At 34.9% G+C, this 72,089-nt stretch overlaps 2 protein-coding genes and 1 pseudogene across 3 annotated transcripts in view; 1 reads left to right on the forward strand and 2 right to left on the reverse strand.

The window, feature by feature from the left end:
* Nucleotides 1-5,266: 5,266 nt before the first annotated feature.
* LOC149796244 (uncharacterized) lies at nucleotides 5,267-49,162 on the reverse strand. The gene is made up of 2 exons (XM_089966194.1): nucleotides 48,804-49,162; nucleotides 5,267-12,091 (listed from the first exon to the last, which is right to left on the reverse strand). The coding sequence occupies exon 2, from the start codon at nucleotides 12,083-12,085 to the stop codon at nucleotides 9,656-9,658; it is 2,430 nt and encodes an 809-aa protein (XP_089822320.1). The 5' UTR covers nucleotides 12,086-12,091; nucleotides 48,804-49,162; the 3' UTR covers nucleotides 5,267-9,655.
* Nucleotides 49,163-60,746: 11,584 nt separating this feature from the next.
* On the forward strand, nucleotides 60,747-63,514 carry LOC149796245 (zinc finger protein 862-like). Its single transcript, XM_089964223.1, has 4 exons — nucleotides 60,747-61,563; nucleotides 61,794-62,254; nucleotides 62,423-62,541; nucleotides 63,389-63,514. The coding sequence occupies exons 1-4, from the start codon at nucleotides 60,747-60,749 to the stop codon at nucleotides 63,399-63,401; spliced, it is 1,410 nt and encodes a 469-aa protein (XP_089820349.1). The 3' UTR covers nucleotides 63,402-63,514.
* Nucleotides 63,515-66,543: 3,029 nt separating this feature from the next.
* LOC149796246 (arylsulfatase I-like) overlaps nucleotides 66,544-72,089 on the reverse strand; it is a 10,406-nt pseudogene continuing 4,860 nt past the window's right edge. The window contains exons 3-5 of the transcript XR_016422510.1: nucleotides 69,668-69,838; nucleotides 67,113-67,258; nucleotides 66,544-66,563 (exon numbers count right to left, since the gene is read on the reverse strand). The product of XR_016422510.1 is annotated as an arylsulfatase I-like (transcript). The remainder of the gene's footprint in view (nucleotides 66,564-67,112; nucleotides 67,259-69,667; nucleotides 69,839-72,089) is intronic.

Below are 72,089 nucleotides of genomic sequence, written 5' to 3' on the forward strand. Positions count from 1 at the left end.
TATTGCGATTAGTTCATTTTTATGTCATGTTTGCCACATTATTGCGATTAGTTCATTTTTATGTCATGTTTGCCACATTATTGCGATTAGTTTATTTTTATGTCATGTTTGCCACATTATTGCGATTAGTTCATTTTTATGTCATGTTTGCCACATTATTGCGATTAGTTCATTTTTATGTCATGTTTGCCGCATTATTGCGATTAGTTTATTTTTATGTCATGTTTGCCACATTATTGCGATTAGTTCATTTTTATGTCATGTTTGCCACATTATTGCGATTAGTTCATTTTTATGTCATGTTTGCCACATTATTGCGATTAGTTCATTTTTATGTCATGTTTGCCACATTATTGCGATTAGTTTATTTTTATGTCATGTTTGCCGCATTATTGCGATTTGTTAAATATATGCAGATAATTCAATCTGAAACACTAGGAATGTAACTTTTGTGGTAGAGCTGTCCTTAATTAAACGTGCTTTGTGAGTGATACGTTGTTTTAGAAAAATTCAATAACTTCTACACTACATTTGGGCGCGCAGCATATTGATGGGGGAATTACATTGATTTACTCAATTTCAAAACAATATGATGCATAGAGACGAAGAGGAGAATGTTTTTCACCTAAGCACGCTTATGTAATGATGTAGAGTAACATGCTATATACAAGTATTGTAAATTCATGAAAGAACAAATGCTGAACTTAGTCGTTCACCAGTAACCACCAACGTAGCTACATATAACAATATGCACTTCCTTAATGCTAAAATTGTATATTAAATTAGTTTCGCTTGCAACATTGTATCCTAAAAGTTTTTTGTGACCTCAGTGGAATAATTATTTTTTGTCCTGATTTAGTTCCTAACATATATCACATTCAATAAAAGTAAATAAAAAAGAAAGATAATGCTGGTCTTAATTAATTTTTATTTTAAAAAATTTGTTGCAGATTTCTTTCTTATTGCTAATCATTTATGCAAGTTGTCTTGTTTTTAAGTTTGCTTTTTTCCTTCGAAAAGTATTTCAAATGAAAGTAATTCCAAATATGTTCCTTGATGAATCTAGTATTTGACAGTTGATCCCGTCTTTCTCTTCCTCCTCATTGTCAGATTAACTGTCCATTTCCTCATGAATTATCATCGTCTTCTTCTCGTTTTGTCTATACATTAAACCTTTGCAAATAAGGACGAATGTGAAAGTTCAAGGTCAACAATATATCCGCCATAAATTGCTGACATGGTTAGAACTATTTACTTAACAATATTGCTTACCAATCATTCATTGATAATTCTTTTCCTGCCAATTCGCTGTAAAGTCACACCTGCATTTACGTCATAATTATGTTCAAACGAATCGAACGAAGGCATTGGATGCCTTAACGGCTCCTTCTACTGCAACTTGTTATTGGTATAATTTTGTGCCATGTGAAACAACAAAATATTTTTCTTAGATATAGGATGTTATGAGTCTATGATCTTAAAAGAAATAACAGATAAACGCGAAACCATCCAAATATATTTAAAACAACATTCTGCAAACAATTGTCTTTCCTAGAATACAGAGTGAACATTTACGGAAAGTATTATAAATTAAATCCCAAATGATCCAAACGTTCTGTCAGACATCTTTAAGTTTAGTCTATCCAGAATGAATTAAAGTATTGAATAAGCTGATTAGTCTGTAGCCTTGGAATTGCTAATGTTTCAGAGCTTAAGTAATAATAATAATAATAATAATAGTAATAATAATAATAATAATAATAATAATAATAATAATAATAATAATAATAATTTAATAGAGCATTTTATCTTGTTAAAAAGCTAAATATATCTACTCAAATTAAAACTCAAAACTACTAAAAACTGATTAAATTTCGGATGTTATGATATAAATAAAATAAATTTGAATACTTCAAAATTATATTAAAACCATATATCAAAAATAGGAGCAAGGCGAGTGTCGAAAGTTTATTTATAAAACATTCTAAGTTGTAAAATGTGATTATACTAAATGTTGAGTTAAAATACCTGGCGCAATCCCTAGGAATTTCCAAGGCGAAAAACAAATTCCTGAGCTCAAATCCAAGCTTACCTAAAAGTAATAATACTCTTGGAATATAATCTACAATCATAGACAGAATCAATTTATGTAATATGGCGCTAATAATGTCAGGTAAGCTCACCTTCTTACCCTCAATTATGGACAAAGGTCAATCACATAATGCAAATTACAGTGACATTACAATCTACAGACCATATAACTAATCTGATACTATATTTCTGACCCCATTTTGGTGAGACCTACAATAGAGAATAAATCATTAACATCGTTTACCGATATTCCACTCTTCAGATACTGGTCATCTGATGGGGTTTAGTTACACGATTAGGAATTGTAAACAGTAAACAAACCCAGAGAGAATATGTGTACGAGTGTTTCAACATATCATTGGAAGTATCTTTGTCACGTGCATTAAATGTTAAATTAAATTTGGCATTGGTGTTCAAAGTTCATGTTCATAACATATTATTTCAAAGTGGTGGAATGTTTATATCTACAACATGTATATCATTCACTAAAGAGATTACTTACATGACTTTTATGCTTCATTGGTGTTGCCTAACTTTATTATTTGAGTTAAGTTTTTAAACAGTCTTATGAGTATGCGTCTAGGAGAAATACATTTCAGGGACCATTGCTACTAATATTGAGATCATGGTTTCAGGGTCAAGTTTGGGGCCATGTACATATTTAGTTGGTTTCTACATGCATAATTGTTGCACAAGAATAAACCGTAAGCATAATGTAAAGTTGTTCTATTTCTTGCAGGCAAGATCCAATCTCAAAAAGTACTTGGTTTTGTTTACAAGACTGAGTTTGCAGGAAATCGTTTTTCTGATTGTATAATTGAGTCTTAGCTTTCAGTATAAGAGATATTTACATGAAAACTATTTACTAGCTTAGCAATAAGATCAGTCATAGAAGAAATTTGTGTTCAATTCAGACAGATTTATATATTTAATTAATTTGTTCATTGATAGTACCAAGTGCTCAGACTATTTGGATATTGCAGCTGAGTTGGAAATGCTGTGAATTAAATACATCTTGGTTTAAATCATTGTAATTCAATCAAGAGTATTGACTCAGCACCAGAATATATTGAACTTCATTTTGAATACAACTGGTTTACTCGATAACTTTAAACTTGTTAGAGAACATTAAGGACTTTTAGGATTTCATTTACCATTTTGAAAGTTATTTTATGATTTTTCACGTTGTATTTACTGGTTGTACATTTTATTTTGAAATTTACACAACATGATGGATTTCGCTCGTTTTTGTTATTTAGTTTAAGACCACAGAGCCGTATCACACATCATGCATGTATAATATTTGGCTAAGAGAACTAGACTAAAGTCAATTTCAGCACATGTAGTAGAGCAATAAATCCTTTTGAAGCAGATTTTATCCAGTGTTTATTTTCAAAAAATACCTAAATCGCCTAAGTAGGGCCCATCTTGACAGTTTTATTGCAGTCATATTTTCCATCTCAAGCACTGTCTATCAATTCATTCTTTGGTGTCCGTAGGACAACTTTAAACAAAATGATCAGAACAGTTCTTGGCCCTGTTTAAACTTTCTAGGGAAAAACAAACTGGGTTTTATGGTTTATCTAGTGGATTGTCGTTTCCTTAACAGGCAAACCATTAAAGCATAGGAGGTTTTGCGTTCATAAAAATAAAAGGTCAAAGTAGTATGATGCATTAAAATTTAGTTTCTGCAGAATATTTTTAAACATGAATCAAGGATAATGAAAAAAATACTTCGTAAATTTTAATTCCAGCAAAATACATACTTTAATTATTCAAGTCTTTTCCCCAGGTTTATCTGCATACCGTTTTAGCTTAGATTAATCATCTCTCTCTCTCTCTCTCTCTCTCTCTCTCTCTCTCATGTTTTGTTTTTCTGCACAATACCTGCCATGATTATTGAATTTAACCAAATTTTCTCTGCCGCTAGACATTGGATGAACCAGTTTGATTGCCAGAATTATACAAGGCGTAGGTTGTTAGTTCCTGATTGTCAGACTCTCCAACTCTTGTTTACTTAGAGTGATCACATTAGTGGCGTTATAGCCTTTTAATTCGGCAAATTCACTGCTGGATTATTATTGGATTTCAGCTGCATTTCACAAACCGTTTGATTTTGCTGGGACCAATGAAAATAAGCTAATATATGTTGCTTGGATTTATTGTTCATTTATCGATTGAATGAAGTTTGTACTTATTCTTTGAGATACACCAAAGACGGCACTTTTGGCATCCTCACTCACTGTCAAGAATAGGTATCACTTATTATTCATATGTGCCCTTGATTATATATTCAGTCCCTCTGAACTACACATACCGGTTACAATGATATTATGCATGTTGTTTCTGACACTTATTTCACAGAAAGAAATCAAAGCCAACAATTTACGTAAAATCAACAAACAATTGTTTTTTCTCCATATAAACATTACATTCAAAGGACACATACAGTATGTGAATTAAATTTCAAGGGATCGTATCTGTCCTTTAGTATGTTCAGAATCAATTATGTAGTCTTCCATATCCTGATGTAATAAAATGATGCAATCTAGAAAATTCTTCCCTGAGTTCACATCAATAGTATATTAGTCCAAAAGCGAATGAGCTGCATTGGTCCAAAAGTAAAATGAACACATTAGTAACTTCTATGAATATATTAAGCCCTTCAAAACTGTAAAACTCTGAATGATCGAAAATGGATTCCCACAGACTTACCTAAAACAGAAATGCGTTGCTGTTATTCAATCTCTATGTATACTGATTTTTCACTTGGTCTAAATTTGAATCATTCCAAACCCAAATTCCAATTTAATTGTAAAATGACTTGGCCTTGTACTCAAGTGCTGTGCAAACGTTCTGTTTACGTTCATTTAAATACAGCTTACAATCGTGAACAAACCTTCAGCACACAATATAAATATACCTAACATTATGCTTTCCACGTATGCTCACTGCTCAAAATTATTAACCTTAAAATCTTTTTAATGAGTCCAATTCAGGGTCTGTTTCTGAAGCAGATGCTACAAAAGAAATAATTTGTTTAAAATAAAAATTTAATGCAGCTACGTGACGGTGGTTTACAGTGCGCTAAATGTTATAACAATGTCAAGTCTAGGACGTGTTACGTATTTAGGCTCGAATAAACAGTAACACAGAAAGAGAGAAAACAACAAGCTTTATAAAATGTAACAAATAATTTATTTTCCTGGAAAAAATTCTGTAAAAATGAAAGAAGGAGAACTTACGGTTTTAAGAACCCAATCCTAAAAAAATCTAAGAATAATCTACGAATTATTTTGTAAAGGTCCTAGTAACAAATGTTCTAATAATTTCAAGTACGAATCCTGATGGAAAATCCAAGATGGATGACGATGACGTATGCTGCAGCCAGTACTGTGCTTATCTTCGGTTCCTTTGTAGAAATACAAATAATGGCACTCCGGTGTTGGAAATCCAAATTAAACTTGTAAGCAATGTCTTTCCAAAATTTATGTGTGAGCACTCCTCAAAATTTTTCCAGAGAAAAAAGAATGAATTCCTTTGAAATCCAAATGATCTGAAGAAAATTAGCTCAAAAGCTGGCAACAACAAAGAAAACAAAATTGATACCAAGTGTAAAAGCCCAACACTGAGAAATCTCTCTTTATACACGTATATTAAAACTAACAAATGCTTAGTAATGGAATAATCAGAATTGCGAAATGATCGTGTTTATGTCACGAACAACAAAAATGACCCTGACGAAAACGAATCGCTTTCTCTAAGAAATAAAAAACTAAACAAAGTTGTTTACATCTTAAACCCAAAGCTCCATATGACCTTGACAGCAACAAATTATTTTTAAACAAAAACAGAACTTTGTGTACTAATTTTGAATCAAGGTCAGCATCCAGGCCAACACCTGGTGTTTATGAAAAGAATGATTCAGGTCAACCAATTTTTTGGAAAGATATCATCTCCAGTGAACAAATTTACTTTACAATAGCATGTAAGAAAAATAAAAATAAATTAAAACTGACAAACAAACAAATTAAATTAAAATAAATATATATTAAATCTGACATACGTAACAGAGGTTTTATATAAGAGAGACCTTGCCATAATAAGTATATTCCGTTTTCGTTGTCTCTTTGCTATTTTCTGAAAACGTTCGAAACAGACGATATTCTAAAACACAAGAAAATTCTGACCCTGCGGAAGCAGTTTTCTTCAGAAGAATTTGGGCTATCACACGCAACTGAATGTGCCCTCTCAAATAGTCTACATGATCAGTACACTGAACTTTCGGAATTGCACTAAGCACGGCAATGTTATACGGTCGACTCGATTAGCTGGCATAAACATTGGCAGCATCTTCAATAATAATTTAGCAATCAGCAGAAATATATTCTCTGTCACATGTTTCAGTTCAATTCTTCCCATCGGTATCTATTCCAAAAGGAGACCTGTTGAATTTACTTGAGCTTCCATATGCACTAAATGAACAGACTGGATCCATATGAATGAAGATACGAAATGACATCGCCTCACATTTGTTGCAGTCCAAACTTTGTGTGGGTGATTCTGGTGAAACCTTTCCGGTGGTGAATTTATTTTCAATGTGTAGAATACCAGGCACGTTCTGAACATTGTATCTGTTTTTTGATTTTGAGTTTTCTTCTTTTGTTGCCAGAATTATATCCAAAATAGCGTTTTCCAAGGTACCGTCCCCCCAAACTTAAATATTTGTTCTTTTAAAGCTCTTTTCTTGCCTCTTTCCATTTATAATGTTCAAGCAAGTCTGTAATCTTTGTCTTCACTTTATTTGAAACAATTATTGGTTTGTCATTAAACTTATTTACTTTCCATTCACAAACATTTGGTTGTGATAGCTAATATTTCTCTATCTCTTCTTCTGAGTACACTTTAGCGTAGTCTGACGTCTATCCTCTGAATGGTCTTTCCGTATCGATATTTTGATGGCCAATGTCTATCTTTTCTTTCAGTTCACATCTTTTTGTATGGTTTCATTCCTTTCTTGATCAGTAAAATTGTCACATTCGTATATTGATGGATTCTGTTCCAAAAACAGGTCATTTGCAATTTTTGTGGCAAACGTATAATGAATGTTCCCATTCCCTTTTGCATGAATGTCGTCTGCAAGTGTCTTTACCTTTGATGATGTCGTTTGCTATTCATTTACAGCATCTGTAACTACATCAGCATCCAATAGAAATGTATATTGTTCTGATAACATCACAAAATCTATGCCACTTGTCCTTGTTAAAATGACCGTCCATGTTCAATATATCCAGAGAAGTCGGTATATATTTCGACTTGTAGATCCTGTTCGCTCTAAAGTCTGATTTAGTTTCGTCTTTGTAAAGATTTTTGAAACAAGTTCAAAGATAGTCTTATATTGTTTTCTTGTTCGGGACTCGGAATGTGCGCGATTAATGCCCTAATGAAGATCAAGTCACACGGACCTTCAACAAAAAGTATTCTTTTCACGAAAGCTCATTGTTCATATATATGTGAAAGGACATGGAGGATTTTCTACGGGTCATTCTAATTCCCTTGTAAAGATAATATCAACATATACGTCTCCTTTTTGAGTGTCTCTTTCATCAATAATAAGAACAACTATCGCGGAAATATGCGTTATTTGTTTGTAAGGAATATGGACAAATTATATCACAATTCCGTTTTTGGCTTCGAACCTATCCCGTGTATTTTCTGGTACAGAGTAGTCACATATAACATATGTTGGCTTATTGGATATATTCACTGAAAAGGAAAAAAATCGATGTTATGTCCATATAGATTATAATAACTTCCTATACCAACGACTTGCCTGAACTGTTTTCTCCCTCAAAAGGTTACACTTTGTCTTTGTTAAGCTCCAATAATTGATCCTTCTGAAGCTTAACAAAGTTATCGAATCTCACTGCTCGAAGCATTTTCTTCTGAATAGGAAGAACATTATACTAATTAATATTGTAATCAAACATAACAACACAAGATACACCGTTTTTCGTCCACGACAGGGGTGAATTAATTATTATCCTGCTGATCGCAATTCGCGCAAATAAATGCACTGGCTAGGGGAAGCCTATTTAGATAACATCAACGATTGGACTGGCGTGACTTGACAAAGTCTAGAAAATCACTTGATAATAAGACACAACGGACAGAGAGTCATCAATCGCGCTTCTGCGACCAGCCAGGTTATGGGAGAAAGGAAACAGAAAGTGATCGCAATGTGGCCCTTAATTGGGGTACGTTAATGTTAGTTTATAACAAAGTCCACATATTGACAACAATTATAGAGCCTAAAAACGGACACAGTTATATTGTCTTTCCTTCCTAATGTATACCCCACTTAAGTCAGGTCTGTTATAAAATTGACAGAATAACTTACTTCTTTTAAACTAAATAATTATTCATAGTCCAGCTCGTTGAAAATCATTTAAATATGAAAAGATTGATTTGAGTTTTTTCTAGCTACCCTTAGATGAATACAAAAGGATGAATTAGAAAATATATACTACAACTACTTTTCCAAAACATATAAGCTGAATCAGTGTTTACAAATTCATAACGACTGGACAGATTAAACATGCCAGAGACAAATTATCTAATATCAAAGAAATGTTTTGGGAATCTTGCAATCATGAGGCAATTTGTTGGATCGTATCAATCCAATTTAATCGAAAGCCTTTCTGACCGATTTATTTAAAATTTTCGATTTCATTAAAGATTTCACATAGTCTTGTATATTACCGGATGAATTTATATTTTCCTATTACAGACGTCGCTGCCAGGCCATTCAATCTGCCCAAAAGGACGTCGTTATGTAACGATCAAGTCATCTAGAGCTCCATAGCAAGCTTCATCTTCTTTAACTTTGATACACTAAAGGAAAAGATACATATTGGGATCTTCAAAAATCTTCTAAAGTATTTCATCCAAGATATATAAATAACCGGTTAGCTTCCCTAAATCCTGATTGAGAAGTAATTACATATTACATCTTAATATATCAGACAGTTGCTCTTTAATTCTACTTATAATACTACGTTTATATAGGCACTCTAATTTGTATTTTATCTTCTAGTTTCAACATAATGGTAAACGTTTTCCAAGCCAGGAACTGTATGTACTTTCAGATGTGCTAATATCTGAATGAGTTTTAGGGTAGCTAAATTTCAAATTTTGTTTACGTTACATTAGAATAATCACAAGAGAATTATGTTAACATTTCTTTTGACCATATTGAATTGAGGACTAATTCTAATAAGCACAAACTTAAGTAGAAAAATAGTTGGAATCTTTTCGGTATTACACTCAAGACATTTTTTTTACACGATTAGTTTGTTGACACATAGGCAGCATTTCGATTCATAATTTAGTAATAATGAAGATTTCCTCTGTCACACATTCTAGTTCCACCGTAGCCGTCGATATAAATGAATACAAATGACTGGTAGAATTCACATGAGCTTTGATCTCCATCAACTGAATATTAGTGTCCAGACGGAGGAAGCTACTAGCAAAAATGGCGTTAGCAGAAATTAGTACGTAGTTACATTGACATTGCCTGATATTTTTTGAGATCAAATATTGTCAGGAAATGCAGAAAATGAATGATGTCGGAATTCTCTGAACAAAATTTGAAAACTAGTTCGATGCTGGTCCTTATATCTTCATAAGAGATTCCCGACCTTTCTGAATACAGCTTTTCGTTTTGTGGATGCTTTTTGTGGAAATGTTCCAGTGGCAAATATATTTTAAGTGATAAGAAAGAAAGGAACTTTCTGAAAATTTCATCAGTTCTTTCTACTGTGTTTTCTGTTTTTGTTCCCAAAATTATATCCAAAATGGCATCTTCCAAGCTACCATCCTTCCAAACAAATATATTGTTAGCTTGAAGCGCTTTTCTTGCTTCTATCCATTCACCTGCTTCAAGGTACTTTTGAAATGTTTCCTTACAATTTTTCGAAACAATTCTGGACTTGTCATCAAAAGTTTTATTTTTCTCCCATCGACACTGAGTGGGTTCTGGTATCGTCCATTGCTGTATCTCACCTGTGTATACTTTACCGTACAATCTGACATCTATTTTTCCAAATAGTTTTTCCATGTCGACATTATTCTGGTCAGGGTTATCATCATGAATTTGTTTGATAATGTCTATGTTTTTCTTCATTTCTGGGTCACTAAATTCCTTACATTGGTCTATTGATGGATTCTGTTTCAAAAACTTCTCCCTTAGGACATCAACAATACGTTTAGCATAGTTACTTTCAATTTTGTTATCTGTAAGCATCTTAAGTATTTTCTCAAAAATCTTAAGATCAAGATCTTTTGCGCAAATTTCCTGTGATTGTTCAGTTGTCTGTGCAGTGGCAACTGCATCAGCATCCAGGAGAAATATATGAGGTGTCTTCGTCTTGTTGCAAAATCTATGCCACTTGTCCTTATCACCGTGACCTTCCATGTTCAACACATGCAGAGTAGTCAGCAAATCTTTCAACCTTTCGGGCCAGTTTGCTTCAAGATCTACATTAGGTTTTTGTTTATGTAGTTTTGATATAAGTTCAAAAATATGCTTTGTAGACTCTTCTGTTTTGGGATTCAGAATATGCATGAACATTGTCCTCATAAAGGTCCAGTCGGATTCGCCCTCAACGAAAAGAATTTGTTTTGCAAAAAGTATATTGGCATATTTCTCACTGGCAATTCTAGGAACTGGTTCTCCTGAATCCTTTATCTTGTCCAGTACTTTTCCAATGTTTTTGATGTGGAACTGATTATTGATAACACCATGTCCGGTATTTTTATTGCTAATTTTGCTGAATTTGAATGTCCGCGAGAGCAACATCGGCGAAATAAAAGCAGCGTTGTGCGATACTATGATAATAGTCTTTTGTTTTTGTGCTGAGAGGACGATATCTCTTAACCTTTGTATCATTTGGGGATGCATACCTCTATCTGCCTCCTCCAGAATGAGAGTTCGGAATGGCTCGTATGACAGGAGCAACGCGATGTGTTTTGCCTCTAAGATCCCCTCTGGACACTTTAAAATGCTGAATTTATCATCGCTCCCATCCACTACCTGCAGTAGATCTTTCCCATCTACTTTTTCGAATTTAAATTTAAAATCTTCTCCACCAGTTAGAGTCTTGAAGATCTCCTCAGCTTTTAATTTATCATACTTTTTGTCCTCAAACCATCGAATTATCTCGCATCTCTCCGAAGCCATACTGTAATTTTCCTCACCTTTTTTTAGATTGTAGCTTTTAGACCATTGCACTCTTCCTACTGCGCGCAAAGCAAACGTCGAAACTACGTGTTCACTTAAAGAGCTCAGGATACGTTCCGTTAAAGTATCTTCCCCGCTCACAAGACTTGAGTTCGTTTGCTGCGATCTAGCATATCTTCTAATAATTTGATTAATAGTTTTCAGAAATTGTTCAGAATTCATTTTCTTTCTTCTGGGTGACTCCTTTAGTTCTTTAATTAGAATAATTTTTTCTTCTTCCTTAAGTTCACATGAAATATTTGTGGCAGGGCCGACTACATTTAGTAAATGAATAAGATCAAGAGATACGTTCTCGTTTTGACCTTCTCCTTCACCAGTAATAAGAACAACTTTGGCAGCAATCCCTACCCCTTTCGAAGTTTCTACAGCATTTGAAGATTCTATAGCTAGGTCGTTCCAGGGAATGTGGACAAATGATGTGACAATTCTGTTGGAATTCTGACTATATTGTCGTGCATTTTCTGGTAAAAAGAAATCACATATAACATACGCTGGGTTTTTCTTATTTGGAAAATTCATGAAAAAGGAACAATTCGAGTTCATATCCATGCATCTCCTAATACCTTCTAGTACCGTTGACTTTCCTGAATTATTTTCGCCCACAAAAAGGTGTACTCCTTCCTCCTTAAACTCCAAGAATTGATCCTCCTCAAACTTGATAAAGTTTTTCAATCTCACTGACCGGAGCATTTCCCTCTGAAAAGGAATACAGTATCATAATTATTGATTCAATGAAAACTAAAAAGAACGAAAGCTCCATCTTCATTCGTTGAACAAACTGATATCAGAAGACAAACACAAACGAAAGAGAGAGAAGGAAAACAATAAGAACAAAACGAATCGAAATTAGCTACTCTACACGGTTAGGCTAGTTGAAACAAAATGGCTGTGCATTCTTTGTTTCCAGTTAATTGCCTTTATCTTAATCGTGCCTATGCTGGATCCAATGCACTTGAAACGACTGCTATTTGCCTTATTTTTTGAATTATATCACTTTTCATTTTTTCAGGTCAAATGTTGATGTTGTGCTTCTTTTAACTTCTATACTGAAATTGACGAACATATATATCTATATCTATCTATCTATCTGTCTATCTATCTATCTATATCTATCTATCTATCTATCTATCTATCTATCTATCTATCTATCTATCTATCTATCTATATATATATATATATATATATATATATATATATATATATATATATATATATATATATATATATATATATATATATATATATATATATATATATATATATATATATATATATATATATATATATATATATATATATAACATAATCATCTTACTAGGGTTGAATAAATGAAAAAAGACAAAAATAAATGCAAGCGAAATATTCATCCATTCTAACAGATCTTTTATCGGACAAATTACATCCTATAGTGTCGTTATAGATCTTCTGAAACATAATGATTTGCGATAACGTTCCCTCAGACATTCATGCAAGTTTGTTTTTCTGAATAATTGCTATTTGTATTTAGTAGTACATTTAGTAGTACACTAATATCATATTTAAGAGATATATATATAAGGACCAGTACACACAAATACTTGAGACAATGTATATTGCTATTAATTGCCAATAGGTAATTAATAATTCATCAAAATTGGAAGATTACAGATGATACTATCCATATATCAATATAAAAAGTGTGCATTAGTCAGTGCCTTTATGCAGTAAGAAAAAATGTTTGTATCTCATCTGTCCTCCGCAATATAATGCATGTGAGCCATATTTTATTCAAGATTATTGATGTTATTGTATATTCCTCTAGAAATGTATCATTTCCTATTGCAAACATCGCAGCTACACAATTTAAAGTTCACTATATCCAAACGTTTTTATACTTTCGATACACTTCTTGTGCTAATGAGAATATTTCTATGACGTTTCAATGTATTGATTATATAATAATGTAATGGTCATGTAATTTAGAGCTGCGCAGTAAGATTGATTTTACCCACTAGAAGCTTTGTTTTCTATAATTTCTCTATGCTATATGCCAAATGGTATAGTATGATTTTACATGTGAACGCCAGCATATTATGAAAACAATTGAAATTGTTTTACTAGACAACTGATATTCTAAATAAAAAGCTCTTTTTTTCTTTCAGGGTAAATGTAGGTTGCTTATTGGTGCATAAGAAGCGGCGTCAGACAATGCTGTATGTCCATGTGTTAGAATGAGACACCTAATATAGAAATATATTTGGGTAGATGGATGTATAGGTGGATTAAAGATAATGGGACAGAGCTTGAAGTAGCAGTCTATACGATAATGTTGGAAAAGTATGTCAGTGCACATCTAAAGGCAAATAAAATAACAAACTGTTGGTAAATGCATTATAATTGTATATTGTCATAATAGCTGAATTAAGGTATTCATAAGGTTATAATGAATAGCATATGGATTGAACATTTATACTAACAGATAATCTGGTTGATAATATGCTAGGAAATAAGTTGATATCTACTTATTATAACAGAGGATCAAATTTCGTGTAAATCACAACACCCCCTGTAATAGTAAAGTCTAATTAAATGCATTTGTAACTAAGTTTGCAATATTGATTAATCCTACTCGAAGCCAAGAAGTTGTTATTGCAAAATATCGAAGTCCATCAAAATTATAGTAATAATAATATTTTCACTGGTATTTTTTCTTGAGCCCTGGTGTAATAATTAAATAATATTTTTATTGCATGAAAAGCATCATCAAAGCCTCATGAGAAAATAAATTGACATTGGCATTAAAGTAGCATAGCATAGTTCCTAGTTAGTATTATTCTCATTCGGGAAAGGTAACATCTGGTCATATAAAGACAATGCCACCCAATCTCTACTGTATTATTATAAGATCTGCAAACCATTTAGTCAGAAACCTCACGTTGCGCATTCGACCTAATTTTATCTTGACCCAATAATTTGTGTTTAAATTATATCTCTGTAGTTGTTAATCCTCACATTTCTTCAATATATCTTCTTTAATCGTGACCTATAGATAACAAAGTAGATTTAATCTGCAAACGTTGATGTAATAGCATTAACGTGTAATTATTATGTAATATTTGTAAGTTGTACATTAGATCATGTAAACAGAATGTTTACATCTCTAACTTTAGTCAACAATTTAAGCTATAAATATAATGTGTACGTAGTATCTGAGTTCGGAACATTCTAGGCCCAGTCTTGTTTAGAAGGAGACTGGAAATTCCCATCGGGGTGATTCACATGTGAGTCAATCGAAAATTTGCATTGAAAGGTATTTGATAATTTTATACATATAATTGTTTCCTGTTCGAATCCATGAGCAGAGTTTGCAGTCGTGTTGTTTAAATGATTATAACGGAAGTAGCGTTTATAATTTTAAAATGTAGGGCCTAGTGCTAATTTATGTATGTGATTCTCTGAAAAAAGTGCGATCTGCTTTGAATCTTTCATCTTCAGTGTTTAAAAAGTAAATGAGTGTACATTTATGGTGATGTCATTCATTCTATATATAAATATATAAGGCGTCTGTACCCTAGTCATATCAAGCCACTAGACAACATTCTGTGTCACCACATACGCTAAGTGAAGTGTTAACTCAAGTTTATGCAAGCGATTTTGAAAATGATTTGCGTTCCTGCGTGAACACCATCTAGCTCTACCATACTGCCGAAATAGCCAAGAACAGCCGGTGGAAAATCGTTTGGTTACAATCCAAGGTTATTTTTACATTATACATACCAAAAAGTTATTTCGGGAAATTTTCGAACGATGCATACGCGTTCACTGTGGTGCAATTTAAAGAATTTGAACTACGTGTTCCACTAGAGATAGATGCCGGTTTCGTCAACGATTTATGGGTTTAATAATTAGAGCTACTGAAACGACGGTGTCAAGTTAAAATTAAAGACGACGAATGGTTGATCAACCACGACAGTTTACAATTTTATATTAGTCTCGGGTTTAGCACAAGTCAGAATTAACGTCTTCCATAAGTATGGACATATTCAAGTAAAACAATCGAACTATAAGTTTGACATCAATGATGGAAAAACTACTCATCACATGAATCACGTTTCATTTTCAAAAGGCAACTGATGGTGCAGAATTGTATCAGCGGATGTAACGCACACTACCAAACAAGCGTAGTTCAAAATGACAACCAAGAAGACTAAATAGACATAAGCAGAGCCATTGAACGAACTGATGACGAGGATAAATATACAGCGGAATGGAAACGATCCTGAAAATTTGTAACAAAATCTCATAGACTCCTCAAAATAAAAAGCAGACATTAGCCGTGTACAGACTCTATCTTTTGTATACTTTAGGTGTTCCAAGAGACTGGAAATTACGCTCTTAATTGTTTGTAGATCATATCGGGTGTGAAAGGTTCATGCAAGATCCTTTTATTCACATTCCAAATTGTAGATTGGACATTGTAGGTTCTAGTACGACTCCGAAGGAGAAGAAATCACACTCGTATTATTGCTTGTTTTTGCTGATGTATTTTAACCCCATTAATGGCACGCATAGGATATCCAGCATACCTGAAACTGCCGATATGACTTACAATTACGATGGCCGATTTATGAGTTATTTGATTATGTGTTTGAGTAGAATGTTACATTTTCCACACTTTGTCAATACCGAAGCAACTCAACACTTTCTGGTACTTCATTGACCTGAAGATCGCTAACACGACCTACTTTCTGCGAATTCTACCAACTCCATTATATATTTTTGTTTGAATTGCAAAAAGAAAAATGTTAAAATAGTGTCAATCCGATATAGATATTCTACTACGTTATTTTGGAAAGTTTCAACAATTATTTCTGAATCACATAGCCATCATACCACTTTAATTATATTTCTCTGTTCGACGTAAATGCTCTGAAAACACTTTGTGCTTGCTCCATTACTTATGTTAAACTGACGAGGAAAATATATAACATACAAGTAATAATGGATAAAAGAACGTTGGAAATCTTTCCGTTAATGATTAGGATTCAATCGACGAATGTTTGGGATATTTGTGTCACGGATGCACCACTTGTTTTCCCCAACGAGACCATAAATGTCCTTTATCAGGGGTCGCCTTGAAAGTGATGAACGAACATATATATCAATGCTGCCTGATTTCAGGAATTCAAGGATACCAGGTGATATAAATGTTGGATCGGCGTTTCAAATTCGATCCAGAATTTAAACGTTGTACCGAAGTGTACGACAAAGTGGATATGGAATCTCAACACACGCGATAGCTTGAAGGATGAACTAATTCAGCAGCATAATATTCTTAAGTGAAGGAATATCAATGATAGCAAATCACTTACCATAGTATGTATTTATTTGTGTCTGTAAATGTGATCGAGCCCCGAATCTCGTGCTGAAATGTTTTCAATAAAACTTCGATGTGATACACATCCGGCAATACGAAGGTGTGACCACACTGTAAAGTTTAACCACCGAAAACAGTGTAATTGGCTATTTAACTACATCATTGCCAAGGAACATACAGTACCTGTAATGAAACATATAATCAAGAACAATGATCAAGAACGAGATTTGACAGAAACGAATGTGTGTATCGAATTTGTATGCTCTCGGTCTCTCTCTCGCTATCTCTGTCTCTCTGTCTCTTTGTTTCTTTCTTTCTTTCTTTCTTTCTCTCTCTCTCTCTCTCTCTCTCTCTCTCTCTCTCTCTCTTAGTGATACCAAATTAAACAATAAATGGCACCTTCCAATCCCAGAAGAAGAAATACAATATTACAATGACAAACCCAATCAAGGACTGATTTTTTTCAGGCTACGTCAGCGAAATTTTGAAATTTAAAAAATCTTTTACTTCTATCTTTCTTTGTGTCAACCTTTAGAAGATAAAAAGGTATTGAAGGAGGGAACAAATCTGTAGAAGGCATCACTCAGAAACAGACAATCACAACGGCATGGACAATTACTAATTTGTCTTTGCATCTTTCACCAGACACCTTAAGATATGACAGGTAAACTTGGGACACCAAACCCAACATAAACCGTGTCAGACACAGTCACCAAGAAGGGAGAAAGAGAGAGAGAGAGAAACCAAAGACAAGTTACAAACCCCATTTACTGAAGCATCTGATATGACAGCCCTGTTGACACCATCAAATTTTAAATAAACTGACGTGTTACCATGGCTAGTCAAAGCTTACATTTAATTGCACCATCTTGGCAACGGATGTACTTCATATTAAGTGACGCATCAGAACAAACTAATGGTCTCTGTTTTGTAAAGACACAAACTAAACAAAAGTAGGAAGTAATAATACCATTGGTTGTGTTATTATTAGAATAAATTAAATGCTCTTTTTGATCAAGTTTATTTACTTAACTGGACGAAGGAGGTATTTCATGTCACATGGCAAGAATAAGCGATTATAATGTATATAAATTGAATAAATCGAACGGAGAAACGTTAAAAGTAACTTTGAGTTAAAACGAGTGACCACAAATGACGACGACGAGTGCCATATCAAAAGCATTCTCGATCGAAGAAAACTATAGAGTGGGCACATGTCGACTGCAAGATATGAAGAGTCATTAGAAAATATATTCACTCGGTTTCGATTTTTGGTTTCACAGGACATCAAATATAAAAGGTAGAATATACAGGCTTGCCGTTTAACACATTTACACCTGTATCACAGAGTTCCCATATTCAAGAACACAAAAATTGGTTTGGTGTAGAGAACGTGTCCCTGAAAATGAAATCGTCTTTTTCTGTCAAACCTTATATATTCCGTTATCGGAGTAGCCATTATAAATATGAGCTTGCAACTATCAGATAAGCAAATTTGGACAAATTGACCTAGCAGTTGTGTTATTATACTTCTTCGCAAACGGCTTTCCAATCTATCATTACAATATACTCAAAGTAACAACAGCAAAAGTAATCTCAGCGTCAACGCCATCCAACACTCTCTCAATAACAGTAGTACTCTTCTTCAAGAACATTTGGAAACTCATTCTCATTTTGTGACTCCTCAGAGCCCATAGCCATTGAACTATGATAACTAAATTCATTTAACATTACCTAGCAGTGTCTATAAGTATATATAAAGATGCAACTCCCAGTGACACCTTAGTTATCTCTAGCCATGCAAGATCAAAATAAAGTAGCTTATCGTTCAAACCACTCAAGCCAATAATATCATATTAAGCAAGAGGATGTGCTTTATGTGGTTTGGGTTGACCTTCTGAACAATGGACAGACTAGCAATATTAACACTCTATAAAATTGGGTCAACTTCGTAAGGAACATCAGACTGCATTAGGTTTGGCAAACACAGTGAACAGAATTTGAAAATACCCTAGATAGTAGTGTTCCTACAGTATGAGAAATAAAGATAAAAACACGATCATGCGAAGAGAATATTTTCCATATAGAAGAAAAGCAACATTTGATATGTTAGCAAATTTCATATTACAAGTAAACAAATGATGTGGAGTCTAAATCAGGTATTATATATAGATATATATATATGTGTGTGTGTGTGTGTGTGTGTGTGTGTTTGTGTGTGTGTGTGTGTGGATAAGTCATAGAAGAAGACAAGTCGCGTGGACGAAACATTCGAAACTACAAAAACATATAGCTGGTATCCTTTAAGTTACGCCTACTGATGGCTTGGGGATGCTGAGTAGGCCCGATGGGCTCGGACGCATGTTGCAAGACGTGACACATTAAGACAGAAACCGGCTAGGTCTAGTGGCAAAAAAGTCAAAATTAAAAGCGAGAAAGTTCAAATCCTACCACCGCATCAACCCTTGTTCATTGTCCAGGTACTTCATTCCAAGTGGACCAGTACTAATTATATTGCTTTACTGTACAACGTCAAACGCCAAAGATATAATTGTCATCGTACTTTTCCTTCTATCCTTAAATGGTACAACTAAAATGTTACATTTACGTTTCGTCTGCTTTCTGATGACATTTAGATATGTTGCTCCATTAAAGACTCTGGATCACTTCAGAAAGGACCTTAAATCACAAACGTAACTGGTCTGACAATAGCCCTGTCCTGTTTAATGCCCATCAAAACACCCACTTAATTCAGCAGTAACCAGGCCATATATAAAACCTAGAATCAGATCTTGTCTGAAACACAAACGTGACCTACACCATCTCTGAACACAAAAGTGATCAATACCCATGAATTGAATATCGACCAATAGTAATCTAAACAATGCCGTTAGGTCCACGCTAGTCATGCAGTGTACCCTAAACAAACGCAGCAAGGAGAGTAATGACAATGCATCTTTAGATGAATTTAATGGTCTGAGACACAAGGAAAACAGCTGAAGCACAAGGTGGGATGAAATGTGAACGTTTAACCACGCATAGAGATGACAACATTGTTCCCATTAGGTAAGGTATTCCGGACAGGATATATAAGCTAGTATTATCATAATTGCAGCTACAGATGCTCCTAATTATTTACTTGAGATGTCATAATTTTATTTTCTAAGAATTCAAGGCAATGATTGTTATGTCCATGGTAATCAATCACTAAGTAAGCTCAACATCAGTTTTTGCATCCTAATGAAGTCTCTATCAAAAGCATTGATGCTTTTTCTCTGTTTTCTTTTGTAGATTCCGTAACTCGCGATTAGCGTTACTTGCATTCAATAGAAAACAAGATTAAAGCATCAAAAGAAGATAAAATGTTTATTGAATTTAACCTGTTGACGTTTGCTTAGGATGACTAATAAACAGGTTTGATTTGGCCTGCCGCAGAAACATAGTTTGCTACAAAATGCCTAGTAATTTCATTCGATTGGAACTATTTTCATAAAATGCAATATAAAATAAGCTGTGTTCAATTTATTGCTTAGCAGAAGTACGAAAGCACATCAGAACGTGCAACTAATGCATAGGATTGTATGAAAAGTACAGAACAATGGAAACAATATACAAAAAGTAAAATAGTGTCGTGATTGCTGAAATATATTCCAGTTTTTTCTTATTTAATATCATTGCAATATACCAAATTTGTACCATGTTTTTATACTGTTACGATGAAAATAACTTTTTATGGATTGAACTTAGGTCTTAGGGTTTAAAACCAAGGTATAAAAAGAACAAGACCTGACCCTAAGAATCCTGTGAAACGTTCGGCTCCATATTGCTGTTCTTACGTTATTTTGTTTACTGAGGAATGCTTCATTGATACATTTTTTATTTGGCACCATTTCTTCAGTTACCAGTTCGGGCGCCCATTAAATGCTAAATGTTGTATATTCTTCTGTTATTAGTGTCATGTAATGGAAAGCGGATTCACTATATTAATTACTTTCTCTATTTATCCTTCTGTTCGTCTGTTTGTTTATCCGTTTGCTTCAAGTTTGTGCAACCAAAATATACGAGGAACATAAATGGAGTGGTGATTCCAGAAAAATTGTAATGTAAGTTAAATTAAATGCTTAATTTTATACAATTAGATGCTTAGCTTGTTCAAGCTTTCAAAAGCCCTCAGATGCACGCCGTAAGAAAACATATACTTTTATATAGTTACTTCTCAACGTATTGTGCTCAGTGATCACAATCACCTTACTTGAATTTTCAGATAAAAAACAACAGAGATCAATAAGGTGGAATTTGTTGTTGCATGAATACAATATTGACATCAGGCATATCAAGGGAAAGGATAATCTAACTTCAGATGCATTTTCACGTGTATATAAGTATTATACTGCTTCATGTATATATCGTGGCATTCATAAGACTTCATCCTTTGTAACTTTTGTTTATTGTTTATTTAACTAACAGTTAGGAGTAAGCATTATTCAATAAATCTTTATATTGTTCCGAGGGGAAGTGTAATGGATATTTAATTTGTATCATTTGTTGGTTTCTCTATTTATTTGATTTTCTGTATATATGTATTTGTAAAAGATCGTTGCAAAGAATCAAGTTACTATTGAACCTGACCAGTGACATTTATTTTGTAAACAACATATAGCTAATATTTATATATGTGTGGATTAAATATTCAGATCATCATTAATGTAAATATGTTACTTGAATATGAGTGTACGACATTAAGTGTTTCACTTGGATATTCTATTAACTTTTCTATTATGATGTTATTATATATTTCCAATCTGCACCATTCTGCTCCTAAATATTGTTGCGAGTTCGAAATCCGTATACTGCATCAAACAACAAACACTGAACCACATTGACGTCAAACACTGAACCACATTCTGTTCTAGAATCATCAAAGCCAGTTATATATATATATATATATATATATATATTAACTTCACCAACCGTCGAATGAGGAATGATATTTTTCACAAATGAAAAGTTCATACTTCATTTAATTAGATTTTGTTACCAAAACACTCCCGGTCATGTTATACTTAATCTTGGTGCTTGAAATTTTAAATGTAATTCAAATCAAACGTGTCATTTTCCAAAGGTATGGATTCTCGTAACACATTTGCCACTGACATGTAACATTATCTCGTAAGGGTGTTGTGTATCGAGGATGAAGGTGAGGAGCGATTTGTGGAGACATAATGGAAGCTGAACCTGATATCTTATCTGTTATTGTACTTTGATAGGATTAGTTATAGATATTTGGCATACATTTAAGGGAGTTATGGAGGGGAACGGGGTTTGGTGAGGGATTCTATAGGACATAAAAATGCTTTAATATAACGAAGTCCGTTTAAATTTAGCATTATAAAGACAAATTTGGAATGTTAGTGAAACATTTGCGATGCAAAGAGGAAGACATAACTCCTATTTCAATCAATGTCTTTAAACATCTTGACTGTGCATTTCAAATGCAGAAACAGTGATTGTTGCTTACTTTTGCCAATATAATATACTTATAATTTACAGACCACTTCCAATAGAGAAAATGGTGCAGATTAAAGTCCTGTCTGACCCGGGGGGTTAGGTTTGACATACTTTCTAGTAAGGGTGGCTGTAGGACACACGGTATTAATTGTATGGAAGACTGGAAATCAGCATGTAAATGGGAGGACATAAAATAGATTATGTATGGGTTAGGCTGGCCACGATTGGTAAATAATGTAACTTATTTTTTTCGGAAAAGGATTCTTTGAAAGCTTATCCTAGTTGGAAATGGAAATAAATATAGACATTGTTGTATTGATGTAATTTTCGTCATGCAGCACACTTGAGTTAGGAACACTCATTAATGAAATTAGCACTTAACTCTCTGGTACATAATTTAAAGCACATAATTCAAACACATGTCGGTCCAGAAAGTCCCATAAATATAGGCTTGATCATGAGTAATCCAAAATTGCAAGTTATTGAATATTTAAAAGCATAGTGTTCGCATATATTTACTATGGAAACTAAATTAGTACCGTGAGTCCTATAAACAGCTACAGCAATACAGTGACTCCACATATACAAGTGCAAATAAAGTTATTATAAATCATATGCTTATATTTATGGATGACAAGCAAACTTAATACCTTTTATAAACCACAGAGTGACTTTCAGTGGGATATTAAACACATATTCAGTTATATCAACTATTGCCAAGAAGGCGGGAATGGAAACAGTGTGTAGAGTGTGTAGATTTGACTTAGATTTAAGTTGAGTGTTTTGCAGATTGGTTTATATCTAAGCAATACATATATAAAGTTTATACAAATCACCATTTATAGAGTAATTATTGTGAGCAATATGATCTTTCTCAGCTGTGTTTTGAAACACAATGCTTCAGATATGATCACTTAGGTCTCTTCCACCATGCTTAATAGTGATGATCTCTCATGATTTTGCATCCTACTAATTTCTTTCAGTGAATGTTTTGAAATTTCATATTTGCATTTTAATGGACTTATGTCCACCTTACTTTAATTTTAAATTATATGTCTACTGGGAGTAATTTTAGGCAATTTTTGTCATTTAAATCACCTTTTCTGTAATAATACATGCATATATATATATGGTCACTTTGACCTTTTTCTAATTAATTGCATAATATGACAAGTCTGGTAATATATTTTATTATTAAATTAAAGAGAGTAAAATGGTAATATTAAAAAGATGACTCTAATTAAACAGCATTATTTTAATATTTTTTCAGCTTTTTTTAATACAGCTCAAATACTTAAATGTTACTTAAGATACACCATTGTTTTTAGCCGAACCTGAATTTGCAATATAATTTAATATTTACTAATATAATCTTTGACAAGCAGAAGTATGAACAATCTTGCTATTTTTGTGTTGATTTCCTATTCATATGGCAGTCAAGAAAATTAGGGGTGGATGACACACGGTACTAATTGTAAGGAACACTATTAACTAACATGTAAATATGTTGACATAAAATAGAGTATATATTTGTTTGGCTGGCCAGGATTTGTTAAAAATGTACGTTAGTTTTTCGGAAAAAGAGTCTTTTGAGAGCTTATCCTAGTTATAAATGAAAATAAAAGCAACAGAGACATTGTTTTGCTAAAGTAATTTCAGTCCTGCAGCACTCTTGTGTTTTGAACATTCATTACTGATATTTTCATATCATTTTTCGTGCAGAACTGATTGCACATATTTCAAGCATGTGTCGGTCCAGAACATGTCACTTCCCATATCCTTTTCTCTACACAGAAGCTGACATCCATGTTTCATCTATACTGATAAATATAGGTTTGATCATGATCACTCCGTAATTTTAAGTTGTTGAATATTTAATATCATGGTGTTCTTATATGTTTACTATGGGAACTTAATTAGTACCGTGAGTCCTGTAGGTAAACAGATGAGTATTTCCGATTGGACCACTTGACATTCGTGATTCATTCGCAATAAGAAATAGGAAATGACTCAGAAAGACTCATTGTCCATGCTTAAGTATTACCAACATTCCTTGTGTGTGTTACATTTCTAGTGAAAGTTTGAATGAATATTTAAATTAATGATTCAGTTGAGGAACTTGCATTCAGTAAATTAGCTTAATTGGATCATATATTTTTTCGAATTTTGTAAGTTTTCAAAATAGACGCATCATTCAAATTGGGTAACCATGTTGCACCTGATGCAGAAACACTAGCAAAAAACATGCGAACTTTTATGGTTTGTGAATGTTGCAAATCTGTTATACAGAATTCTGTCAGGTTCTACATTTTAAAACATACAAAGACTGTATCTTCTCTAGAGTCCTTGTAATTTGGCCTATTTCAAAAATTCACCGCCAACAACATAACTAGTAAACTCAGACAAGCCTTCTGTAGTGACAAAACAGCTCGGATCTATCTCTACACCGTATTGTCGAGCATAATAATGTACATAAATTCTAATGGACATTTTTGTATAATCAATTAGTTCTTGTGCTCTTGGTGAAGTTTTAGTGCACGCAATGTTGCAACAAAAAGATGATCGCATAAAGGGCCATCCAATCATATTTGTACTGGCGTATTCGAATGAAACAACGGTTGTTGTCCACGCTCGGATAAATTATTAACAATTTCAACTGGCGGTGCAAGTCCATACCAGCCAATATACAGAATATGTTGATGTGTTGCCACGAATGCAACCCAGTGAGTACCAGGGCATGTTATGCACGTGCTATGATAACTTTAGACTGTGAGTCCTTTCGGTGCACTCGCAAATATAGGCGACCAACATCACCGAGCCCAGTTCCGTAATATGTCAAGTCCAAGGATTTTCTTGCGTTAACTACACTAATGGCTTCTCACTTCTTCTCACGACTGTCATTGTTATTAAATGGCAGGTAGATCTCTAACGTACAGTTGTATCTTTAATGTCTCACCGCGCTGAAAAGGGAAACATTATTATGTGCAAGCTGCGGCATAGCAAATACAAGGGTAGTACGGGCGATATCCAATCACCCGGTTCCACTCCTGATGAAAACATGAACAGTATGTAACTCTGTTCAACTATTCATATCGTTTCAGACTTGCTTTTATACCTACCACTGTTGGCGTCTAGCTTACATTGACATGCATTGTTGAGGTAATTTTTATAATGTCAGGCACGATATAATATCCCACACGCAAGAATCATATATCTGAAATGTGGCCAGGTCATCTTAGAACTGACCCTATTGATGACCTTATATTATCGGCTTAATATGTTTCAAATTATATGGCAATGAGAAACTGAATGTGGGCTCATGAGCACGTATGGAAAGTTTAGAGTCTTTGCCAGTCAACAACGAAATTCATAGTCGACTTTCTTCATGGACTGTTTGTATGTCTTATGCATCAAAGGGATGTTCGATAGTGTACGCCAGTGTCTCATGAAAACACAAATGTGTCATTCGTGGACAGACCGCCATATGGTTGTTATCGAATATCTGGCACACTTTAATGGTGTTGAAACGATCTCAAGTGTGCTGTACTCCCCAGCGGTTACAAGTTTAGAAAAGGTTACATGGACTATGCTTTCATGAAAGAGAAGCTGATCATTAAGGTCAAGCTCTCGGCTGTATATACAACTACCTGTTGCATCTCAGCTTAGATTGCACGTAAGGAGTGGAGCGTATCCCCACGCACTATCTCACTATCTCAATAGTTTCAGAACTCTTCATCAGTGTTGCATATATCATGAGTATCTTCACCAAGTTCATTCATCAACGCACGATATGTATCACTGTCCCTAAGATCATTAGTGAGCAACCGTTGACAAGTCGATGTTGTTTGATTAATTACTTCGGGTGCATTATTTTTCGAAAGGATCCCACAAGTATTTCCAATCCGTCCGCAAAGTCATTAGGGTCACATAGCCAACCACCAAAGCCATTTCCTTTCTTTTCTTGTTTATCATTGCACCTCTGCAATTCTTCTTCTTCCTTTCTGCTTCCATATATTTGTACTCTCTCCTCAGCTTTTGCAGTTGACTGTTATAGAAATGGTGCTATATGTACACGTTTGCGTTGTTGCTTCGGTGCCGGTTTGCTTAGACCGTTTCTCTTTTTCTATTTGTTCGTCTAGCCAATGAGCTAGTTATTCCATTCTGTTAAATTCGGGTTATGGCTGTTCTTGTGCTTGATAGTTCATAAAGTGTTTTTGTCGCTCCTGAAATACACGTTGTTGTTCTTCTTCGTCTTTTCGATAGATTGGTCGATGTATTCGCGACCTAGGACTTTGTTCTGGCGCAAGTTGACTTGGTAATTCAAGATGTGGTTGCATCATTGGTGGGCCAAAATTTATAATAAAAGCTCTTCTTCAAACTCTTCACTCCTATATGAATTCAGTATCTGACCAAAAAGAGCACCGTTACCGCGTTTCTTTCCAGTAAAATATCATTTTGCCCATGCGTTATTCATGTATTTATCAGATGTCTTTCATGGTGGTTATATCATATGGCGTATCCAGTCGGGAGGTCTGCTCAGAGAAAAGACTATACGAATGACGAGGAAATCCTCACGGATTCTTTACTAACAGAACTGAGGCAGCGTTTTCATTTGCGACTCGTACTCGGGTGGCACGTCCGGCATTCTAGCATGTGTCTCTCGTACATTCTCATCAAGTTCAAGAAAAGCTTCGTCATTGTTTCTTTTGGCTTCCTCTATCGCCTGTGGGAAACAGGTGATGGCCTATTCAGTTGGTCTTGTGGGCTTTTTTATGTTTGATATGTTCGGCAATTTATTTTGTGGGTTTCATCGACAGCGTAAATGTTTGTTCAAACCATTCTTTCGGCCTCTCTCATGCAGTGACTGTAACATATATTTGACCTTTTTGCGGCACTGCGTCATAGTCTGAAGCAATTATGAGTTTTCCTGACGATAATAGCTTGGTCCACCAGCCTAATCAATGGTGAGAAAACTATATGGATCCCATGTAATCCGCGCAAACGTGTCACGAAATTCACCCCACGTGTTGTCGGCGGCACACAAAGTCCAATGAATATTTTCGAGGCCACGTGCGGTAATGGCATGAAATTTAATTCTGACAATGTGGTCTCAATTGCTATAGAGACAATTATAGTCTTTAATATTGTATCAACATATATAATCACATCACTGCTGACATAATTATATTCAAACGTTATCAATATATTTTGTTTATATACTCAGAGTATGTTCGAGTGTCTCATTAATGGATGCCACCAGAATTCCTAAGATTCCAAAAGCCGAGGGACAAATTGGTTGGTAAATGTTAGATTTTGAACATTGTGCTATGCTTTTCCCTGGTGATAATTATATGATGTTTAAGATCCGATTGCTGAATTGAAGCTAAGAGGACAGGATAACGTTTTGGTTGGCGGTTGGTATTTTCCAAAATATAACTCTCAGGTCCTCCTCTCTGCCAACAGGTTTGGGTTAAGACGATGATGAGTTATTTTAAAATATGTTTGGAGTAACAACATTGTTTTATACTGTTCATTAAAAATTTAATTATAAAATGAAATATAATTTCAAGCAAGAACGAAGCCATTGACATTATGTACGATGATACTTACCAGAAGTGGATGCAGCTTGTTTCACAATCCGAAAATGGAACATTCTTCAACCTCGTTCCCTTCGGCTTCAATATAAACTATATCTACCACCATCCAGTCAATCATTTCCAAATTTTGCAAGGTATTGTTTACCCCATGTATAGGTTTATCATCGTTTGTTCCATGATACATTAGCTTTGAAAATAATCGGTGATTAGATTATATACGACTTATATCTCACAAAATAAATCCATGACTAACCTTCTTTATTATTGGCCTTGTGTTTTAAATGCACACACATATACACCTGTGCACTATACCATAATAACAATCGTTTAAGATCGATATTTATAACCATACCAATCGATATTTAACAACCGTTGTTTGCATTAGTGTACCGTTATGTATGTTTGTGTATTCAAACCACATGCACATGATAAGAAAGGTTGTTTGAGGATTTCTCTCGTGAAATATGTCTTATGCAATATATTCACGAATCGACTACATAGCTAGGCCTTTATGTGCACATTATGGAACTAATAATTGTGTTTATGTTACGGAAGGCTGCATAACTTTCTTAATGACTGTTTTCAATTGTATATGTGTTGAAGTGTCAAATATTTATATTTGCTTACCACTCTGTATCCACTTGTTCAGACGAGAATCTGTCATCACTTGTATGATATTGACAGAGCTTTCAGGATATAAATTTATTTGATATCCATCATAGTTAATTATATACTATTTAACTTCATTTATGTTCCATCTTTAATAAGTAAAAATGTTAGCTTATTTGTAAAATTTGCTCGCATTGAATTCCCTAAATGAATAGCTTAATGATCCTCAATAACCACATGAATTATATTTCATGATCTTCGCTTGGATTATTCTTATGTTACGTCATTCAATTATAATATATATATAGGTATCAATTAAAAAGTCTTTCGAAATTAAAGAAATATTCGGAGTTGATTATTTTCGTACCACGCATGCAAGCTTTAAAAAAAACAAACAAATTCCAGTAGGTTTCCTTTATTTTATTTCTACGTAAAGAAGAGCGCAGAAAATACATACCTACATATTTAACTGATGCATGTCCTTGAGGAACTTGTACAAGTCCAAGATCATGTAAATTGTCTGTTACAGAACTAATTATTTCCTGTTCCGGTTTGGAGACAGTATCAGGGGGAGGTAATGGCTTGAATCGCTCAATAGGATGTAAGAAGGATGCATTAAATCGATGTAACAAATGGCTGTGTCCAGAATCATTAAGATTTCTAAAGCTGAGGGGTACGTTAGTTGTTAAATGTCAGATTATGGACATTTTATTACGTTCTTTCCCTAGGGTAATTGTATAATAATTAAGCCGGGATTGCTGGATTGACACTGAGTGGACACCAGAGCGTTTTTTTGGGTGACTATTATTCGATACTATTATAACGCTCTGGTCCTGCCATCATTTTTGGGTTACGACAAGAATGCTTTATTTGAAATGGGTTTGGAGTATCAGTATTGTTTTAATTATTTTCATAAAAACTTACTTATAAAATGAAATATAATGTGAAGCAAAAATAAAAGCATAGGTGTCATGTTCGATTGTATATATCATAAATCTGTTTTCATTAGTTCCAACATATACTTTACATATCACCGTTCAGTAAACGTTTTACTGAAATGTTTCAATGCTTATTTTACCCCACTCCTAGTCCTTTCATCTTTTGATCCATGATATATTAGCTATGTAGGGGATCAGTGTATAGATTACATGCGACTAATATCTCACAAGATAACTCTTCAACTAACCTTTCTTATTGACCTTGTGTTTCGAATGCACATATATACATGTGCACTATATCATAACAACGATCGTTTAAGATCGATGTTTATAACCATACCAATGATGACGTTTTCCTGAAATGTTTCAATGGTTATTTTACCCCACTCCTAGTCCTTTCATCTTTTGATCCATGATAGATTGGCTATGTAGGGGATCAGTGTATATATTACATACAACTAATATCTCGCAAGATAAATCTTCAACTAACCTTTTTTAGTATTGGCATTGTGTTTCGAATGCACATATATACCTGAGCACTATATCATAACAACGATCGTTTAAGATCAATATTTACAACCATACCAATAATAACTACATTCATTACATGGGAAGGTGAATGGAACATGGGAGGGTCTGTCTCTGTAGGGATAATGGTATTTAGAGGAACAAAGACACCATATATATACTTATATATACACATACATAAATGCACAAACACATCAATCTGACAATACATACAAAATATGTTCGAGGCAATGCATTGGCCTTGAAAAGGGCTATTGTGCCTTAGCTAAGTTCTCCCCTCCATTCTATTCCACCAACTCTCCATCTTCTCCATTAAATGTTTCATCTTCCTTTTCCTATTTTGACGAGAACAACGTCCTCGTCGCCGTCGATAGAATTTACAGATGGATCGAGAACTTTGACTTTCAAGTACAAGTAACTGCTATTCAGATCGATGTAATATTTAGTCTCTCCTTTGATTAAACATTCGTTTAGAGCTGAGGTCGTCAAAGAGGAGAAAGGATGAAATTCCACCCATTGGAAATCTTCCATCGTCATCATTTTGGGTGGCATGGCATACAGATCATGTTCTGACTGAGAACATTCGCAAAACGCTCGTTGGGTATGTTTGTCTCTCTCTCCTTCTTTAATAACCAAAGACGTCAAATTTTCTGGCTGTTCTTTTCCTAGTCGTTCTCGCTACGTGTTTATGATCTCCTCAGGAAGGTGACTTCGTCGTCTCGTTATGTTTGTATTTGCTGTGGCGTGAACGAATAAAGAATGAATGTGTCTGTGTGTTCCTGGTCTTTGCATTCCACTACTTCGGAGTACACAAAAATCTCATTCATTCCTTCGTTCAGTTCCACTAGGTAAGAAAAATACTAGTAAAATCGGTAGTTGTTGTTGGTATCTATGCTGGTTTCTCCACCGAGAAATGTCAACAAGATGGGGATAAAGGTGATGGACAACTTTTCCACATGCAAACATGTCATCAGTAGGCGAAGAGCTATTTTGTTGGACTCGATCTTGACACTTCGTTTCGTTTTCTGAGAGGAGTTTGCCAAATTGATCGTCGAAAATACACACATTCATTTCCATCAAATACTGAGCTCCAAAATAATAGCCTGTGGGAATTTTCATGATATAGATGTTTAATTGAGAATTGGCTGTGATGACTTTTTGGTTTGGCTTGGTATCTCGGGTTAGTAGAAAGTTCATTTTAACTCTTCTCCATGCAAAAAAGGAACAGGTCCCGGAATGTACTAAAACAATCTACAATGCTTCTTGTTTTGATTTATTTGAATTACTGATTATATGGATAACACTCTTGCATCCGATGCATCAAGTGTAACATAGAAAAAGCATATGATACTTTATCTACTGTGAATGTTAAGAAATATTCTCAGCAAACGCTGTATCAGGTGTATATATCTGAAGAACATAAATAACTGTTTCTTGGCCTTTTTAGCATTTACAAGCATGGCTAGGACCATCGAATTAGTGGGGACCTGTGGGTCTGGTACAAATCAGAAATCGGTCTGGATCAGGTATTTCATACTACCTGATTTGCACATGATAAAGATGGTGATGCAATTGTAGATAAAACGATGATCCACTTGAGTCATGCAAAACATTCGTTAACGATGCCCATATGCCAGCCCAACTAAATCCAGGTATGCCTCAGGATTAGATTAATATGGCACCTTAAAATTGGGACCTTGATTCTTGTCCTTTGCCTAAAGTGGAATTTTATGTCAGGAATATGTTTGCATGTCAACCCGAACTGCAGCTTTGATACTAACATTTCATTGAATTTTGGCATGCTGTCAGCTAGATCTCCCATTCGGTCCAGGAAGAGGCGTTATATCGTCCGTTTTACAATGTACTTGCTAAGAAAATACTTTGATTGAATGAACGTTCAGTAGCTAGTATTCCTTTATATAATGTTATTTATTTGTATATGTTGTGTTTAATGTTGATCAACCATGTGGACATGGTCTTACATGGATTTAAGTTCAAACTCTACCCTTCGAATGTTCTAAGTTGGGACTTCTTTGCAAATTTTATGGTAAAATGATCTTATAGTGTCTTAGGTTTTTTATATATGGTTCTAACGTAAAAACAAAAGTCTTCATTCCTACTTTAAGTTCAGTTTTGCGTTCCAATATAATTTGAGAGGAATCATTTATTGAAAAACTGTTCATTAGAATTACAGATCGTTGTAAGTTATGACTAAAGCACTGTTTGGAATGATTGTAAATCGAGTCAAGCACGTACTGATTATATCATTGTGATACATCAAAAGAAATAGCTCATCTGTTTAACCTAGACTATTGACACATCGGCTGACATGGGAGAGAACCTTTGGATTACATGGTATTAAAATCAAAGACCTGCAAGGTCCATTTAAAGTTTCCCTTTGTGTCATAGGGAAATACATTATTTGTTGAATTTTGCTAAACATGTTGGTTGTTGTTCAATTTAAAGCAAGGTACCAACTCATCACTCTTGAAGTTAGATTCCTTTATTACTTTATAATCCGAACACTGTTTAAATGACAGTGAAATGTGGATATCAGAAGATCTGCCAATAAGTACACTTTGTAATAGCAAAGTATATGGTACTCTTGGGCATTTTAAGTTTTCAGCAAAATTTTCGCATAGTATTTATCAACTTATTTATTTCCTGAAATAAAGCCACAAACTTGATATTTTTGATAATATCAAAACCTGAACACGCGTGTAAAGATGGAAGGGATTTGGCTCCTCCTGTCAGTTTTATTTCTTTAAATTTCAATTGTATTTCCCTTTATTCTCTCTGTGTTGGCATTTGCTTCTCACCCACTGTATATTTGGTTTTCATGCATCTGCATTCCCTCTATTCTCTCGCTTTGAGTTCCATTTTAAGCTTCTTTCCTACATTTGAATGTGCATCATTTATTTTAGAACTTGAAGCGTTCTTTACTCTATTTCCATTGGCTTTTTAACTGCAGTTATTTTAATTTCCTCTCGTAACTAGATACAAAATCCAAAGCACTTTTATCCAAAACATTCTTATCCACCAAGGCTGTGAATGGTTGTTTGTTTCACTATAGATTTCATAAATATGTGTTATTTACCACGAATAAAGAAAATTCAACGGCAAAGTCAATTTAACTTTAAAAATTAATTTTAATTTCTCTTACTACCCCATATTAGCCCTCAATTTTATATTACGACTATGTGGTCTTAAACTATGTAGCAGGAAAAAACAAAAAGTTGAGTAACTTTCAAGAAAGAACATAATACCCTGGAATGCAAAGTGGAAATTTTAAACAACTTAATGTACAAATAATAATTTCAAATGATCATAAAGGTCTTATTACTAGCCCAAGTCGTAGAGTAAACACAATTAATTCCAGTACTGAACGTTCAAGTGTGTATGTAGCCTTGAATGTGCAAATTTGCCAACAGTCTTTATGTATCACAATGATATAATCCAGAACAAATTTACATTAATCCCATCCCAAAATAGTGATTTACTTTCTAATTCCAATGAATAATTTAAATAAATAAATCCCCAAAGATTAAAACGGAACACAACTAAAGCCTAATTCCACTAGACAGATATTAAAATAAGAATGACTAATTCTCATGTAAACAACCTTATATAATACATCCAGAAGCAGCAAACACCTTTTGTGAAAAAGGACTTCAACATTTTAACGGAAAGTTACCGCAAATCGTGTATAAGAAAAGGACAGGTGAATTCAATTTTAGCGAATCCTCCTGCCAAATAGCAGTTAGACCATGTAAATCCCTAGTGGAAAATCAATGTTCTGACCTCCGATCTACGTTAACATGCTTACAAATGTTCTTTTACGATTAAGTCTACTTACAATCATGGACGAAAGTTAAACACACAATAGAGATATAAGGCAACATTTTTAGTAGATAATGTGATGCATTTAAAGGTCTTTAAATGTTATTTAATATTATCTGTTTTGTTATATATGTATACGTGCATTCACATGGCCAATACAGTGTAAATTTATATCCTTATCATTATAAATTCTGCAAAGAAACAAAATTTCTGATATGTTGTATCGCATCTCTTAATTTATGAGTTGCAGTATTTATATCCGTCTGGTTTTCAAGCGAATAAACAGACTGTTTAACTTGCTAATTAGAGATCACTTATTCTAAGTTCACTATTGCTAATATATCTTGCAAACCTGGGACTGGATTAAAAAAACTGCACTACGTCATCAGATTAATAACTAGTTAAACATATTGTAATTTTTAAATTCCTTATTATGATACTGTCGACAGCTGAAAATGTTAAATTTGTGCTGCATGAGAGATTGTGTGAAGTTGGTTGCTACAGTTGCCAGTTATTTGTGGGACTGTCACATCGTTTCTATTATTATATTTGACCTAAGACAATCGTTATGCTTTCTGTAAACAAATACATTCAAAACATATTACCGACTTAGCAGACTCTTCAACGTAAAACCAATATTTATTTCATGCATTTGTTACTTAATATGTTACTTTAAAAAAAAAAATTGTTGTGCATCTGTAATGATACATAATGGCATGAGCACCAAAAATCGCCAAATTGTGTATCTTGTTTGTTGATATTCGATTGTCTGCTAAGAAATTAAAACACTTCCGTAAAGACCTGCCTTAAATAAATATATTTCACTTCACAAACTAGGGATAGGGCATTCTTCTCTTTTGGCATAAAGCTGGATGCAACGACTCTATCAACCTGGATGAGTAATTTGGTCTTAAATCCATCTCAACGTTCGCGCATTCTGGATCCATTTTCACTGATGCAAAATGAAGGCCATGGATTCTATATTCTCAACGGCAATAACATAAAATACAAAAAGATTAGTCTAGTATTTTGCCTGTATGCGGTAATTCTGCGCTCTCTTAGATTAGTTGTAGTCCATAGAGCTCAGAGACGACTTATCCTTTTATAGGGAATATACGATATAGAATTTAAATCAATTAACTAATTTTAATGCCTATTATCTTAATTCCCCATCCGGACTCCCAAATAAAACAGCCTTGAGCAGATTTCATAGATGATCACGAATAAGGTGTTGGCTTAATAAAACGTAATCTATTCCTCTGAATAGGCCGCATTAATTGGTCATTTTAAAAGTATCACATTAGTAGTCTAACAGTTCAGGCCATTGAAGCGTTATGACAAATGAAGATCAACGCAAGTGCATATTTAAAAAAAATTAAGGGACAGATAAACGTAAGTAAGGAAGCTGAAGAATACAGATTGGTGAAATGTAACATAAATATTATTTGTGAAGAAATGCAAATAAAAACATGTTTTCGGAATAATATGTTCTTATAACCTGATTAAAATATCAGATCCTTACCTCGACACTTTCCAAATTAAAAATATGATGATATTTGCCGAACCCTTTATCATCAAATGCAAATAGAACTTGACATGCAGTCTCCTGGACAATTATTTCTTTCACACAGAAATACACCCATCGGAAGGTTGGCATCGTGCTGTATATAGTGGCAATGTCTAAGGCACTTATCTTATCGCTGTATTTTGAAGGTACACAATTGTAATCAAATCACGCGATGTGCATATGTTGCACTACCACGATATTTACACTTAGGCTGTACCTATGCTATCAGTAAAAATGTGTCACACTCATATAGATGATCAATAATGCAATCGATAACAAACGAAGAAACATTTGCTTAGTAAGCATTATATTATTATAAGCAGAATGTATATTACTAACCAATATTCAACCTCTTGGAAATAAACTGCGTTATGTATAAGCAAACACATAGAAGACACGAATGTTTCCCTATGCATTTACATCCAGATCCATGTTACGAGAAAAAGTCGTTCCGTTACGAATCTATTGTCTTAAATTAAGCAACAGAAACGAATGAAAGCCAACAAGTTTCGTAATATTCAAAAATGATTTACTGTTTCAAAGACAAAGTGAAAATAAATTAAGAACCTACATTATCATGCATTTAATATCAAGTAGTCCTAAAAATTATATTACAATTCCAAAAGAAAACATATCTATAAATGAAATCCCGTGGTAATCCTAACGAATTCCACTTCTAATTGCGTTGACATGCCAGAAACCTTAAATGTTATAATGTGTCAATAGTCTTGATGTATCACAATTTTATAATCATATCTGTCTTCAAATGAATTAACAATAATCCCAAAATAGTGATTTATCATGGAAACAATGATCGATTGGTAATTCCAAGTAAGTATTCAAATGAATAAATCCCCTCAAATAATAATTGAACACATCTAAAATTCGGAATTCCTACGGAAGTTAAAATAGGAATAAGGAATTATGTTTATCACCTATTTTATAATACAAAATGAGCAAAATTAGAGTATCTTAAAGTGCAACTCACAATCACGAAGCAATGGAATGTTGTTTACAAAATGACCCCTATGATCTACTATCAAATAAAAATAAGACACAAAACATTGTTATACATAAATAATTGTCATTTTTGAATAGTCAACTTTAGAGAGATATTCTCGTGTGTATATATAACGATTAAAACTTTTATAGTCTGGGTTACCTTGATGAAAACGCCAGTACAGTTATTCATAGAGCAACTGTATTTTTTGTTCATTCGTCTGTGCTTATCATGTCCATTTATCATTCTCAATTCTACCGTTTCTTTGTCCGTGAATGGGCCTGTGAATTAATATGTTTATCTGTTCGTCTCTTCAGCATTTTAATCGACTATGTTTGTTTATCCATCAGTTCCATTTTCCAACCGTTCGCCAATGCCTATCAATTCGTTTGCTAGGCCGATTTGTCTATTTGAGTACATCTCTTTGTCTCCCCATCAGCTAGCTTCCCATCATTGTTGATTCAATTTTATGTCCGACTTCTGGTTGTTCTAATGTTTATCTCACTATTTGTGAGTTTAAATGCCAGTCTAAAACAAGCGTGTAATTTGCAGTACAAATCAGACATTATTTTGTCTTTCCAATACGTGTGTTCGAACAGAAGATTTGTTACACATATAATTCATCACGAATGTTTGCCTTCTTCTGTTAGATGAACCAGCCCACCCACCCCCCATTTTAAAAGAGGATTGTTATGATTGTATTCAGATATAGGAACTTAAAGAGGAAACTGTAGATTTTAAAAGGAGAAAATGTTACTCTGCTTCATATGCATATTTGCTTACCTACCTAACTACATCAATTTATTAAATAACCATATACACAACAATTGCATTTCTTGCTAATAGGTATATATGCAATTCCATTCGACATCATTCGATAATTAAAAGCATTAAGTGCATTTTCCTAATCTTTAACCATTCAAGCACAATCGAACCAGGAACCAGCCACTAACAATGTACATGATGTTAGAAGCACATCGACCAGTGGCCTTTGTTCTGAGCTTCTTGTCGATGGATCTCCGATGAAGAGACACGTATAAAACTCATATGCTCGTTCAGATTTGTTTCTCCTGGGATGTTTTGGTACGATTCTAGATGGTAGTCGACCGCTGTTTTATTGGTGAATGTCTTTCTTAAGAGCTTTACATATCGTGCCCCATGCCGCTTCAGATTTACCAGAACACATGAAGAACAATTAATATAATAACTTTCAGACGTATCTAGGTAGAATGCCCTGCAATCTTCATGTTTGCAGTTTTCATGTAGGCACGATCGGACGTGATGGAGATAGACCAACGGCAGTTTTCTGGATGGTGTTTCATTTTCTGAACAAGCGAGTAATGATTGATATCGATTTTGTGGAACACGTCGATTTTCTTAGCGTCAATAATCCTGTCGTTGAATCGCTGTAGAAGCTTATCAGCATTGCTAAGAGAAAGATTTTTTTCTTAAAACATGCACGTGTTCAGACATTTCTCGATGAAGTATGAATCGAGACGCCTGTGTAGGACTCACCGTAAAAAGCTTTTTGGAGAGTATCGGATTGCGTTTCTTTCTATGTTTGTTCATTCTCCGTATGGTAAGTCATAGTCACTCCCCAATCTTCTCTAGCCCAGTACATATAAAGAACGTTCTCGTGAATAAACACTAGCGCGTCAATATTATCGTGAAAACGATCATTCTAGATTCTCTGTGAAAGACAGTCATGTCGACATCCTGGATACCACCGATATCAGACCAATCGGATCTCCTGAGAGTTTTTCGGAGATTTCACGGCAGATATATCCTGATAAGTCTTCAAAGTGATAGATTCAGATCGAGATAACTTTCATAGTATCTTGCATCATAAGGCTGTACCAGGGAATCGTACAACGTCTATTCTTCAATTAACTCCTTGCATCGGCTATACGCACTAGTTTTAGTCGAGGATAGTTTTAAATTATGAATGTCTACCTGAACATCGACCTTTGAGGAAGGATATGGTTCGGCTATATAAGTTGTATTGGCTCGGATTTCCACAGTAGCAAAGAACGTATCAGGCTATCCCAGGAGATGATAACCTCTATTGGTTTTCAGCACGATAGCTCTGACCCGGTAAAGCGTCTCAACAAAGGAGACGACGGTATCGATGTTCTGGGGAGAATGGACATGGATTACCTGACTTTAATCTGGCTTAATCTCATTGAAGACCACACTACCACGAATAACCTCAGGGTTGTTTATATTTGATTTAAATTGTGTTTGATTTGATCTAATTGTTTTGGGGTTTTCTTAATCGTTTTATTCTTTACATGTCAATGTAATGTAATTTTGTTTACAAGAAAACAACTTTTTCTCGGAGCAAGATCATTGGTTCTTATCAAGGAAATACAGTAGGTATGTGACTTTTACATATAAGCATGATCACAGGGTCCACTATTTCGCAATTAGGCATTTCGAAACTTAAATTGCGAAATACCTAATATTAATGGTGATGTTTAGGGAGAGAGATCTCAAAGTCCGGGCTTTTAAACGCTCGATGTGAACATGTTTTCTTCTGCTGTGACCAGTATTGAAAATTTTGAGTTTTTGAGTTATATGTTAACTTTTCTTCAGATTATTTGGACTCTAGAAGATTAATTCTTTTCGCTGGAAATATTATTGCATTCATACATATCTCGTGAACAAGGACATTTCTGGACAACTATTATTATGTTTCTACAACAAAATGTAAACTTCAGCACAGTACAGGCTACATTATACATTTTCACTTTCCATCTTAGATTCTTCGTAGGGACTCGAACATGGAATCGTTAGAACATTTCAATATTAGCACTTCAAACAATTGTATTCGTGGATTATTCTGGTATTATGTTTGGATTTGATTCTAGAAACCGTAAGTTCTCATATTGTTTCATTTTTAAATTATTTTGTTTAAGGGAAATTAATAATTTGTTATATTTTTCAAAGCATGTTGTTTTCAATCTTTCTTGTGTTACTGTTTATATGAGCCTAAAAACGTAACATATGGTCAGAATCGGCATTGATTTCGTCGGTGTAAGTGTACACATAAAACTTAAAATAGATGAATAAGATGATAGCATCAAGATAGCTAAAATGTGCTTCTTGCTTGGAAAGGAATATAGCTATTGTAGTGATTCATGATTATCGTTACTATAGGATTTGTCTTTTAGTCCAGGCAGATTCTACTGTAGAGCTACTATATAGTAAACTGTCTCTCTAACTGAGAGCACTTGCATCATATGACGTTAAATGCTGCTATGAAGAAAACTACATCATGATCTTTGACCCGGCGATCTTGTCACTGACCGTGTGTTCATAAACTTGTCTATGGACAATGTGCTACGTGATAGTATCATGCCCCGTGTTGTATATAGGACATACATTTCTCTTTTCAGCATTTTAGGATTTATCTCCATAATAAAAGATAACAGTTAACACCTGGACGATTCCAGCTTAAGGTCCGAGTTAATATTGACGGATTGCATCTGAATAGCACCTATTGTTAGTATGATCAGGTGGATATCGGACATACATATCTCATACGTGTCCACAGAGACGTCGTTGTCATCAATTGACAGAGAAAATGTGGTGGAAACACGATTCATAGTGCATTCCGCATCGGTGATCATCTCGACGTGATACCTCTGCCGTTGAACTAGTGTACTATGAGCAAATCGGCTGATTATATTCAGTACACTAAGACCAAGGGCTACATAATCAATCACGTTAACGTGAATGTCAGAGATCGTCTAGACAGATCCATCAGCTGCTGATAAACAGACGATGATAATCATAAAAAAGAAACAGAATAGCACATGCTTGAGAAGAACGGTCATCGAGTGGAGCCGAATGGATTTCAATCACTTCCCTGAAATCATGCTGCTTTTCTTGAATCACCTCATATTTCCATTATGAGTCCTCCTTGGTAGGTTTATGATCGTTGTGATTTCCTTATAATCTGACACCAAGGGGTCTCTCTACAACAACATGCTTATCCCTCCATAGAGTGCATTTATTATCATATGTCTACACCGCAGATATAACTTTATCATTTATCTCCTGATGATGTGAATCGATCCGTTTTGCATGTCAGGGGGAGTATCCTCCATAGTATCGTTATCGCAGAAAAAGCATCTCAATGACAATGTGCTCGACGTCGTTTATATTCTCATATTTCATATCAGGGTGTATCCGATTCAGGAAGTAGACTCCTGGTGTCTCATTAAGGATGGTCCTTCTCCTAACGATGTGCTCGCCGGTAAACAGCACCGTTTCTGTCGGGGGGAATATGCAATGAGTTTGAGTCGGATTTCTGCTGAAATGTCTTCCAATGTTTATATCCTGCTTCTTCTTTCATCGAGCTCATTATATCTGAGGCATTTATTATGGATTCCAGACTAACAGTTTTATCCTTTGTGGGCTTTGATCTAATTTACGTCGCTTCGGATTTTGTCGGATATTCTAGATATATCATTATCTGTCAGGATTTTGATAACCTTTTTGATTCTGACCAGAGACTCCTCTACCTCATACGACTTTAATGATGTGGAGTCTTCTATCTCTTGTATCTTATCCTCCACCTCCATTACGTTAGCCTGAATAGTTCTAGCCACTGCTTTCTTCCAAGTTGTCCTGTTTCCTGTATCTCCATTACTCACGATATCATCAATCTGAGAAATGTCAATGACATCGATTGATGCCGGCTGCAGATTATTCATAGCATTCTACAGCGCCGAAATATATGTGTCTGGGTCCTCTATCCTGTTTCTGCTTTTCATAGATAAATCGTTTGTTCTCAACGATCTGTGGACTTAGTGCGGATGGAGTGGTTAGTCTGTTTCCTGGTTCTCTCAACGATATGTTTGTATATGTTTGAGAGCGGTCTTAATTCAGGGCAATTCCATGTGATCGATCTTGTAGTTTCTACTCCATGCCGACCGAGGAACGTCCGCAATCCAAAGCCGAAGACTAGGTAAATACAGCTAAATGGGACCACGTCGACGTGACATAGCAACTGACATAAGTAAACCAATCTCCGAAGTTCCTTTCCAGCCACACATGATATATTTTGATTTTATCAATATACTTGATGTGGGAAACGTGAACAGAGTAAGATCTGAGGAAGAAGCAGCCAGAGAGATCATCCCCACAGACATCTTGTAGTATGGAGTTGGATCAAAAGTGATGGTGTAAGTTTCAGCAGTACGCATTGCTGAGAATAATAGGAACTGAATATAAAATAAAAACAAGATCGTGTATTCATCTCCTCCAAGTCTACATAATCCTTGTTGGCGGCATCATTGACAAACGGCGGCTGTGAGAGTATCTTATGATTTACCATCCTGAGATCTTGCAACGAAGATACTTAGTGACAATATCATGGCCCAGCAGTCGACATGGTGTTTATTTATTTTCTTCAGGTCCAGACTTAACTCTTTAATGTTATTGCGGGATTGTTCTCCTTCCAAGTTAACTAAATACAACATTGTCGTGAAAGTGGTAAAATACAAGGTATTGTGAAGCCAGAAATATTTCTTCCTTTTTATGTGTTTTCGGCATATCTCCATCACGACTGAAAACGTCCACTATGGATTCTTTCTGTTTTTGACTTCAAGGAACAATTTGGTTTACTTACTTTAACGATTGCTGGCAGCACCGAGGACATGGAGCGCAATTTCTTTTTCTTCTCGTGAGGAACAACTGTCCCGACGCCGACCCTGGATGGCTGTGACTGACATATGGTCTGATCAGGAACGGGTGGTCTTGGTCCAGGTCCAGAAGAACTAGGACAACATTGATGCTGGGCCCAGGAGACAGTCACATCCAGCTATCTGCGACGTCCCGGGTCAATCAATGACTTAACCACCTCAGGTGCAGATGTTGTGTTGTTGGGACGATCTCTCTCCGGAGAGGATTCGTATCCCACAGATGCTGAGAGTTCACATCCATAAAAGACAGAGAGAGATTGAGAGAACTGACCACATGATAACCTATATCATCATAAAGAAATGAAGACAGTGACTGTATATTTTCTATACGCTAACACTATTCAGGTTATCCACCGATCAACCAAGGATATCCTGGAAACCGCAACAACGTCGCTGAAGAAAAATGTATCTGGAGAGAAAATGCTAAGATATAAATAAAAATTCTGACTTATCTCCGGGATACCCTGTAAAATGTCACATTGTGTCTGCATTCAGACAATCTTGTTTTTGAAAGACTTACATCTCTCAAAAGCATTGTTTTTCCAGGAAGAAATGAGTCTTCTACCGGAGGTAGTCTATTTGGTGTAGGTAGTGATAGCCGTCACGACACCGATGACATTAGCGTCTACCAGATTCCAGGTAACGACTGCTACTCCATCAGCGGAAAAGTTGCAAACAGACGCCAGAAACGATCATATGACTACATGAATAGCAGTAGCATCTTGTCTTGCCAGTTCAATTAACCAGTCCTTGAGTTTAATCAATAATTCCTTAATCTTATTAAGAAAATTATTAGGTTATGGGATTTGTCAAGGTTCCCGTGGATTGGATCCTGACGGACTCAAGGATGTTTATGTGGCTGAAATAATACATCGAATATCCACGACAACCGCCGCGACAATATTTCTTCTCGATCGGATGATAATAGTGACTTGGGTGGATGATAGAACCATCACTGACAGAAAATCGTTCGGCGATACCGTGCTTCCCAAGAAATATGGGCTGGACAGTATCCTTCACAAAAGTTTCATCCATCTCCCGTTTGTCATCTGTGAGCTTATGAGGACAGAGTTTTAACTCTTGGGATCGCTAAACAGCGATAGAACTATTTCCTCCTGCTTGTTCTGATCGCCATGGGTGAGTGTAGATTCCCTCTGAGCATCTTCCTCCGTTCGTCGGTAGGTGGAATATAACTCGTCAAAATAATAATGCAGTCAACAAAGATTTCATGGTACAGACGTCCTTTGTCATCATGCTGTACTGCAAGGACTCCATGTCATTGGATTCGGTCATGATGTGAATGATATCCTGGGTCAAGAAGACCGTAAGCGTGTACGTTCATACTTGGAATCGAAGCCTCATGAGTCCTTTTGCTGAGAACGGATCATCCTAGGGGTCACCGTTACTTATTATGAGTTGGGGATAGTGATCTCAAGTTAAGCCTTCTTTCGTGTAGCATAAACAGCATTATGTCCATAACAGGTCCAGGATATAATCAAGAGACAGCATCGTTGTATTCGAGTGGAGACATTATGTCCAAAGTGGAAGATCAAAAACAGAAGCTTGTTACTGACTAAGGCACCTTCTACCGAATACAGGACCTCTCTCAAGACCATGCCAGTAACCGGAATCGAATTTGTGACCTCAACGACCGAGCCCTGACAATCAACTATATTTTATCTCTATAGTTTAAAATATCCACGGGAATCACCCCTTCCATCGCTGCATGCACCAACTACACCATCTTTACGTTTCCCGCCGGTAAAAGCTATTATAAGATTAAGATGTGTGAAGAGTGACTGAACAGATTTCCAGGAGAGTAGTTCAGCACGGAGAGCGCTTCGGCAAACATAGATTGGTCTGGTTCTGAAGTCATCATCCTATCAAACAGAATCGAGTTCTGGACGATTCCATACCACCATTGAGCAGAAACAATCGTGTGGAATACATTCAACTGTTTGAACTGTCTTAGTCTGCATCGGTCAATTAGAGAGATATAATATAGTATATGATGATAAGGCATCAGCATGTCCCACTTGGAATCTCAAGTTATCTTTGATAACTATGAGAGTGATCAGAACGCAGGAGTAAGACACGTCTAGACAAAGATCCATCCGAAGTTTGGAACTACACAAAACGTTTATCATATCGTAACTGTATCAGGTCCATATGGTAACAGGAAAACGTTACCCGTTTCGAGGATTGTATAAGAGTGTAATTATGACATGATACCTTCCGGATTAGTTGTCGAGCTGTCATTCGCAACAGGACTGATAATAACACAGATAATCTCATAGCGGTTACTATCCGAGACAATATGAAACACTGATCATCCAGAGGCTCCAGAATGCCCAGAAGACCGGTGATCGCAATCAACATGGAGACCGGAGAATTACAAACATTTTACTTAATAACTCAAGAAGCGACAACCCTAGATACTCTGCTGCTGCGAAGGCATGGTAAGAATGGGCCACATCGAGAAATGCAGGAGAACTCCACACTTTTAAGTTTATACCGATGTAGCTTCCATGACTTGAGGTCTTTTTAAGTTACCCGTATAATTCTTCTTTCGTTGTTTCTTCTTTTCTTTTATCTTTATAGTCCTTCTTTCTTTTCTTTCCTAATTGTTTTGTCCCTGAGTGGAGATAAGTCAAAAAATGCTAAGAAAAGAGTAAAACTTCTGATTTTGCTCCACGTCTTTTGAATAGTCTGAGCACGGATCAATGATGAAAAGAGAAGCCGAATATAGTGATGTTTTCGTACAGCAGCTGTTTCTATCATCTAAATATCACGAGAAGGAGTCGAGGGAAACCAACCAAATCGTACAGGGCCGCCGTATACAATAAAATGTAAAATGGCTTCTAACAGCCCTGTTTTCATATATTTAAAAAAAAAAACACCCCTTAAATCGACATGTACTAAAATTGATTTTTTATTAGCATATATTTTTATTCCTAATTCACCTTCTTCCAGTGCATTATATATATATATATATATATATATATATATATATATATATATATATATATATATATATATATATATATATATATATATATATATATATATATATATACATAGATGTATGTATGTGTGTGCGTGTGTCTGTCTGTATGTGAACAAGTTGGTATACATGTATTATTGGATATCAATATACTTCACTTCTAAATGCGTTGCATAGGACCAGGAGATATTTACATTGTTTACCTTCGCTCTAATTCGGTTATATTTCCAAATGTTTCTAAATATGATTTGGTTATGTCATTTAAATTCATAAATCATGGGTAGTCTTTCCCATCTCTCTCTCTCTCTCTCTCTCACCCTCTTTGTGTGTGTATATATATATATATATATATATATATATATATATATATATATATATATATATATATATCCCTCCCCCCCCCTCTCTCTCTCGAAACTTTCGACTTCACTGTTCACTTCTATTATTTCCCCTCAACTCGACCGCTCCGGTGGCCTAGTGGTTAGAACGTCTGCCTCGGATGCGGGAGATTACGGGTTAGAACTCAGGTCGAGTCATACTAAAGACTTATAAAAATGTTACTAACAGTTCCTTCGTTAGGCGGACATCATTAAGAGGTTAGTGTTAGGACTGGTTGGCCTCGCGTCAGGATAATGTGACTGGATGGGACATCATGCTACAAGTCTGCGACATTGTGCTCCAATACTAGACATCACAATAAACTGCCACTTTGCAGACATCGTAGCGATATGTCTGAAAGTTCATAAGCTACTTTAAAAATCCAAATCACACATACAACTTGAGAGAAAAACACGAGATGTAAATAGATCTAAACATATACCTTTCATATACATACGGGACACATGATTATTAGCAATGGGATTAATTCATGATAATATAGATGTCCAAATTTCACAGATATATAGGCAAGTGGAGATGAAAAAAAAACATTACTTTCTGATCTTGTTTGAGATAGGCTTCTAGCAAAGTGAACACAGTTATCAAATGATGAGGTTCTGAAATAGTGGGTCGCATAGAACACACCTGTAGTGTAAATACATTTGGTATGCTCATTTATATTCGCTTTGTTCCCTGATATTTTACTGGTGATAGAAAGGATTTACCTTTCATACAAGTTTAAAAATGTCAATAAGGTAGTCCCTAAATTTTACCCTGAAGGTTAAGTATAGAAGGTAAATAGATGTACATATACGTTCAGGTGGAGGTGTATGATAACACTTCAGATAAGTACCCTATACGATTAGGTACGCACATGTGACAGTCAATATGTTCTTGGTATTATAATAATATGGACTATTTTTCTGTACAAATATGACTCCTAAATACATTAACGTTAACAATTAAGCATTGGTTTTAAAAATAGGCATAATATAAAAAATATCCATACAATCTATCAACAATATTATATACTGCTGAACTTTTGAGAGAGTAACAAACAATCAAGTTATATCGACATGTGAAAAGGAATGTAATTCTTAATGATTTCGTCCTCTTTATACTATGTTAGTTCGACTATAGCTAAACTATTGAGTCTAGAGAAAGGATGGATGTCATAAACTCCTCAAAGAATGGAAATGTAATGTGTTTTATATGAGACAATAGAGCAGCAGGCAAACAATGATTTTTGATGTTACGTTAAAGTACTCTCTCATTAAGAAACTTCACTTCAGTTTTACACGTTAATGAAAGCAGGAGTTCGTGATTACCTGAGTAAATGGATATTGTCAGATATACAGACCAGGGTCAAATTATAAATATATTTGACTAATCCATGTTTAACATATGATGTGACATAATGTGGTATCGATGATGGAAAAACATCTTTGTAATTTATGTTATTCATTACTAAGTGTTTTAACGGATCCCCGGATGGAAAATTTGATTGATATTATCATTATCGTCATCATCGTCATCAAGCTTATAATGATCATTGTCATCGTCATCATCAGATTGAACTTCATCACCTTCGTAGTCAATATTATCGATTCTCGTAATTAAGAAACTTCATGTAAACGATATACGTAGTACATCGATTGTGATGCCTCTCCAGGCAATGAGGAAATGCACTTATATTTGATAGCATGTTTGTGTATCTGTGTAAATAGTCATACTCTTTCCCTTGGATAGCATATGTAGATGTTGGTCATCAAAATGTACATTTAAAATTACCATTTCACATATGCCTATAGTGTCATTTTTTATACACAAAAATACATGTACAAAGGAAAATATCAGGTCAATTTTTAATTGTGACTCGCTTTGTTCCCATGGTTTCATTTTGTTAACCGTGTTTACAGTCTCTTTGTCAAACTCCCCTTGACGATATAGGGTCACATTTATGTCAAATATGAGGTTATTTTCATCACTACAATTTCCACTGAGCATAGGGTCATTTTGGAAACCATTTTATAGCCTCACTGCTAAATTCCCACTGAGGCCACATCCATAATAATATTAAACCTATGACAGTTCTTAACAAGGAATTCTCGTTAGAAGCCATAGACCATTTCCACCACCACCACCACCCCAAAAAAGCAAAACAAGGATAAAAGAGAAACAAAATTACAAGTGCAAAGGCATGACACAAGATAATTTTCCATCGAGGTCGTACGACCAATTTTAAACCATTTTAATGTCTCAGTTTTAATTCCCATTCATTTCATAGGGTTACGATAATGTTAAACCATCATAGTATAGTAGTATAATGTTAAATAATCGTATCATAGTGTTAATTTCCCTTGTAGCCATAAAAGTACCTTATTGTTAAATCCCTGGTCGTTTAGAAGGAACTTCTGTTGAACCATACATTTTACATGTGCAACATTAATGCCATATGGCAATTCTCATTGCCACCATAGTGGTATATTTTCTCGTTATAGTGCCACGCTTTGCTAATATTTGTGGGTATTTTGTGTGACTTTCTTCAGACTGTGGATTTAGGGTCTTCCCGTAGCCCGATACCTCTATTGCATGCTAGCTCCGATTGCCAGATTGACAACGAGGGAACAGGATATCGTTTTGATGGAAGGTCGGTATCTATTATCATCATCGATCTTAAGCATCCTATGCATCATTAAAGCTGAATAGTGGGTATGTCAGTGGACTTTACGACCCTTTAAGGGCTGATATGTGTAAGGACTGATAGACCTTTCGTGTTTTAGTTGGTGTATTAGTTCGTCAGTAGATGAGTGTGTGCAGGTCAGTCACACGGCTTGCTGGTTAGTAGATGCTGCCTCAGCATCACTCTTCACTTCTCCCTTGATAGTATGTCTGGCTACATATGTAAGAAGTCATACTCTGTTCCTTGAATTGTAATCGTAGCTTTTGGTCAGCTATGGAATTTTAACACTGCTTTTTCCCTTTACCTACAATGTCATTTTGTATTTAAAAAAAATAAATATATTTTTTAACAACGTAAAAAAATAAAAATATAGATCTAAAGAAAAATCTTATATATAAAATTACTATTCCATTGGTACCAACTATGTCTTTTTGAAAATATTTTTACAGCCTCGATGTCAAATTCCTTTTCAGAACATAACCTTATTAAACCTTTCCCTAATATTTTACACAGAGGCCAATTGCGATTTTGAAACAGTTTTGTAGCTTCAGACTTCAATTGCCATTCCGTTTGTAAACATGTATGGAGACCTAATTCTGTGATAAATATTCCATGCGAATATGATTATATATGAAATATAATCTAACGAAAGAGTGAAAAGAAATTACGTCATAAATGGTGAAACTTACCTGAACTAAATCGATCTTGCTTCACAAGCTAGGGACACGATATTATTCAACTCCGATTCCTTTGATTCCTATAGGCATTTTACATTCCATTCATTCAGTAAATGTTTTTATGAAAGATTATCAATAATTGCATACTGACTTCACGAATGTGATAATCGCCGTTTTCGCAATCACAGGCGACGTATATACACGATCAGTCGATTGATTATATGCGACTTTTATCTCACTAGGAATAAAATCAAGTACCCTTTCTTGTCCGTGCTTGTGTTATTAATACATGCCAATTTACACCGGTACATTGTTACATAACAACAGTTGTTAAGGATCGATATTTACATCTGTAATAATAAGGACTCCATTTGTGCGGACACTGCATAGCGAATATAACGTCTTGAAGACTATTACCCATTTAAAGAACAAAATAACTTTATTTTAAGAAAAAGTCACTAAGAATCTTCTCTTATACTTTGATGTAACAGTCTCGTCAGCTACACAATGACTTCCCATAAAGAACGGGTATAAACTGTATATTCTATATGAATCACCTGCGGCTACATTATCAGTTTAAACCACTGTAATAAAGAGATCAATGCCGATTTAGTGTGGTCGAGACTATTTGTATCTGAAAATGACAGTCTAGGTTTGAATGTCTGTTCCTACTTGCCGTATTACTGTTCGCTTATTGTGTGCGTGTGCGTCGAAACAAAATAACTAACGAACTTTTGAATATAATTGTTTTAGTATTTTGGATTACAGAAAATCACATAATCGTTAAAAAATTGAAAAAAACTGAGATGTCAAAGAACATTTTCATTGCGGCCATAATTAATGAATATAACCTGTGCATGCTCAGTGCGCACAAGCAACCACATTAGCGATATTAAGTATCATAATATAGAGAAAAGTCGCCAACAGCCGTGGGATCTAAGAAGCACATGTTTGGATCAAACTGTCAGGATCTGAGCCAGACAAAAAATGAAGATATTGTACCCATTCCATGCTGTTGTGTTTACAGTGATATATTTAAGGATTCAGGACGTTCGACGCGCTTAGTGACATATATATTAGCATTATATGATCGTAAGCCGGTCAATGTGCTCCTCTAGGGTGACTTGACACTTCATATTATATTTACTCTGGATTAATAAGGCAGCGGTTGTTACCGTCATAGTGCGACTGCACACACTGAGCGTGTATGGCATTTTATTTAAGTCCCTATCAAAAGCATTAATATTAGAATTATTGTGGCTTTGATAACCAGCGATGCATGTTACTTGCAAAAATGGAGTACATCAACAAAGCCTAAACAAAACAAATAAATGTATATTGAAGAGTCGGTTGGGTTTTGATTAGGATGACAAATTAAATAGGTCTGACTAGGCCTGTCACAGAAAATTCGTTGGTTCTAACGTCTCTAGTCGTTTCATTCAAGCGGAAATAATTTCCAGAAAATGATGGATACCATAAGTTCAGTTTCTTTCTAATAATGTGACTAATTTAGAGCCTGATATAAGTAACTTCCAAATAATACATTTGATTTCATAATAAAAATTGGGGAAATATATAAGGAAAGTATATTAAGAAGTGATTCCAGTTTGTATTTTGTTCATACCCATTGCACTAATACTACGCTTTAAAATTTAAGTTAATCTCAGAGAGAAGGAAGTAAAGGTTGACTTATGGGTGGAATTTGCGATTCATATTGAAAAACGTCGAAACTTCACACTAGGAATCATGGGAAAATGTCGCTATCACATTTTTTTTTTAATTGTTTTGATACTAACATTGAATAAAGTTGATTTCCTTTGATACCTTTGCTCTGTTAAAATCGTTTAGTCCCAAATAAAACACGTAACGGTACAAATCTCTCTCTCTCTCTCTCTCTCTCTCACCAAATACACAAAGTGAATTTGCTCTGCTAATAAAACTATCAATAAACTGTACGTGCATTTATAACTTCTCCATTGGTGATGACGGAATAAGTTTCATGTCTTATGTGTGTGTGCGGTTTTCATTTTTATCGTAGCTTTAAGAACGTGTCAGTCATTTCGCTACGATGTCTGCAGTGTGACAGTTTATAGTGATGTCTAGCACTGGGGCATCATGCCGCAGACATGTAGCATGATGTCCCACCAGGTCACATTATCCTGACACCAGGTCAACCAGTTATAACACTAACCTCTTAACACTGAGCAACAAACGATGCAACTGCTAGTACCATTTTTATAAGTCAGTCATATGACACGGCGAGGTTCAATCCGATGCGGACGCTCAAACCACTTAGGCTCTCGGATCGGTCCCACGTCTTATGAAGTTGTTTCCATATCAGATGAGTAGAAAAGAGTGTATACCTTTAATATTTACAGTGTATAACTTTAATATGTGCAGTGTTTATCTTTCATATGTACAGTGTGTATCTGTATTCACAAATAATGGCAATATACACATCATCTGCACATGTGTTATTGAAAAATACAAAGGACTTTCGAAGATTAAAGATATCTAATAGAAAATTAACTTTCTCATCTTTAATATATAAAACAAAACGTGAGATGTAATTATCAGTACAGTCAATAAAACTTTAGAATAAAAAACGATTACATTTTCATATGTGTTTTGCACTATATGATCCATTGACACTAATTGCCATTTGTTTATAACATTGCATCATTCAAAGTGTATACAAAAGAAGGGAACATGAACCGTATAAGTTCTTTATTTTTGACATACGTTTTGTATATGTAAGGAAGATTCCATCCCTAGTCATATCATAACCTATATGGGGTTTGAAATTATAAATTCTTGTTGAAGTTCAAGATGGTTTTAGATCGGACTATGCATGTCAAATGCATATGATCAATGCTGCGGAAGATATTCCTTGTTCATATCATAATATAAAACATAAAGTGAGAGGTTTTTTCTTTTTGTAATTATTTTTTTTTTATGCCGATACATTATAAACAACAGAACTAATATTTGGTGATCACGTTGCACCTACAGCTGGCTCGTTGATGTAGAATAGGGCAACATCTCACTCAAGCTCTCAGAGGTCAGGCATTGCTAATGCAGATGGAAACTGCGGTGGCAAATGGGTTAGTGTGCCAGACGTGCGTTTGCAATTCTTACCTTCAGATCTGCCTGCGTCTGCCACTTTGGTGTGTCTTTAGGCTAGATACTTTATTCCAAGTGGATAAACACTGAATAACCTATTTGTGTTGCTAAGCCATGCAACATCAAACGCCCATGATCTTCAAGATACAAACGCAAATTACGTTTGTGTTATAATAAATGATATAGCCAATCATGCTAAAAGTAAAGTGTATATATTTTATGATGACTATCAATATAAGAGAACTGTAAATTAAATAGGCGGTTCTCAATCACTTCTGGAAGATCTTGAATTAGTTAATCAACTGCTGCTACAATGGACTTATTATCTTTATGTTCATCAAATCATTCATCTAAATCAGCCAAGGTCTTATACTAAATTGAGACCTCTTAATATGAGGCAATTTGTTGAGCACTAAACAGAGCTGAGGCTACACATCCGAAGGTGGTAGCACAAGTTTTTAGACAGATTCTGGAACGAGAAATCTCTCCCTTTGTTGACCCCAGTTTTCAGATATGGCTGCCAAGTCGCCAATCCCCATTCACTCCCAAATATGATGTATTTCAAATGGTTTAATCTGCATATCATGGATCTTGTAAAGCTCATGGATTATTAACGCTAGAACTGCAAGGGTGCAGTCCAACAACTACGCTCTCTACTATCTAATATCCATGATGAACTCTTTGACTTCTGTATATTTCTTTTCAAATCTTTTGTTCAGGCAACCGTCTTAGTACATTTTCAAACACGCTTCGAGGGCTGTTCTTGGCATACCAATGCTCTTGGCTGTTGTTTCATTATTTTCCAGGAAATGTGTTAATCCCCAAATTTCGATATGATCAAATAAGTATTTATCTGTCCATTGTTGTATATCTGTCTTTGTCTTAGAATATTCTCTCCTGGTCTTAGTTATGTCCTATTTAGCCTGGCTGTTAATTAGCCGTTGTTTACTTGAGGTTGTTGATGACCATATTGTTGTTGTCGTCGTCAAAGTGGTGAAAACTGTTGTTAGAGTTGCTGTTTTTGTAGTATTCGTCGTTGTTTCATTTGGTTTTGTTTCTTTAAACCAACCCTTGATTTAGTCAACGCTTGTTGATAATTTGACTACTACTGGTGTTGTTGGTTTAATTGCTTGAGATATAGGAAATGTTATTAATGTTGTATTCAGTGATGTTGCATTCGTAGTAATCATATTTAGGAGAGTTATATCCTTGTCAACGATCTCTGCATCTGACATTATTGTTGCGGCTTTATGTTGAAAAATTGTCTTTGTTGTTGTTGTTGCTGCTGCTGTTGTTGTTGTAACGTCTTGGTTGCAAGAAATGTTTCTTTTCCTGCTGCTTTGATGTTTTCTTTAATATTACCTTCCTTCTGGATACCCTTGGTAGCCTCAATCGCCTTGTCTTCTTGTTGTCTGTTGATTTCGTTTCAATACCATTTAGGGTAGTCTCAATTGGCTTTGGAGTGCTTTTCGCCGGCTTAGGTGTAGATGTTGATTTTGTAACTGTAGTTGTAGCTGTTGATAGTTGTAATATAGAGCAGTCCACTCTGCTTGCATAAACTAATGGTGACTTATACTTTGCTGGAGATCTACAAGAAGGCTGGGGAGTTGTAGGTGAGACACGTGATGTCGATTGTGAATTTGAGCTTGTAACTTGTTCACTCCGTGGTGCCTCACGTTACCTTCTTGATGGCGTCCTCAGTTTTGTAATCCATTTTTCCAATTGCTTCTGTCTTCGTTGTTTCCACAAATTAAAAGGAGCGTTCTGCGCTTAGCCTGGGTACGAAGACACCATCATATAGCGTTTCGTGGGTCAAGACCTCTTATTGCATTCAAGTCTTGGTATGGGATTCAATTTTCCATCTCTAATTATATTCACTGATAGTGATACTGCTTTCTGCTCTGCTACTCAAGAATGAATGATGGTCAGAATCCGGGTACAGTGTTGAACTAGCTTATTTCCGTATTGATCGTGGGCGAAGATAAAATAAGCCTCAACACACACGCATTTCGGCAGACAGAGTCAGCTTTTTAATTAAGCCACAGGTCGCGGTACAATAAAGTTCAATTCAACCTGCTTAATGGTTGTACTGAGTGAGAGTAGACCCAACATACACTCATTATTGATAGTCCAGACAAGGAAGGGAGAAAAGGGACCCGGAATAGGGGGCGATCCTGCAGTCGGTGCACCCTAGAACGCCTGTCATTGTCTCATTCAACCCAGTTGATATAATGGGTATTCCCTATTGTCAATTCTGTGTAAGCCAGAATCATAATTAGTGTTGCGGAAAAATAGTTTAAATACTCCTATCCTTAAAAAATTGATATTTGACGTACTAAGTGTACCTCCAAATTACAATTGTCTAAAATGGGACCAATGGGACCCTTCTAATTTGTACGTCAAAGTTAGGTAGTATAACTAGATTTAATTTGGAACGGTGTTTAAAAGATCATGGTAATTGTAATAGTTTTATCGAGTTGACGTTTCATGTTAAATTGAAACCTCTTAATATGAGGCAATAAGTTTATCCATAAAAAGGGCTGGGGTTACCCTCGGGAGTTGCGGGTAGGAGCTGATATATGTATTCTGCTGCTTGGAATCTCTTCTTCGTTCGTTTCTAATGTTCAAATACAGCTATTATGCCGCCCAGCACTAGTCGATCCCAATGATGGTTTATTTAAATCGGTTTGATCTGCATATAATGAATTTAGTAAGCTCATTGGTTATAAGTGGTATGACTGCATAGGAGCAATCCAGGAAATTCCGTCGTAAGGTGCAAATATCAATCAGCAGTTGTTTGGCTTCTGCATATTTCTTTTCAAATCTTGGTTCAGGCATCCATCGTAGTAATATTTTAGGGGTACTTTCATCTGTTTTCAATACCTCGATGTAGTTTGTTGTTGTTTCATTATTTTTGAGTAGATGTGTTAAGCCCCAATTTTTAATTTGGTCAAAGATGTAGCTGAATACGTCTGCTTGTAGTTGTACATCTGGTCTTTTGTTAGTCTGACCTCTTCTAGTTTTTGATCGATCATCTTGCGCACTGATGTTGATGAGCCGTTTTTTTAATTTGATCAGTTGGTGGCCTCGTTTTTATCTCTGTTGTCACTGTTGCCTCTAATGTTGCGGCTTCCATTGCTACCACCTTTTTACTTGGTTCATTTGTTTTTATGTCCTTCCTTTCCCCTCTAGTTCCTTCATTTTCTGCTGTCAGTGTCTCTGTTATTGTTGCTATTGTTCAGGCTTTATTTTTACAGGTAGAGACTAATGTTTCCTCTGTTTCAACAGAAGTAGTCGCAATTGTAATAGGAGAGCGAATTATTTTCGGTTCAGCAGTCTTGGTATTTGTTATTTGTTGTTAAAATTTTAGGTTGGTCCATTGATGTTGTTAATATTGTTGACATACAATACACCAAAATTCAAATATACTGCTATTAATTACTGACTGGCATTGCAAAATTAACAATAACTGTTACTGGATTTCACCTGTGTTTTATCATATAGGGCAAAACAAACCTTCCGTTGAATACTTAATGCTTCATGCTTTCAAAAGATACGTTAAAGGCGGTTTTATTGGCGGTCTATTATATTCTATATCTTACAAAATCTATCCATTATATTTATTACGGCTAGAAAACATTCAAAGTTGCATTCCTTGGCCTGAGTTGATATACGTTGATTTTATGTTAGGTTCTCAAAAGTCCGTCAGTATATACAATAGGTGATATAAATCGTAGTCAGGAGTTACATTAGTCATTGATTCATGTTTTGTTTGTCATCAATGGTCGGTAAAAAAATCGATTCTATTCACATGGGTGTTTGCCTTGCTCTTTTTCCTTGTTTTTGTTTTGCTTTTTTCTTCCTTTTTAAGGTGATTATGAACTGTTCACATAATTGCATGTGGGAGTCACTTTAGTGCAGGAAAATAAATCATAGCGTTCTAATAATAAGAGGTTATTGATTCTAATATGCGAACATTGAAGGGCAATTAAAATGTCTAGCTAAAAATGGTCTCTGAAACAAAAATAATTAAAGCTAAATTCTAGGGGCAAACAATAACTCCATTGATGAGAAACGATATCATGAGTTTTCTATGTACAAAACGCAGTTGGAGGACAATAACTGCACACTCAAAATCAGACCCAAACAAATGAATAAGCTTATATCCATGATAATCTGATAATTATATCGTAAATGCTAACATGTTTAATATTTGATCTAGGCTGTAACTCTAAAGCTGTTTAAGAGATTAAGAAGAATGAATGTATGCCGATGCAGTGATTTTGATGCAAACCATCTTTCATGTCATTTTTCAAGTTTAAGCCGAGAACACTTGTGGCGTCATGTCAATTTATGGTACGACTACCGTTGCACTTTGTTCAACAACCGTATTCAACGATTCATATTATGTTTATACGTTTTGTATTCGCTACGTCCGTTAACATCTGATGGTGAAGCTCGTAACTTTGTGATAGGCTGAAGAGATTTCATGAAGTTCTCCCCACAAAATATATCATTATTAGATGGTATTTCATATACCATATACAGCTCTCTGCTACTAGGTAAAGTTCACCGCAAGGCAAAGTAAATTGTATTTATATAACTATTGATTTTTCTAAATGAGAACGCTTAAATTACAAAGGATATTTTAATGAAATTTGAACCAGTTGTAAATCATAATGACATATACCGTCGCCATAACTTCAGTACCGGACTCAAGGTCACATCTTGGGAAAGTATAAATCAACAACCTCTGTGCAGTACTGGAAATAATGAATGTATTATCATACAACTTTAGTTTGCTGTTTATCTATACCAGCGAACTGGCCACATTCATTGGCCCTCTTGAACATGTCTTAGTGATATAGCTAACAGGTCTCATGGAGTGAGGCATACCATACACATATGCAGAAAGTAGATCAAACAACACGCATATTTAATTTCTCATTGGACAGCTGTTTGGTCAGTATTTATCGGACTAAGGTTGCAGAAAAGTGAAGACACTTCAACATTAAACATACAAACAAAATGCCAATAACAATAAACTGATGTTTTGGAGGAGAACATGTTGGTTTGGTATAATTTAGGACATTCAACTTAATTTTGTGTACAAATGAGTGCTTGTGCACCGAGTCAACAATACCCCAACTCTTCTTTAAGGATGTATATTGCTAACAGTCAAGAGCTAGTTACTTTGAATGTATCCCCTGAGAAGGTGGGATATGGGTCCAACTCATGACTGCAGTTATCACTGTCTTTATACGAAATTGGCATGTTTCTCGTTACTCCTCCAACATCTCAACTTTCGAGATATTTACTTTTGTAGCAGACATATTTAAACACGTCAGCTAAGCTTGCCGTTTGTTTCAAGCTCAACTGTTTCCTCAAAATACAATGCTGACCCATAAAACCAAAAGATAAATTAAGGGACATAAATTAGGACGGAAGTTGCAGGATAAATAATGAGAAAAAATAACATAAAGTAATTGTTCTACATGGAAACTAGAAAGCATATTTTCGGAACGAAGGACTCTTACATATTGATGTGATGACCTTACCTCAACAGCTGCAATATGAGCTCCGAGACTAGATACATATTAGGATTCCACTATGCTTCTATTCAATCCAACACGAACATAACATAAGTGATTATGACAATTGTTTCTTTGAAAGAAATACATGTATCTGATGGTTCACCTCGAGCCTTTTATAGATACAACGTCCAACGTTAATCGCTGTCATTTTAAGCTAATCCTTGAAATTACTGGCCTATTTCATTACAAGTAAGTTGTGATGGGAAACTTATGGCAATAATTATCTTTAAGCTTAAACTCTGGTGATCTTATATTTAAATATCAATCTATGTTACTTTCATAAAATTGCAAAAGGTGTATCTCTCACCATCTTGTCTTCATGACCACCACCAGTTGGTAAGACAAACAGGTAAAACCTTAGGAATATGAATAAGATTAATCCAACCAATGCCACACTTGAAATTACTAGACGTTTATTCCTTAACTATTGAACTGATGTTTTTTTGCTCACTCCCAGATTCAATAAAAGGTGAAAGAAAATGTTCTATCTTAAAAAGTAAAATAGAGGCTAAGATAACGCAAGTACATACGCGTTGTTTCATTGGAGAAATGAAATTATATATTCTTCCTGATGAAATTAGAACTAACTGTGGTGATTTACGTACTTATTTACATTCTAACCACTTCTGATATGATCCACTATAAGATACCATAGTGAACACTGTAGGACAGATGAACTGGTTCAAAACACACACACACACACACACACACACACACACACACACACATATATATATATATATATATATATATATATATATATATATATATATATATATATATATATATATATATATATATATATATATATATATATGCAGCGATTATAAATATCATTTACGGATCTTCTGTTCATACAGCTATTGTTAAATTCCGCTTATTTGACTTGTTCAAACCATTCATTATAAATACAAAATCATATTACTTTAGCGGCCGTTATCAATGTAAATATATTATCGATTGTCGGGGAAGAATTTGTTCTAAGCTGAGGAAACACCATTTGTTAAACTTTATAACAATCAAATTTCCTGAAATTAGACGCAGTTTGTAGCAGCTGTCGGATTCACTGCTTATAATGATAATTGATCACATTTTCTGAGTGAAGTTGAAAAGTACGGCATGCCAACAGAAGAGATGGACTCAGATTTTTACACATTGTGGGTGTCATAGGCCTCCGACCACACTCACTTCTCACTGAGGTTGACCAAAATCAAGAAGATATCCTGAAAAAGGACCACGTTCGGTGGAGCCTTTCACAGCTGACTTGGTTTTAATGTAACAAACTACGTTAATAAATATGAACTTACTTCAAAGCGTACGAAATTTTATAGATTACCACAATCACCCGCTCTGCATGCAGAGAGAAAAGACCATAATATAGAAAGTCACTTAACTGCATACTTGCTGGTCAAACCATGATGAAATGGTCAGGATTCTAGTTTAAAAAGGTGACTTCGTATGTGCCGAAAGTTACAAAAGGTCGTTCAGTTATTGTAACAAATGTACAATAATGAACGGTCTTACATAACAAAGTAGGAAAATAAATGTAGTCCGAGGTCAATACTGCCATCATAAATGTATAAATACAGTTTCGCTTGGAAACCGCGATATAGCTATAAATCAAATAAACAGACAACATAATCCTAATCTATATTCCAAATCCTTACTATTAAATTGTGTTATGAACAATCACACACACAGGAGATGAATGTTGCTTCAAGCATATGTTTCCAGTTTCTCCCACCCATATCTCAGTTACAAGACAAATAAATTTACAAAATTGTCATAGTCTTGTTTAAAGCGATCTTCTTTAGTACTCAGTTCATTAATCTCCATATTTTTGTGACAAAGGATAATTACATTGCATGTCCTTGTCCATACTGTTAGACCGTATTAAATCCCGGCCATGTATTTGACATCATGATGTATGAAATCATTAAGCTGTGCATTAGGATGCTCGTGTAATTTCTGTATTTTTTTCTTCAATTTAGTTTCATTTTCCTTGTCCTAGTGATTTCAATTAATACCATATCTTTTATTTTTTGAATTTGCACAACTATCTGATTATATATCAGCATGTTGCGTCATTATTTTACAAAAGGAACTTTGTAAACTACATTTTTTAATCAAAATTATGTGAACTTGTTCATGTGTGAACTTGTTGGAAATAAACTGAAAAACTGAAGGGATTAGTAAATCTACAGTAGAGAGGAATCTTGTGAGACAGATGAATCATACATATATATATATATATACTTGAGTGAAGCACATTAACAAAACCTGATTGGAATCGATATTTACCGCTATGCCAATGATTCCATTTACGTGAATATGATATAGCGATGATAAAATCGTTGATGACTTCATACTTGCGAAGTATCAATTTTATTTTTGGACCTTTGATTTTATACAGTTATATGTAAACATGCATGATTATGGGAAAAGAATACATTGGCTCTGTATTCTAAAGCGATCACCGTTACGGATCACTGCCATCTCACCTCTGTCTGAGTGGGTTTGAATCTCGGGCTCGGCCAATGTAAGTGAGAAAGCTTACCAGTAGCTTATCGTGGGTCGGTGGTTCTTCCCGGGGTTTTTCTGGGTTCTTCCTCCACCAGTTATACTGGCCGCCATGTATACCCTATCTTGTAAATGGCGTTAAACCCAACAACAACACCAATAGGAAGAAGCACTTACTAATACATTGTCTTACAAGTCTATATTGTTTCTGTTATCGGATTTTGATGTGTAGATGTGTATTAATTGCTAAAGCTGGCTGAATTCAGTTTTGGAACAGGAAAAACATTGTGCGTGATTTTCGAATCTCTAACTTTCTAAGGAGAAACAGTGACAATTAAGTAAAGAAAAAGGTTGATGCTAGTTGACCAGATGCTAGCATAAAGGTTTCGTTGTTTGATATTGTGGTTGTTTGACAAACTGCAAATGTTTACCAATATGTCATCATATTGGTCATGTCTACGTCACGTATTGGAATAAAGCCATATAATAATTCAGCCTTCCCGAAAGCCGTCGGTCCGTCGGACATGACCGACAAATTTTTACCCGGACCGACAGTTTGTTAGTCGGCATCGGACCGACTGTCCGGCAGTTTTCTCACTCTGCACCGCTCGAGTAGTCGTTCTTGAATCTAGTTTGTTAAACAGATTTTCATTGGTTACAAGCTTTTGAGCGATCCAATCGCTACGCCTGTTATAAAGAGTTATGCGGCTCACCTGTCATGGCATCGTTGAAATATTACGACGGAGCGAAACCAAGGAAAAAAAGAAAACTATCTTATGAAGAATTGAAAGAAAAGAAAAAGGATTATGAAAAACATAGGGTTGAAAGAACCTTTAATGATAAATGGAAAGAAAACAGAGACTGGTTAATATTTGATGAAATAAAGCAAGTTATGCAGTGTGCCATGTGTCTCAGTTTCTACGGCGAGAAAGCGAGGTCTGATGAAAATTTGCGAAACACAAACGCGTTTATCGTCGGATGTACAAATTTTAGAATGTCAACAATAAATGATCATGAACTTTCCAAGTCCCACAAAAAAGCATCAGAGTTTGTTTCAGGCAGACAGAAAACTGCTCAGGAAAAACTAGGGTCAGAAGCCGGCAAAGCACTTAGGCAAATAAAGGCAGCTGAAAAAAGTAGATTAGTGCATTTGTTCAGAAATGCACACGCAGTAGCCAAAAATAATCGTCCACTATCAGATTATACATGGCTGCGTGAAATTGACAAAGCTAAACAATTAGACATAGGCAGTACATATATTAATGACAAAGCAGCTGCAGATTTCATACACAGTATAGCACAGACAGAGAAGCAAAAAACTGTCAATCTTATAGAGTATAATCCATTTTTTGCCTTTATGATGGATGGAAGTACAGATATCTCAGGAAATGAAGAGGAGACCATATACATAAGAACTGCAATGAAAGGTGTTGTTAAAGAAAGGTTCCTGAACATCAGCACTCCAAACTCAACAAAGTCTCTGGATCTCTTTGAGAATGTTATGCAGGTCTTCAAGGAGAACAACATCAATGAAAGTATGATTCATTATAAAAGTTTAACAAATTCTGTAAATTTGATTAAATAAGATCAGATTTTTTTTAATTCTACAAAGCAATGATTAAATTTGGTAAAGTGATAATTATTAATAGGTACATTAAAAAACTATTCCAAGAATAAATTAAATTCCTTTATTTGATTAAAGTTAAGATAAATGTTTTTTTTTGTACAGATTATTATTATAAAAGTTAGTTTTTTGTGTTTATAGAAAAACTAATCGCTATGGGTAGTGATGGAGCCTCCAATATGACAGGAAAACAGTTAGGCTTATCAACGTTGTTGAGGGAACGAGTAAACCCAGAGCTGGTCAATGTGCACTGTCTTTGTCATCGCCTTGAGTTTGCCTTCAGAGATGTTGTTAAGAAAGTAAAACTATATGAAAAACTTATGACACTCCTTATTGGACTCTATTATTTCTACAAGAAAAGTTACAAAAACAAAAAAGGGCTTAAAACATCCATTGAAGCTATGGGAAAAGGTGTATATCCAACGAAAGTCACTGGTACAAGATGGCTGCCTCATTTATTCAGAGCTATTTTTGCATTCTTGAAGACCTACAGAGCACTGGAAGCTCACTTGTCAACAGCAAGCAATGGCAATGTCAAAGCCGAAGGTCTTCTGAAGCTGATGATCGACAAACAGTTGATGATTTTTGTATTGTTTCTACAAGTAAGTGTCATTCTTAGCATATTAAGAAAAATCATTCAATTAAAATATGTTTCGATTCTGGACTGATAATAAAATTATCCTCTGCTTTGTTGCAGTACACTGTTCCTTTATGATAATTATAGCCAAAAAAATTGTAAATTGTTGTAAAACTGTGTCTGTTCTTTTTAGGATGCCTTGGAGCCATCAATGAGACTTTCACTGAAGTTGCAGAAACCAGAAATGACATTATCAGACAGTTTATGTTGGGTGGAGTCTACTATTGAGCTACTGTCAGAAAAAAAAGAGAAGTATGTATAGCATATTTGGTGAAAGTGCTTCTGTAGAATGTGAATGTAGTGTTCTGTTTATAAACTGTCAGATATTTGATCACCTTTACACATATAAAAATTTTAATTGCTGAAAATTGTTAGAAATTTAAGAATATTCCTTAACCTGAAGTTTGCAGTCTGTCAAGAGTACCATTTGCATGAATATTTTTTAGGACCTGTGAGGCTGTGAATCAGCTTGTTGTTTCTGGAAAATTTGAAGGAATTGCTTTGAAAGGGGTTACTTCAGCAATGAAATATGCAGCTGAAATTTTGCAAGGTTTCTGTGATGCCATCAAGGAGAGATTCCAGACTGAAGCCAAAAATGTTGTAAATGCTACAAAAATTATCAGTTTCGGAAGTTGCCCTCTGGCGGGAAGCTCAGAACTTAAAGGTCTATTTTTGCTGCAGTTGAAAATTTCTACAGTTGACAATGTCTTGCACAGTTTGTATAGCTGTTCAGTTTTGTTGTTACTTGCATGTGTTTGCCTTTCTACAGTTGGCAGTGTCTTGCACATATGGTTTATAGCTGTTCAGTTTTGTTGTTTTTTGCATGTGTTTGCCTTTGATGCTGCTTTATTGGTTGTCACCGTTGTGACAAAATTCAGTTTGTGTTTGCATTTTTGCTTGCTTTATTTTTGTTTCTGTTTCATTTTGTCACACAATTGACAGATTTATGAACATGATCATGTTATGAAGAACTGCTCTACACTATCGCAACAACATGGTTCTTTTGTGTTAACCACTTATTGAAATGGAGTGAAGGAATGTACAGGTATAAAATATGTGGGTTCACATATGTAAGAACTGTTTTTATTTTCTTTTAAAGATTATGGAAATGAAGATGTGAAACTGGTTTACCACCATTTCCAAAAGAGCCTGTCACAAGTGGTTCCTGGCATTTCTGCAGACAGTTTGGTCAATGAATGGAACCTTCTAAAGAAACTGGTTAAAAGAAAGTAAGTAATGCTGTTCTAAGTATAATTAAGGATTGTAATAACAATAATTCATCCTTATCGTTTTGAATCAAGGAAGCTGAGTTAAAAGAATAAGATGTTTTTTCTCATTTATTAGTTTATCAGGCTTACATAATATTTAGATCTTGAATTTTCCACTTTATCAATCAGTGTTTATTTATCTTTTAATTACTCTTTGTATTACAGTGATAAAAGGTTTGTTTCAACTATTCCAGGTTTGGTGATATTACATCTCTTCCATGGAGTACTGTGTTCAGGCAGACTACAGATCTCAGCGAGATAATGCTGCTAATTGACCTGATGCTGACTATACCATCAACCAGTGTAACCTGCGAGACAGCATTTTCTCAGCTGAAGCTGTTAAAAACTTGTAGACGATCTCGTTTGGGAACTTCCCTATTGAATGACCTGATGATGGTGAAGCTTGAATCCCCAGAAATTGCTGAATTCAACCCTGAAAGTGCTATTGACATTTGGCTGGTAAGCATTATATGTTCAACTATAAATTGCAAAGTACTAAAAGCAAATAAAAGTATGTAAAAATGTGCAGAATAATTGACATTATACAAACTGATGCAGTTTTCTTTTTAAAGGACAGGAAACCATCAAAGAAACACACATGTTGAATATTTTGTAAATTTCTGTGTTTGAACATTTAGTTTTTGGATTTGGATTAAATTTTGTGGCAGGTGCATTTGAAAAATGCTCATGTTCCTAATGGTTCTGTAAATTTCAACAATTTCAGGCAGAGTCTGTGATGGAAAGAAAACTTACATACAAGAGAAAGAACAAGAAGGAAACAGTCTCAGAACCTCAAACATCACAGGAAGTTATCACACTGTCTGACACTGAACAAGTCTTTGAGGCTACTGATGACTCCATCAGGGAACCAATTGATACACAACCATCGACATCACATGTAACAGTTGTTGTTGAAACATCAGTTCCCTCTGGGTCTGTCATGGAAGACCAAGACTTAACCCAGCCTCAAATTGCCAAAGTGGCTGAAACGGTTTCAGCTATTGATAGTGTATATATGTCACTCGAGGTGGAAATAAATAAGCTATGCGATGATGATGATATTAACTTGGACATTGAGGAAGAATGTTTAGACTATCAAGATGAACTTGACAATTTTGATAAACTGATCATGTTTACAACAGACTATCAGTGAATTTGACTTAACTTTACTTGATTAACATGTGTTATTTACACTTAGAAAATAGAAAACAAAACACGTTACAAAATACCTCAATTTTGTTATATTTTGTCGGTCTGACAGATTTTTTTTCGGTCTGACAGATTTTCAGGTTTTGTCAGACCGAATGTCTGACACTTTTTTTAAGCTTTCGGGAAGTCTGCAGCCTACTCAGAAAGGGCAACTGTTTTGTTAACTGAGAATCTATTCATATTCCTCAAATTGCCCTTCTTTTGTCTTTTGTATTAGCGAGAAAATATAATGATTGATGTATTTGTTCTGTTGTTGTCATTACAATATATGCCACTATTCATTAACAGCTGGACAACATCGTTAATGAACGCTCTTCATTACATCAGTCAGTGTAACAATGAAACGTGTTCATTTGAAAATGAGTTCAGAAGAAATTTGAGTTTTTTTATTCAGTAAAAATAATATCTCAGTAGAGAATGAAATGAAAACCACAGACCATTGGGCAATTAATCTTATTATCTCAATATAGTAATGCCGTAAAAACTATAAAAACCCAGTTAGTTTTATTCTAAAAAGCAAACGTCATTGACTCCATGAAAAATATTCAAAGGACAAAGAAAGGATCCATCCCAGGTCATGGTTGACCCTTGACGTATTTGCATCAAAAGGAGCAGGAAATTTTCTTTTGGTATGTGGGACAATCACATAACTGTACCAATTGAGATGTTGCAAAATTATGCTACCGCAGCAATTCAGGAGGAAAATCCAACGTTTCAGGGCTCAAGAGGATGGGTTGATAGCTTTTTCAAGTGAAATGGACTTGTGCTGAGATGCAGAACTACAGTATCTCAAAAACTACCTCGAGACCTTGAGGATAACACATTATATCCTGGAAAATATGTTGTCTTTATAAATATAAAAATATTTTTTTGATACAGATTGCTTTGTTGCTCTCTCTCTCTCTCTCTCTCTCTCTCTCTCTCTCTTAAATACATTTGCCATTTTTTTCTACTGGCGTCAGCACAAGTATCAGTAGATTCATACTGTTGTTAAGCTAATGGGCTTGTCATACACATTTTTAACACCCCATGAGGAGCCTCATTTCCCTATGCAGAGCCTCCTTAATTTGATCTAAAACTGGTCGTCAATCCAGTATTTGCTGGAAAAGACCAAGTTAAAGGTGAGGCGCATTTAATTAGCATGTATATTACATCTGCATAGCCATGTGGCCTACTGATAATGGATCTCATAATTACTACCAAAAGGATTTATTTATTCAGGTTTTAATTGCCAATGGAATATAATAGAGCCCTTGTAGTGTTTACATAAGGAATAATACAACTGACAGGTAAAGATTATTCTTTCTCTTTCTCTCTCTCTCTCTCTCTCTCTCTCAACAACAATTCGATTCTTGATTTGAGACCAAAATGAGACCAGACTTGTACATAAGTCTTGTACGTTAGGTTGTCGAGTGTCGTGTGCTCAGTAGACCTTCACCAGGTATGATCCCTGTATTTTTTTGTACATGGTCATTACCACAAAATGATAATTATTTCTTTTACATACAAAATTTCATACATTGAAATTAATTTTAAAAAATTTGTGTTCGAAAAATTACCAAATATACGGTATATATATATATATATATATATATATATATATATATATATATATATATATATATATATATATATATATATATATATACATAGAGAGAGAGAGAGAGAGATCTATGCGCGCAGGTATGTATTGAAGTCTGTTTTAGATTAACTATAACTCTATTCACACAAGAGTACTGTCCTGCACAATTACCACAATGTGAATTGTTTTCTGGTGTTATGCATGTGCTCCAAATTCTGTGTGAATGTGAGTAAATATACATATATAACCTGCTTGCCTCGGCACTGGTAGCAAAGCTAAGGGAGATAACTTTTCATGGCTAACTTCAGTGCTTCAAAAGAAAACTATTCCGCAGCACAATTCAATGGCATAAAATATTAAGAAACTAATACAGTATTTACAAATTGTATAAGCTATTTTCCATAGATGGCGGTGTAGTATTCACTTAAAAACAACCCATTACAGAGTGAAACCTGGATTTATAGATGGATTTAGGCCTTCAATGAGCTGCTTGGTAAGGGACACAACTTTTTACAACTCATGATGTTACCATTTGCTATCTTGAGTAATCCCAAGCAGAATCCACTCATCAAGCAGCTGAGAGAAAGTTACATCTGGTGAGAGAAGTAGTTTGAGACAGGATATTTCACAGGTAAAGTTCACTGAACTACACTCAACGGCACCATCCACCAGCAGAAGTAAAATTTGGTAAATACACTTTGTATGTGTAATATGGACGAATAGGATATCAGCCATTGCCTTAAGTGACACACTTACATACTTACTTTTTATATTGAAAAGTTGATATTCTAATTCTCCTATGTCATGAAAGGTAGTATGATTCCTAAAGTGTTTCATGTGGTTGTTGGGTACCGGGTGCCAGCCATTATGGATCCCAGGTTTGCCCTCTATCAGCTTGTAGTCTCCCACCCTGAATGATGTAACCAGAGTGAAATCTTGAGCAATCAGTAAAAAACATAATCAAAATACAAAAACAACTTCACCTAATGATTTAGAACATGACAGTAAATATGTTGAAATAATACTAAACCAATAAAATAAACATTGGTGCTTCAAATTACCATAAAATAAAAAACAGCTTGAAAACCAGCATGATGATGGTCCTCATGATTTTTGTTGTCTTTTTGGTTTCTGCTGTTAGAGTTATTGAGGGTGACTGAAAAATGAAAGCCCAAAGTCAGGACTGTACAAGTTATCTGAATTAAGCCATGCATTAAACTGATGTTTACATTTTACAGTATTTATTCATGAAATACCTAAAATAAAAAGAGTTTTCTTGGGGAAAAAAATGTTCAGTGACCATTCAGAACGTCTGACTTTTACATCTGAGACTAGCTGAATCATATAACTCTTCAACCCTGCTGGAACCGAACTGATTTAGAAAGATATCAGAGTAACAGGACATGAACATCTAATTCTCCATGTAGTTGTTGTTGTTGTTGTGGGGTTTGACACCATTTTTCAGCAAATGATCAGCTATACATGACAGCCAGTATTAATGGTCGAGGAAGAACCCGGGAAAACCCCAGAAAGAACCACCAACCAACGATAAGCTACTGGCAAGCTTTCTCACATACCCACATTGGTCGAATCCGAGACTCGAACCCACACAGACAGAAGTGAGATGGCAGTGATCCATAACAGAGAGTGGTTTAGCCCACTCGGGGCTCCCCTCCATGTAGTAAATTGTCTGACATGCTGATTTCTTCAAAATTCTACCAATTCTCAATCACTGTGTAATTTAGCACTTAATGTTTTTATTAAAAAACAATAGGTGAGACCATGCGGTGCTTACTTTCTACTATAGCATGCTGGTATGACTGATTGTAACAATAAAAATCTATGAAATATACAGACTCCATGCACACATAAACAGTATAAACACCACAGAAATAGTGGTTCATAAACTTTGGCAAGCAGATCAGTTCTGACGGTCTTAAACCCAAATGGCCAAAATGTGCCTTTTGTCCTAGGTCTTATTTAAAACTCAGTTCCAAAATCAGCAGCAACAACAACTACCTACAAGAACAGCCTTAGTTTTTAAATACCTGCATGGCCAATCGGAAATAGCAAGGATGCATGATGAATATTCTAGCTAAGTGATAATGAGTTCTATTATGTAAATAAGTTTTGTTTGGTGAAGAATACATCTCTAGAGGGGGCCCCCAGTGATCAAATGGTCTAAAGCACTCTCCATCGCGGATCACTGCCATCTCACTTCTGCCTGTGTAGGTTCGAGTCTCGGGCTCGGCCAAAGTGGATATGTGAGAAAGCTTGCTGGAAGCTTCTCGTTGGTCGGTGGTTCTTTCCAGGGTTTTCCCGGGTTCTTCCTCCACCATTAATACTGACTGCCATGTATAGCCTATTTTGTGCTGAAAAATGGCGTTGAACCCTATGACAACAACAACAACATCTCTAGAACATGCAGAGTTAGCATCATACCAAGCATATGAAGAATTTAGGAGTCCAGTTCTGTGCATTTCATATCTTATAAATATAGTCAATCCTGTTTACAATGACATTTATTAGAACATAATTCAGAACACAAATTCATCGAAACAAACTTACTCGATCATAAATTTTTGGTCTTTATGATAGAAATATTAAGTTTTCACTGTGACTGGAATTTCCCAATAAGTAACATTTCTATTTTAAAAAATCTAAATAGCAAAATATGTGCGAGATTAAAATATGATAATATTACATATACAGCATAGATATATGTACCATATCTACTTGCTTATAAGTCAAGTGATACTGTAAACGATAAAGATCTTGGTCTGCAGTAGCATAATGTATGCACAGATTAGGGTCTATTTTGTCTGTTCTACTGATCACTCGTAACATACTGTACAACACCAGATCTGCTGGCACATTATGCAATTGCAGGTCTGGTCTGTGCAGTTTGCAATTGGACTCAACTTGTAAGCGACTATATATGGTACCTGACTAACGTCTCTCTTGTACACATAATGGTTTAACAATAATAAAACAAGAACAATAACATGTATAAATTAAAGGCATGATCTTTATAATGACAGGCAAGTTAGTACAATAAAATGTCTGGAAACGAGCTTGATTATTACAAAAGCCGTAAAATGTAGCAAATTAATGTTTTTAAAAGCCATCACTCATGACTGATATTATATATATATATATATATATATATATATATATATATATATATATAAACAACATACAACACACCTTTATAGAAAATTCATTCTTCACTGACATTAGAAATTAACTTTCACAAATATTCTTTCAATGTTCGATATTTATCTCAACATCAAAGAAAGGAAAATTAATAAATTCTCACCTAATTGCTGCATTTTTCATTATTTCATCAATATTGTAAACAAAGTTAGATCGTTTAGATTGCGCTCCAGACTGTATTGTTGGCCATAGGTCTATGCCATCCAGACCAGGATCTTGAACAGAAAGGTAAATATGAGTCAAGTTCTGGTTGTAAAACATTCCTCAAACACATCTAGGTAAAAGTTGAGCAGAAAAGATGTTACAATATAACATTATAATGATGATGTTCCTTTTATTATTATTACATTACACTGATGTGTTATTGTATTATTACAAAGAAACTAATGAAATATGGCACAGTAGCACCACATGTTTTGTAAAAATGTCAAATAAAACAAAGTCATAATGTTGTAACCTTCCAAATCTAGTTCAAGCCATATTGCATTACATCATTGTGGTTTTATTGATAAAATTAGTCATTTTTATCTTGAGATACAATATAATCTAACATCTGCACTCATTTCATTTCAAATTAAATTTATGAAATGAGTTGAATACATTTTATCTTTTTCTCTCCAATGCTAAAAATAAGTTATTCACCTGGTACATTTCATTGAAAAAAGCAAAATTTTCTGTTTAATACATGTTTACCTGATCATCAAATTCAATAATTCACTTGTGTCTATGTCTAAGAACTTGCTAGTTAGAGAACACTAATTATCTCTTTCATATTAGATTATTAATTACTTTATATTAACATAATGCTACACAATTAATATTCCATTCAACATCTTAAGTTAATTATGCTTTAGGATTTTTCTGACTCCCAATGTTTTTAAGTTGTAAACAACATCAACCATTTATGGTAAATATTTTAAATGGACTATAATGATGTTATAGTTGAAACCTCCCACGGCATGTGTGTTTTGATGAAATATGATGGACTTTTACTATAGGTGCAGACTAGGTATGCATACAACATCATCAACATTTGAAGTGGTTCCTGATAAAATGTGTACCTCTCTCACAATCCTTTTTTTAAGAGATGTTGATACCTAACTGCACTGTAATTCTGCCAGTCAATTGATAAGTGAGATAAAAGGAAAACAAATTTAAAGGACCACTATTCTTACCTAGTACATTACACTATCAAAACTAACTTGGTGCCTGCTGAGTTCAGTATATTTCACTGATTGTAGCCCTCTAAACTATACCTGTGTTAATCTTGTTCCTTTCACAAAAAAAGGTTTTGTGTTGTAAAGATGCTGATTTGAATTTTGTTGTTGTTGTTGTTGTTGTGGGGTTTAATGCCATTTTTCAGTACACAATAGGCTATACATTGCGGCCAGTACTATAGGTGGAGGAAGAACCCGAGAAAACCATGGAAAGAACCACCGACCCACGAGAAGCTAATGGCAAGATTTCTCACATACCCACATTGTCCGATTCCAAGACTCAAACCCACAAAGCCAGAGGTGAGATGGCAGTGATCCGTAATGGAGAGCGCTTTAGACCATTTGGCGCTCAGGGTCCCAAATTTTTTGTGAATGGTTGTTTTGTCTCAGTATCAACATGCACAAATGTTCTTTATAGTATTTAGGGGCCATCCATTTAGTACATATGCATGGAGGAGGGTAAACCAAATGCATACGTTTGGATATGGGGTGGTGTACTGATAATGTACATCTGCATAGGAAATGGGGGGATCGATAATAATTTGTCTAACACAAAGCCTGTTTGTGTGGTTCAGTCGGCATATGATTTTTATTGGACACTAGACAAACGTTTAAAAATTACAAAGCTTATTTCTTTGATTCAGCCAGATATTTAGCATTGGTGCACTATCGGTTTTATTAATCACAATAATATTATTAATCCTTGATCATTTTTGGTTGGATTAAATATAGGCCATTCTATAGAATTCGGAGGGCGGGTTTGAAACGTACGTACGCAAAGGGTCAAGCTTCGCCAAATTTTTTCGTACATACTAAATGATGCCAGTATGACATACAGAAAGTGGTCCTACTGTCTTCACAGACAAATAATTGTTTACAGGACTTTTAAATTCGTGGTTTGCAGATATAACTAAAATACCACACCACCCCTCAAAATGATTAGCCCAGATTATTGTAAATTCACATTATGTATTCAAAAAATCAGTTTGGGAACATTAAACTAATGTTGATGCTGGTTCTAACACACTGATGTGATTTTTGCAAAGAGGTGATAAAAGATATTTGTAAATTATAACAGATATAGATATATAAATAGTATACTTGTCATAATTTCATATGTAGACCTTGCAATCCTAAAGGGACCTTCTCGGTGAGGCAGTCAATATTTTTCCTTAACATAGGCCACTTTTCATTAATGTGTGACATAATATCATGTACTGCTATTGCCAATTTGGAAAACATTTAAAACTTTCAAAAGTGTGATCTGAGATTGATTACAGCGACAGTAGACATTGTGTTAAAAAAAAT

The sequence above is a fragment of the Sinohyriopsis cumingii genome, chromosome 7 (assembly GCF_028554795.1).
Source record: "Sinohyriopsis cumingii isolate HCF-2022 chromosome 7, ASM2855479v2, whole genome shotgun sequence".
Classification (NCBI taxonomy): Eukaryota; Metazoa; Mollusca; class Bivalvia; order Unionida; family Unionidae; genus Sinohyriopsis; species Sinohyriopsis cumingii.

Coding starts and splice junctions, on each gene's coding strand:
- LOC149796244 (XM_089966194.1), bottom strand. CDS start 12,085: ATGCTCCGGTCAGTGAGATTGAAAAACTTTATCAAGTTTGAGGAGGAT.
- LOC149796245 (XM_089964223.1), top strand. CDS start 60,747: ATGGCATCGTTGAAATATTACGACGGAGCGAAACCAAGGAAAAAAAGA. Junction 61,564..61,793: donor GGAGAACAACATCAATGAAA/GTATGATTCATT, acceptor TTGTGTTTATAG/AAAAACTAATCGCTATGGGT. Junction 62,255..62,422: donor TTTTTGTATTGTTTCTACAA/GTAAGTGTCATT, acceptor TGTTCTTTTTAG/GATGCCTTGGAGCCATCAAT.